The 72089-nt window shown below is 32.0% G+C and overlaps 3 protein-coding genes, 1 long non-coding RNA gene, 1 other non-coding gene and 1 pseudogene across 5 annotated transcripts; 3 read left to right on the forward strand and 3 right to left on the reverse strand.

Moving 5' to 3' along the window:
* Nucleotides 1-803: 803 nt before the first annotated feature.
* Nucleotides 804-3442, reverse strand: LOC108479197 (laccase-14-like; annotated as a pseudogene).
* A 10734-nt stretch (nucleotides 3443-14176) lies between these two features.
* On the forward strand, nucleotides 14177-15902 carry LOC108478357 (uncharacterized). The gene is made up of 5 exons (XR_008282867.1): nucleotides 14177-14381; nucleotides 14470-14621; nucleotides 14719-14938; nucleotides 15020-15130; nucleotides 15439-15902. It is a non-coding gene; the product is annotated as an uncharacterized LOC108478357 (long non-coding RNA).
* A 2477-nt stretch (nucleotides 15903-18379) lies between these two features.
* On the reverse strand, nucleotides 18380-28329 carry LOC108479199 (putative 1-phosphatidylinositol-3-phosphate 5-kinase FAB1D). The gene is given in 14 exon segments (XM_053027987.1): nucleotides 18380-18958; nucleotides 19179-19445; nucleotides 19527-20977; nucleotides 20980-21013; nucleotides 21101-21256; nucleotides 21370-21496; nucleotides 21713-22041; nucleotides 22358-23215; nucleotides 24413-24772; nucleotides 24857-25001; nucleotides 25433-26143; nucleotides 26265-26301; nucleotides 26389-26629; nucleotides 28008-28329. Coding segments are annotated over 13 exon segments (5049 nt in total). The 5' UTR covers nucleotides 28008-28329; the 3' UTR covers nucleotides 18380-18625.
* Nucleotides 28330-45675: 17346 nt separating this feature from the next.
* Nucleotides 45676-47093, forward strand: LOC108478911 (putative clathrin assembly protein At1g33340). Its single transcript, XM_017781365.2, has one exon. It carries the CDS (start codon nucleotides 45763-45765, stop codon nucleotides 46888-46890), a length of 1128 nt encoding a protein of 375 aa, XP_017636854.1. The 5' UTR covers nucleotides 45676-45762; the 3' UTR covers nucleotides 46891-47093.
* A 1946-nt stretch (nucleotides 47094-49039) lies between these two features.
* Nucleotides 49040-52683, reverse strand: LOC108480010 (uncharacterized). The gene is made up of 6 exons (XM_017782905.2): nucleotides 52466-52683; nucleotides 52046-52178; nucleotides 51700-51803; nucleotides 50464-50635; nucleotides 50246-50386; nucleotides 49040-50174 (listed from the first exon to the last, which is right to left on the reverse strand). Exons 1-6 carry the CDS (start codon nucleotides 52504-52506, stop codon nucleotides 49206-49208), a joined length of 1560 nt encoding a protein of 519 aa, XP_017638394.1. The 5' UTR covers nucleotides 52507-52683; the 3' UTR covers nucleotides 49040-49205.
* A 14466-nt stretch (nucleotides 52684-67149) lies between these two features.
* On the forward strand, nucleotides 67150-67256 carry LOC128293670 (small nucleolar RNA R71). Its single transcript, XR_008283848.1, has one exon. It is a non-coding gene; the product is annotated as a small nucleolar RNA R71 (small nucleolar RNA).
* Nucleotides 67257-72089: the final 4833 nt, after the last annotated feature.

The raw sequence follows: 72089 nt of genomic DNA on the forward strand, positions 1-72089 counted from the left end.
CAATTTCAATTGACCGTAAATGGGCCAATTATAAATCAGTCTTTCTGTGTTTTTACTTCTTTTTAAGGACCGTCGCTTTTTAAATTTACACTTCCAGCCCTCATGTTTTTCAAAATTAGGTTCTTCCGCATTTCACTTTTCCACCCATTTATTACAAAGCAGAAAATGCATTAATGTATCTAATTGTAGTTCCAACGTTAATTTATTAAGAAAAGGGAAAGGTTGCCTAATAGATTGTGTTGATTTTGGTTGAAATTGGTAAAGAAATTAAGCTTTCTTAAGGTTGCAAGTAGATCCGTTTATTCCTGTACAAATGTATTTTTTTTTTCTTTCATAAGTTATAACGTCAATATTATAAATATATTTACACTTCCAGTCCCTTATTTTTTTTTTTGCATGCTTCTATCTAACATGCTAACTATTATTCATTTCTCCATAATTCTTAAACAATTTACACCTAAAAAATTAAGGATACTATTTTTCAAACGGAAACACATTTAATTTTTGAAAATAAATTTCAATTTATCCTCGTATTTTTCTATTTAAATATTTATATTAATTATAGTACATATTTTGATCACATACATCACACGAATTTAAGAAAATTTTTGTCGCTTGACAAATTTCACTGGTAATTGACTTACAATAATTTGAAGAATAATAAAGAATAATGTGATAGTTAAATTAGTTAATTGTGAATTACTAATAAAATTTTGGTGCTTAATAGGTTTAAATAAAATATTATAGGTCCAATTTTGTGAATAAAACTAATAATCTATCATGTTTTCAATAATCAATTCATATGATTTAAAAGTTCTAAAATAAAAATTAAGAGAAAATTTAAAATTTATATAACTTTTTACAGCAATGATTTAAATATGAAAAGATAGTCACAACTTAAATTCTTAATAAATATTTATTTTAAAATTATGAAATTAAAATCTTATTTCAGTTACGTGCTATGCACGTGTTAATCCACTTTATTCAATGCTTGTACTAGGTCTAGGTTCCAGGACAACGAGGCATGGTAGATGGCGGTGGGCGCATGCTGGTTTCGGTGGTGGTTCCATTCCTCACAATCAAAACAGTGCTCATTCCCCAGCTATTATGCCTTTCGAAATGGCAATGCATATACCACACCCCTGAAAACATTATATTATATATAAATATCAATTACTTAATAACTTTGGTAGTTAGAAAGATTTGAGCTCTGTTTTTTTTTTCTAATTGAAAAACTTACCCCTGCAGCAGGACTGTGGACAGTGTTTATAAGTGGCGGATCAACTAGGTTATATGTGCTTGGGTCTGTCTCATTGTTGAAATTTCCGGTACCAATTCCCACCCAATAGAAGCTGAAACCGTGCAAATGAATTGGGTGACTTCCACCAGCCCCCAACCGGGTCGTTTGCAGCACCATCTCTACTGCATCCCCATAATTTACCACAATAGCCCTCGTCCCTTCCCCAGCTACAGTATTGAAATCAGTCAAGTTTCCAGTGAAATTATAGAATACTGGTGGATTAAACGGAAAATCTTGGGTGAAAACACCAGTGATGTTCCTGCAATATTACCAAAACTTTAAGAATTAGCTACAGTATTCAAATTATTTTTCCTTTTCTTTTCTAGCGGTACTAGAATTGCTATATATATACACACACACCTGTAGTATGCTTGGAGAATGTCAATACGTGGGGAAACAAAGCTGACATTGTTCAGACTTGCAGCGAATCTGTCATCTGAAACACATTCTGATGTGTTGCATGGCAAGGTGTTTGTGGCGATTGTAATGTACAGTCGTCTATTGATATCTGTATCCGCCGGTACATTTATGGTCGGGTTTTGGGAGATATTGGTGTACCGAATTTGGTTGATGAAGTTAAGCATAGCATCTGTATCGTTCATTGCGGGCAGCGGTATCAAGGAAGCATTCAATCCACCCTCATTGTTTGTATATTGAAAAACGCCAGTAGTAATGAAGTCACTAGGTTGAGCAGCGGAATCAGAGAAAGGCCTAATAGCCATGTAATATTGGCCGACGTTTTGATCGGCAATGACCAAAACATCCATGGTTTGACCAGGGCTTATCATTATATAGTCTGTGGTGAACATTCGAACGTAGGAGGCATCTTGTGCGACGACAATGAGGGTGTGGTTTGTGATGGTAAAGAATTGCTCTTCGTTCATTGCAGCATTGATTATGCGGAGAAGGTATATATTCTCAGACTCAACTTCCATGAGGAATATTGTATCTGCAACACCCAATGATAGACTCCTAGTGTAAGTAAGGATCCCTAGGCATAGAAATTCGATTCCGGTTTCTGTAATGCGGAGAACGTACCATTGGGGCATCCATATGTGTCTCCTAAATGTCCATTGATAGCATAAGCATCTGCTGTGCGAGGAGCAACACCAGCTGCGAGTGCATCATCGATAATTTGCTTGTAATCCCCATTGTACCACGATTCTGTATATACAGACAAGAATCAAACTAAGATTCATATAATTATACACAAGTAACAGAACCGAAAAATCAAAAGACATACTTACGAAGTATGATTGTTTGATCGGCGTTTGGAGTGGGGAAAGGATAAGTATCGTTCTCAGCTGGTAAAATGATGAAAGCTCCATGGACAGAACCGCGAGTCCAGTCACTGTGTGCATGCCACCACAGGGTTCCTATTTCATCCGATAATATGATTTCATGGGTGAAGTTGGTCCCTGGTTGAATCGGGCACTGCGTTATGAACTCGGGACCGTCGAACCATGGATTCCTTGGTTGTTTCACGCCGTGCCTGCAACATGTTTAATTTATCTTAATCACTAATGAATTCAATTCTTAGGGAAATTATCATTGGAAGAATGAAAGAAAGGTTATAGTTACCAGTGAATGGTGAAGCTATAGTTTCCTTGATTGTGGACATTAACGAAGACAGTGTCACCTTTGTGAACCCGAATCTCAGGCCCCGGTAACTATCGTTTACGACCAGCAATGTCGTTGTGTTGCACAGTTTCGTAAAGTTTGACTCTCGCACCTGCAATAAAAAAACTATGGTTTCACTTATTATATAAAAAAAGGTAATCATTTCGCTGTCCAAGCAGCTGTGATGATTTTGTTGTCTTCATTCTCAGACGCTTAGCCATCATGTTTTTAGGAGTCATATTTTAATAAGAAGTCTAAGATTAATAACTTAAAAAAATTCCAAAATATGTAGACGAAACGACTGTGACAAGTAAGAATATATAAGAAAAGGAACTCACAAAGAACTCATAGTGATGTACATCAGCACTGCAAAGGAGCAAAGTGCTTAGAAATAGAACCCCTACAAACCATGAGACCATATCTCGCTGTAAACCCTTTTTTTTCCTCTCTACCGTGTTCTTAGTTCGCCCCTGAATTTTCTCATCTTTGGGCCATAAAATTCAACCATTTATAGGAAAGGAAGCTCCTGCTCCTTTGGTTTCTTTCTTTGCAACTGTACTTTGTATACATTGACTTGGGGAAAAACAAACGTTCCAAAATATATATTAAAAAAATGGAAAATGGAAATTAACAATAACATCAAGCCACCTGTCCACTACATTTTTGAAACGTTTTTTCAATTTATTTCAAGTTTTTATATCTTATGTTAAACATTAATTTATTTTTAAATTTTGCTTTTTAAAGAAATCCACTGCCATGTAATTCAAAATTCATATTTAATCCGATTATTTTATTAATTTTTATTTTTAAAATTTTATTTAAATTAAGATATGGGTGTTTGCTAACTTGCTAATAGTTTTGGTATTTATTTTTGAACCACTTAGGAAAAATATTTAAACATATTTTTATTATTTAATTATAAATGATATTTTTTTAATACTAGTATATCATGTTATGTGTTGCATGGAATTTTATATGTTTATTTTAATTTATTAAAAATATATATTTATAATATCAAAAATATTTTTTATTTAAATGAGGATTTTTTAATTTTTAAAATAATTTATAAAATAAAATACCATTTTAAAAGTAATAAAAATAAAAATGAAAACAATCTATAATAAAATAGTAAGTAATTAAATAAAAGAATTTAAATCAAGCATAAAGTCAGTATTGAACTAAAATTAATTAAAAATTAAATTAATAGATACATCTATTAAAATAATAAATATATTTGAAACTATATAAGAAAGTACATGATAATAATAAATTGAAAAATAAAAAGAAAATAGTCCAGCATCACTTATATTAATAGTTCATGACAAATATGAACACATTTAATAATGATTATAATATAATTTTTACATTTTGAATTTCTTTTCAAATCAAATAAATCTTGGATAAATAAATAAAAAACATTTTTACTATCAACTTTCAATGATGGTAGAAAAAGATGCATTTTTATTATCAACGTTGATGATTGCTTATGTTTTGAATACTCCTAGATCGGAAGAGAAAGAAAATGAATTTGTTGTTGCAACCCAAAAAAGGTAAAAATGAACAATGTTGATTACATGTGCATAGACCACATATTGAATGATTTATCTGATGGTTTGTTGAATGCCTACTAGAACAAGACCACAATCTAGGAGTTATGGGATAAATCAGAGATAAGATACATGATCGAATATGCTACAAGTAAGAAATTTCTTACAAGTCGTTTCAATAATTATCACGCGATTGATGGTCGTTCTATTATGAAATAATTTCGTGAAATTGAAAAAATATTGAGTTCATTTATGCAATATAACATGACAATAGACATAGTGATTGTTGTATCCTCCATTATAGATAAACTTTCTCCATCTTGGAAAGATTTTAAAAAAGTATGAAACATAAGAAAGATGATATATTTCTTGAGGCTTTTACAAATCATGTTCAAATTGAAGAAAAATATAGAAAGCAATACCAGAACCTAGATTCTGAAAATAATCAAAAATGTTACGGAGGAAGGACAGACTATTAAACCATCCAAGAGAAAGTTTGAACAGATTGTTAGAGCACTTAATTTCAAGAAGCAATAAAGGAGCTCATGCTACCATTATGGTAAGCTGAGACATTTCAAGAATAAATGTCAATTTTTAAAAAATGATATTTCTTCTAAGGTTAACAATACCGAGAAGTTTGTTTCTATGATTTTTGAAATTGATATAATATAAGATGATAATGCATGGTGGATTGATATTGGAACAATCAAACACATGTCCAAGGAAAAAAGGTATGCTCTCAAAGTTCACACAATATGAATATGACAATGACTTGTACATGAGAAATTCTCCCACCACAACAATCAAAGGCAAATGATTTGTTGAACTACGATTCACTTCTGAAAAGGTTTTAACCTTGAATAATGTATATTATGTGTCACATGCAAACTTTTGAAAATATTTTTTTATTAAATTATATTTTAGCATAAGTGAAAAAATTGTCTATAGTGGGCCAACCTTGTGAATCATGATTTTATTAATTCAAGATGGTTGAATTTCTTTGATTTTGTTATCATTATTTATTGAAATTATGTAACATGATTTATGGTTGTGTTATAAGAGGAAATGAGATTTAATTTTGAGTGCCAAAGGTGGTCATGGCCGACTGTTCATTTGGGGAGTAGTTATCCGTTACAGATTCGCTGTCAAAAAGGTTGCTATACATGATTTTGAGGTTATAGAATAGGGAAAGGCAAAGAATTCACGAAATCTCGAAGAAAAAGGTAGCAAATAGTGGTTTGGCTGATCGTGACGGCTTGGAGGGTGTAGCTACTAGTAAGGGCAATATATAGAGGCCATCTAGGGCTTTAGTTTCTGCGCAAACTTGGGATATATCTTTGAAGATCGCATTGAACCAAGAATGGAAAGTTTCCAAAAATAGCCTGCATGTCGTGCCATAGAGGAAGTATGGCGTGACACGAGACAAATTTCTACCTTATTTTTGTTTAAAGGGGTGTATGTGTGTGTGTCGCGTCATAGAATGTATATGGCGCGAAACAAAATGAATCTTCACATTTTAATGTTAAGATGGTTGTGTCACACCATGGGGTTGTTATGTGATGACATGACTTCGATTTGGCCTTTTCGAGACTTACCAAAGACGGTTGGTTGTCCGTACTTGCACCCAACTAACATCTAGCTCCTCCGTTGCTCTTGGAACCCTGTTTCCTTCTAATTCTAACATTGAATAACAAGTCCAATTCCTAATTCTAAAAATTCAAAAAAAAAAACTAATGTAACACCCTATTACCCAACCCAATCTCCAAATCTGGATAATAAAATGTCATATTCATCGTTTTCGTACTTATTTTCAAAACATGTAATTATAAATACACATTCATTCCAAATCTAGAAAATTGAACATACAATACCAATTTGTTAAGTCTGAGCACGAAATAGGATTGAATTGTGAAATCTCAAATTTTAAAGTTGGTATCGATACTTAATTGCTTGGTACCGATACTGTATCGATCCATTATTTGGTATCGATACCAAAATGTGAACCTGTTTATTTTAGAAAACTATTCATGTGGTCAAATATTGATACCTAATGTCAAGGTATCGATACTTTTGTGCAAAAATTGTCAAAATCACCTTTTAAAGTTTCTATTTCATGTTCAAATATAAAACAATTTTCAATGATAATCTTGGGCACCTCAAACGTGCCATATACTCTATTGTCAAGCATATAACATAACATCACAATTCACAACAATAAATCCATCAACTTGCAACCAAAACAATAAGATTAACTTGATCAAAATCTTAACAACATGTCTCTAAATTTAATTCAAACATCATGGCAAATTAGGTACAATTCTCTTCCCTATTTACATCAACTGTAAATATGCTAGTAACTAGACTTTAATTACCAATTCCATACCTATTCACTTGTAACATTCCATACTAACCTACTTGTGTCAAAATTACCACCTACGCTCCATTCTATTTCATTCTGCCTGTCTGTTAGCAATATAACCGTTCTACTAGAGGCATCACAAAGGGATGTTTTACTAAAAAGATACTTACCCAAATTTATTCACATACCTGATTGGTTCTTACTGATAAACCATAAAAGGAACATGTTTTAATCCCATGCTTGGTATGTTTTTGGATGATTTATCATGTGAATTAGTGAATTTGATGCTCCTAATCCTTTAAATTTATATTTCTATACTTAGGTGAGCATAGGAAAGTGAAAAGAGCGAAAAAATAGGCCAAAATCGGACAAAAAAAGCTATCCTCAAGAACCACACGGCCTGGGCACTTCCAAACGGGCTGGGCACACGCCTTTGTGAGCCATATGGGCTGGCCATATGCCCATGTGCCAACCTGTGCCGATTTCGAACCCTGCTTCTCTTTTAAGCAGAAAAACCCAATTTTTAGGGTTTCTGAGCATTCTAAAATTTATAAATACCTATTAGAAGAGGACTAAAGGGAGCACGCAGAGTGGAACGAAGAATTTACTCGAAAAAAGCCAACGGATTCAACTCAGAAGCAGGATCTCTTTCAAGATTTAAGATCTCCATTCAATTTCTCTAGAAGTTTTTGGGTTTCTTTTATGTTTTGTTGCTTTCCTAATTTTGAGATGTTTTCCTTCCAAATTATGAACTAAATTTCCAAAATGCCTAGGGAAGATGAAACCTATGATATATCTTATTATTTGATTTTCTGGATTATATGATAAATACTTGTTCTTGTTCTCAATTATGTATGCTTATTTCTTGCTTTAATATTTTCAGGATATTAATTCAAGTGTGATGTGCTTATTTTAGTGAAGCAAAAGTCCTTGTTTAAGAGTAGATCTGACATAATTGAGTGAAGTTGCATGCAATCCTAGAAATAGGATGACATAAATCTACTGGATTAGAGTCAAATCTAATAGGGGAATCCATAGATCGAGTTAATGCGACAATAGAGATTTTAATTAGAAAGAGATTTCAATTAATCAAACTAGAATCAGTTGATCTTACTCTCGAAAGAGGTATTAATATAATTTAGGGATTTCTACGGATCAAGGCACAAGTGAATAAATTGTTTAATTCAGATTCAGAATAATAAGTGAAGTCTAGGTAGATTCTTTCCTAGGTATTGTCTTTCTCTTTGGTTATATTCAAGTATTTTCTCATTCTATTCTCTGTCTCGTTCTTAATAATTAGTTTAGTTAAATTTAGATTAAAAACACCCCTTTTAATTATAGGCTAGATAATAAAAAGATAGTAATTACTAGTACTTTTAGTCCTCATGGATACGATATTCCCGACTCACCATAGCTATACTACTATTCGATAGGTGTATTTGCCTTTGTCGTAATTTTAGTTAGTTTAGTGACTCATCACTTACTTTCTCATATCAGATCTCACACATATCATTCTTAATCATGCAGAACCTTTACATTACTTTGCATACACACTTACTAGTTTTCCAAGATGTTATCAACATACATATATCTAATTGAACAGTTCATATGCAGGTCCAAGATAGAGACTCACCTAATACTTACCTAGATTGCAACTTGGAGTTTCAAACTCGAGCATCCCTCTCGAACTAGCAGCAATAACTACTTAAAGAACATGGAACCACCAATAAAACTTATTTACAAACAAATTACTAACATCTCAATTACAGACAACTCCCATGCAGGGTCTCTTATTCACAACTCACTGTTCATATGCTTTTTAATATCCTTATTCTTTCGAAAACTTAACATGTAGAGCTATCAGACTTACCGGAGGTGGAACATCCACTTATTAATTCAAAAACCCTAGCTTCCAACTTAATAAAGTAGAAGAAAACATATAAGTTTAAGAAGAAGAACCAGAGAATAGTATTGAAGGAAGAAAAACCATCCAAACGAACCTTTCTCACCATATATATATCCAGTTCCCCTTGTGGAGCTTGACAAGTGTCGATTGAATCCATAATTTCTCCTAATAAATTGCCTACAACATCCGAGAGAGATGTAAATGAGAATACTATAAAAATATTATTTGACTAATCAATTCAATTGACTCTAACCAGATCACGTTACAAAACCCAATTAGCACAATGCTCAGGCAAACTGAGGCGTACTATACTTTTGGCAGTAACTATCACCAAGCTTACTCTTCCCTTGTCATATTCTTTTCTTAAATAGTAGAATAACCTAAGATAAAATCTTTAATTACTTCCACGACAGATACTTTACGCCAAACTTTAATCCACCAGAAGACTGCTAATAGGTAGACTACACTACATCAAACAAATAACTTTGCATGTACACGTCTTCTAATTAGATCATCCAGATTTGGGGTGTGACATGAACTCTACTTGTAGAATTAGGAATAAATACAAAAATTATACATGAATTTTGATATAATTTGTAATGTTATACATCAACTTTAATTTGGTGCATTTGTATATATCAAATTTTAATTTTAGTTCAATTTTCACATTTCACTAACCTTATTATTTATGTAACACAATTTTCCATTAAGTCATGTATAAATTGCTGGCATGTCATTTTATTAGGTTAAAAAAGACAAATTTAAATTATTTCCTCCCAGATTAAAAAAAGTAAATCCTGACAAAGAAAAAATATTTTCCCAAGTGTGTTTATTTTTTAATCTAGGTGGAAATAATTTAATTTTTTTTTGTTTTAATATAATAAAATGACATGTTAGCAATTTACACATGGCTTAATAAAAATTATGCCACATAGTTAACATGTTAGTGAAATGTGAAAATTGAACCAAAATTAAAGTTTGATGTATACAAATGCACCAAATTAAAATTGATATATAACATTGCAAATTGTATCAAAACTCATATATAATTTTGATATTTATCCCATAGAATTAAAATATTGTATCAATAGTGCATCAACTACTAGCATAAAGTAAAATTACTAATGCGTTGGGATAAATCTCAAAATTATGCATGAACTTTTATTCAATGTGCAATTTAATACATGAACTTTGATATGGCGCAATTATGCACATGAAATTGTAGTTCAAATATATACATAAAACATTAGTTTTGATTCAGTTATACACATTTAAAGAAATAAATACATCAAATTATTTTATATTGAATAAATATAATTATTTGTGTATGCAATATGTAAACATAAAATGATGCTATATCGATAATTGTGTTAATAATTTGCGAGAATTGTATCAAATCAAAATTTTATGAATAAAATTGCACAAAATCAAAATTTTATAAAATTGCATATTAAGCTAAAATTTATATATAATTTTGAAATTTATCCCTAATGCATTTAATGTTAACTATTAGAAATTACTAATGTGAACTATTAGAAATTACTAATATTTTAGTTAAATGTTGACAAAAGAATTATTAAACTTTGAAACTTCAAACTATATTTAGCTATTTATCATTCAACCTAACATGTATCGGTATTCCACTTGTAATTATTATCTTTTGCTTAGTTTTATAGAGGTAGAGCTCACATGGTATATGGATTTCCTTAGTAGTTTGAGCTAAGAAATCATTAAACAAAGTGTAAATCATGTTAGAATTTTTAATAATATCTAATATAAAATTAGAACTGTAAATTAGAATCTGTCATGTTAAATTATTAAAACTAAATCAATAACAGAACTAGATGCAGAAGCGTACTTGAATCCATGGATTTCTTAAAATTTTTTGGATCTTAGGATTTTGATCTTCCAAATTAACATAAGAAATTTATAGAATATTTGCTCTCTCTTGCCTAAGGATGGGATATTAGAAAAGATATATTGTGTATGATTTGGGGACCATAATCCTAATATATAACTTTAACACATTGGCTCTAATTCCTAATTAGCCCATAATTAATTAGAATTAGATACTTTATTTAATAATTAAAGTTCAATAAACCTTAACCAAATTAGATCACCTTTAATTTGGGTTAACCTATCATGATAGTAAATAATAACATATGTAATTACTCTTATTATATATGTGATGTCCATATTTTCTAACAAATCAAACGTGAATCATGATTTTCTCCTTATACATCATCAAAAACAAGAGGAAGAAAATGTAAAATGATCAAATGCAACTAATGTACATAAAATTTCACCCAATAAAGCAAAATGCACGAGTTAAGTATAGCAAAGAATCATAAAACAGTAATACAAGAATAACATTTTTTTGAAAAGCAATACTATTAGATTAATGCTTATCACAAATGAAAATAAGATCAACTAACGGTAATCACCATCGTAAATCGTTTTAATTGAATCTTAACAACACTACTGATCTAATACTCTAACAATGATCCCATCAGATAAGATTACATATCTATTTCAAAGACAAAATTAAGTTGGAGATTATCCAGCTGCCATCTACGACTTTGTTTGTAACTTTGAATAAATTACTTACGGGAAAAGACGTAAAAAATAATTAAAACATTGCATGCATGCATGCAGTTTAGTCCGTATAGAAAGTAATCCATGTTTAAAATGTTTTAACAAGTTTTTCCTGGGGAGGACTTAATTTACGTTACGTGTATGGTGGTCTTAAAGACTATCGGAATGAGAAAATTTCCAGAAAATAGGACCATGTAGGAGAAGACATAATGGCTCACAATTTCTGACTCTACATATTCTGCTCATAACTATATCCACATATATTTAACACTCACTATATCTTTATCTCTTGTATTATACAAGTTTTATCTTGTTACTGACTTTTCGCATGTTTCAATTTTTTTTTCATTTGTTTTTTATATAAACATATTTAATAAAATTTCAAAAACTATTTAGCATAAATATATTTTAATATACATTTTTATTATTTAGCATGGTTGCAGGATTTTTTTATTTAATATAAATATAATTGTGATAGTCTGATCGGTATTTTACAATTTTGATTTTTTTTTTAGGCAATGTTCATTCAAGTGGGGTGGAAATGATTTACCTAAGGCCAAGGGTCATGACTCTAAACTAAATGTGTATGATTTTCTTTTAACTTCTAAATAAATTTATTTTGTTATAATTTTTTAAAATTATTAAAATATATTTTATAATTAAATTTGCAATAAGCTGTGTTAAATTTTAAAACATATATATAATGGGGTTTTAATAAAGTTAAGTTTTTTTTTTCAGATGATTCAGTGTCCAATAGTTATATAAGATGCATCCTTTTAGTCACTAAGTCACTTTATCCTTAATGCAGTAATTTTATCTGAATTTAAGGATTTTAATTTGGATTTGATTTTTTCAAGATTTAGTCATAAAACTATTAGAAAAGGGATATAGATAAGTCCCTATTTCATAGAATCCTTTCCCTAAAGTATATATACCATTTTCCTAATTTTTATCTTTAAACTTTTTTTTTTTCCCATTTTAATCCCTAACATTATATTTCAGTTTAATCCTTTGGAAGTTAAAATTAATAATTAAGATATTCAACCAATCCTATACTAGTATGTATCATATTATGACATCATAGTGACATCATCCAAAAACTTTAAAAGATCTTTTAAAATTAAAATTATTAAAAATTTAAAAAATGATAAAAATATAAAAGTTTTTACTAAAATTACTATTTTTAATTAAATTATAAATTATAAATTTTAATATTTTATAAACCACATTTATTAGAGCTTGAATATAAGATCATTATCTTTTGGAAGGATACCACGTAAGAAAATTATTTTATAATTCAATCAATCAAAATTTATACATGGTCAATTTTTAAGTGATAAATTTGAATGAATTTTAAAATTTATTAAAATAATGAAAAATAATATTATTTCAATTCAAATAATAATGCAAATATTCAAATATGTCATCCTTCTCCCTATGTCCACCATGATTATCGAGTGTTTAATACAAAATAAAGAGAGCATTGACACAATGATGGAAGGAAGAAGTTTACGCCAGAAACATGGGAAAGTCTAAAAGTTAATATATTTTAAAATAATAAAATTTTGATATAAAAAGTGTTACTTTTTATTAAAATAGTTTTAAAATACAATTTTATAAAAATTAGTTGTATTTTTAATTAAATACAATTTTATATCAAATTTTAATATTTTAAATGTGATTAGCAAATCTTTATTCTAAGATGCAATAATTTTATTTTTTTAGTTTTAAAACATTTTACAATTTCTAATAATTTTTATAATTTTAATATTTTACAATTTCTAATAACATTTATAATTTTTAGAGCTTTTCTATTTTTTTACAATTTTAAAATACTCTAACATATTTTTAAAAATGTTAAGACCGTGTGTTAATGTTAGGGATTGAACTGGAAACGTTTAATAACAATAGGGATTGAGATGGGTCAAAAAAAACCTTTAACTATCAAAGTGGAAAAAAGGTACAGTACTTTAAGAGTTAAAGTATGTATTAAGCCATTACACTTCAATTAAATTTGGAGTTGAATCAAGTCAAATCTTTGAGTGAGAGATAAAATTCTCTCAACGTTGTTTTCTCTCAACGTTGTTTTCTCCGTTTACAAAACTTGAATCTAAAACTAAAATAAAATATATTAAACTCTTTTAACTACAATTTTCTTTATATTTTTTTATGTCCATTTTAATTTAATGTCGTATCTAAAATTTAAACCTGTATTCCTTCCTAAATGTATATAATATACCGGTACCCGACCCTTATTATAAACACATTTTTTAACTACTTAATTCAATAGAAATGGGTTAAGTTTGATATGACGGTAAAAACGGGAGGACGGACTTGACATATTTGGGATAATCATGGGTCGTTAGTAATGTTTTCCTTTGCTGAATTTATGTAGATTTGGAAGCTCTTAAAATGGGCAAATTAGAGTTGTAGTGGCATATGATTTTTCCCTTAATTAATTTTCACATACACTGCCAAAAACTAGGTAGGCAGTCGCATAATCTCTTGCAATCCCACATATTAGCTGTTACTTTGTGATTGAATGAATTTTAAATAAAAAAGATACCATTAGCCATGAAAATGAATGAAAAGACTTGATGATTTTCTATCAAAATTGCTGAACTTGGAATGGGAAAAAGAAAAAGAATCTCCGTCATCTCCTTTCCATGTTGATTTGATCTTTCCGTTTCCGCCCATGTGGAAAATGAAAAAGTTGTTGTGCATGTAACTTGTCTCTACACCTTTCCATACCACAAATTATAATACTTAATATATAAAAACCAAATGGCTGTTTTCAAACTTTAACTCACCTCCATTGAAAAAGGGTTGTTTCTTTATATATATATATATATATATATATATAAATAATTAAGAAATGGATGAAAACCAAAACATTACATAAAGGAAGGGGAGAACTGAAGAACACATATACATAGAACCAAAAACAAAAAGAACATGGGTTCTGAAAAGCAAGGGTTTATATGGTTATCAGCGCTTTTGTTTCTGAATATCTTTGTCTTATCCACAGCCGATGTCCACTATTACGAGTTTTCTGTAAGTTCCTTGCATCTTCCCCCTTTTCTGTTTGTGTTAATAAGAGAAAGCAGTGCTGAATTTTGATTTTGGGTTTTGTTTAAATTAGTTGCAAGAATCCACGTTCACAAAGCTGTGTAGCACGAAGATCATCTTGACCGTCAATGGCAGCTTTCCAGGGCCTGAGATTCGGGTCCGCAGAGGGGACACAGTTGTTGTCAATGTCCACAATCAAGCAAACTATGCTGTTTCCCTCGACTGGTAATACTAATATATACATATATGTATATGCTTGCACTCCTAGTTTACGATAAAACACTTAAATCATATATATAGACATATGTTTGTGGGTTTGTAGGGAGGGCGTTGAGGATACAATTGATGGTTCGAATAATACAATTCAGCCAGGGAAAACTTCACTTACAATATAGAGTTAGGGGATGAAATAGGAACTCTGAGGTGGCACGCTACCAGTGCTTGGGCTGCTGCAACCGTCCACGGTGCCTTTGTCATTTTTCCAGTAGCCAATAAAGACTATCCTTTCCCTGCACCTACTTCTGATCAAACAATTATACTTGGTACATCTGATTAACATGTTTGATTCCTCTATTTTGCAAATTAATTGCTTACGTGAATGTTTTGGCACAATATTCCTTTAGGGGAATGGTTCAGGGAAGAGTTAACGGAAGCTAATCAAACCATAGCTCCTGGCTCAGCAGATGCTTACACTATCAATGGCTATCCAGGAGAAACATATGGATGCAGCAACGGTATGTATCCGCTATTGTTTAGACTTTTTCTTTTTCTGGTATCTGATATCTGGTAATGACTTAGGCCTCACTGTTTCCAAGTTAAGTCAGGTCGGATATTCAAGACTAAAATCCGAGATGTTGGACCCGTCAAATCTTTTCTTTTTTTTAATAACTCTATTTTATACTTTTAATACGTAAGTTTGCATCACATGAATCAAGCATCCTCTTCCCTAGGCCATACAGCATGAAATGAAAACTGACAGATTAACTTTTATGCAGAAACCTTTACTATGAATGCTAATAATCCAACAATTTTGATGTTGTAGATACAACTTTTGAGATGCAAGTAGATTACCAGGGCCTTTACCTTGTTCGCGTGATAAATGCTGTTGCCAATGAAACAATGCTGTTTGACATCGAAAGACACAGATTGACGATTGTCGGACAAAATGGGACCTATACCAATCGTTCCTTTACAAGTTCTTTAACCCTAGCCCCAGGGCAAGTTATTGACGTCTTGTTGAGTCCAAACCAAAATGTTGGCCATTATTACATCACTGCTCGATCTTCCTCCGGCAGACATATTACCAATGGAATTCTGCGATATACCACCACTACCACTAGTTTTTAATATAGGTAAATAGTTTCCGTTGCTAAGAAATAATAATAAGGTTAATGTTGAAATAAGAGATTAAATATAATGTGTGTATGTTCTTTTGTTGTGATCGTTGTTGGTTGTTTGAACGATGAGTTTTCAATGTTGTAGTGGGAAGATGTTGTTTAACTAAAATGTACAATGTGATTTATTCATTATTGTAAGACCCGATCAGAGATCCAACCAGTTGGATCTTTGGTTCCAATTCAATCACTTTAAAAAACAAATTAAAAATACTTACAATTGCAAAAGAATAATTTAAAATTATTAAAAATTAAGAAATAATATTTTTCTTTAAAAACCAAACATAAAATTGAAAAAAAATCAATTATTGTTAAAAATAATGAAAACTTCTACATTTTGATTTATTTGAAATAGATATATATTTTTAATTATATCCCGATTGAATAGTTTTCAATTCAATCACTTCTTATAACATCGTATTTCTTAAGGCTAAAATTAAGTGATGATAAATAGGATTAGAATTTAAATATTGTATAAATTTCATACCAACAACAAATAATATTGAAAAAGTTGGATACGTCAACAAAATTTTGTAAAAATAAATTTTGAGAGAGAGAGAGAGAGAAGCATTCGGGAAAAGAATAGAAACATCGAAATTAGGATTGTGGACAATGAGACATCTAATCAAACAATGACTTGATTGTATAATAAGAATAACAAGAGGTGTACAACTGACAAATGGGACAAACACTAATCGTTAGTGGAAAAATCTCATTGATCAACTTAATCGGAGGGAGTTTCATGAATTTGGCTCATATTTCTCAAAATTTATCGACCTATGTTATATCACCCCGTATAAAAAGGTAGTTGTCGGTTCTTCAATGCATGCTCCAACGAATTTCGCTGAGCGTTGTCCTACCTTTTTCCGACTGGTTACAGTCATGGTTGCCCCCAATTCTAAACAACTTCTATTTTCTTTAATATAGTAACTTCCACCTTGTAGAGTTAGCATCGAGTTATTGGTTAACACCAAATTTTAACACCGTTTGTCTAAAAATATTGTCCAACATAAGCTGCCACATCACCTAGTCAGCTGTATTTTTAAAAATTACATGAATTAGAAAAAAACTTGGGACTATAATTTAAAAAATAAAAAAGTTAAAATATGATTTAACTAAACAGTTTTTTTTTTTTTTTTTACCCTTTCTTCAACCTTATATATCCCTCTCCCTCACGAAAGAAGCTAGGTGTTTTTTATCTCAAAATTTTTCTTCAATTTCTGAACCTGCAGATGAATTATTTTCAAGATCCGATTTCATTTCAGAGATGTCAAGTGGAAGCTCAAAACATCATATTAGTTCAAGGGGAGTGCAATCTTATTGCGGCAAAAAGGCACCGATTTCACAGACTGCAAAATCTCACTTTGTTTACAAAATCCATGGATCAAAGCGGAGACAAAGTTACAGCATCAGGTTCAACACCTAACTTCAGCATCTTCCCCAAAACAGAAAACCCAAAATCAATTTGATTTAACTGACAAAAGGAATTAATCAAGATGTTCGAAGGATACACGTTATGGAAAACTCCTAATAATTCCATTTGGCTATACATAGAAACAACTACGGCATAATGTTTCATTCTAACAATGGCTGCTAATAGTTTAGTGAATTCCATAATCCAAGACTTTGGGTACTTCTCAATTACATTATTAAACAAAGTCAAAGCATCAGCAACATTATTGAAGCGGTCATACTTTTTTCGGTTTCCCCTTACTGACATTGAAGTTTTACTAAAAAGCTTCGATTTGGGTAACAATGGTGTTAAAAGGACAAGAAAAAGAAAGAGTGTAACTGGAAAGATTCCTTCCACCATTAACAATTGAACGAAGAAATAATGAAGAATTGAGCTTACCCATATCTAGAAATCCAGCAAAATGAAAGAAAAAAGATCTACCATATTTAACAGTGCACAAAGACAAGAACACCAGAGAAAGGGAATGGCTTTAGAGGAAGATCTCAAAACAAACAAATCAAACTATGAACATGAAAACCTAAACCCAAACGATAATGGAAGATTACGATCCTAGAAAGAAAATGAAAAGTTTGGTTTTGAATACCGAAAGGAAACAAATGGTAAAAGTTAATTACGATAATAAACAAATGGTAAAATTTGGGTTGGCTTCTTTTGGGTAAAAAAAAAACTATTAATTACGATAATAAATTTAATTAAAAATCATTTTTATTTTTTCCCTGTTTTTTTAAAATTTCATGTAAATTTTAAAATATATTGCTTACAAAGTGACGTGGTAACTTCTGATTGAACAATTTTTTGGACAAGGTTTAGGGTTAAATAGGTAACCGCACAATAGTATCTATATTGACCCAAAGAAAAAAGTGTCTAGGTAATTATTCGGGAAAACAATATAGATTAAGAGTACTTTTTTTAATTAAGTCATAATAGAAATTAAATTTTATCTATTAATTCAATTACTTACATAAATAAACCTGGATCATTATAAATTACACAAAAATTAAAATAAAAGTGTAGCAACTGTATGCAGCAGCAGTAATTCCAAAGGCTGATAGCAGAAATTCAGAAGGAAAAAAACACATAAATACAACTACAGGAAAAGGCACCAAGAATACAAATTGGTAGCTGAAACTTTAAATTGATTTTACATTACCAATCTTCCAATAACATCGGGTCTTTACATTCTCACTCGACCATACAAAATTATGAACATAAGACGAATGCTAGTTGAAACTATCCCCACAAATTTGCTAAAAATTGCATTATAATGGGGTTGGGTATATATATACACACAGCATTTTTCAACTGGCTATAAAAAATGAGGGCTGATTCAAAGAATAAATGGGAAACAAGGAATACAAGAACTAGGCAGAAATACCATTTAGGGACTCGGGTTGAGACGAGGCATCATTTGGAGTGCCACATAGTTGGCAAGGGTCAGAGGATCCCTGTGAACACCAGTGATCAGGGACACTCAAAAAGTACGTTGACATGAACTTTCTGAATCTTTTCTTATATTCCTTGGGAGAAATCACAGTTGGCAACAAATTCTTAGGAACAACCAATGAAGACTTAACCCATGTCTCAAGTTGTTTGTCCCAAGTATACTGCCTGAGATAATCAATGATCCCACATACAAGCTCCCGCCGCTCCGTATCCACCCCAACAAGTAAAGAATAATCCATTACATTGATTGACTGCAAAGAGAACACAACTCAGTCAACACCTCATTCCAAATTTGAGGAATATAACATACAAAGGAAATATATAGATGATATATGGGATTGAGGGAGGGGTTTGGGATGTTGGGGTTGATGGGGAGTGCTGAATACTATAAGGGCAAAATTTATTCAAGAAAAGAAAGAATGCATCTAGTCCGAGCAAGGAAAAGTCCAGTAGAAAGAAATTAAAACTCACATTGAGGAAAGTTGTGTCATTCCATACAGCCCGTTGCAAGAGACGCTTGGCTTGATGACTAACATATAATGGAGAGGAATTCATGTCATTGACAAAGTTCTGATCCAAAAGAACATCTCCAGAACCCTCAGCAGCTGAATTGAATCGAGCATGCAAGGCCCCTTTAAGATCATACTGGCGAGTAATATTTCTACCGAAGGTAAGATTCTCCATCACCATAAGATCATGTCTTGTCTCTTTCCCTGTTTTAGGCTGTCTTACTATTACCTGCAAAATGTTTAAATGTTCAAAAAAAAGAGCAAAGAATAAAGCAATCGCATATTTTTTAAAATGAAAAGGAAAGCAAACCTGATAAATCCCAAGAACTTTAGCAAGGCAAGTTTGGCTTCCAGACTCAAATGATTGGTTCATGTACTTGAAATAATGTAAAGCAAACTTCTCAAATGATTCATATTCTGTCTTCTTGATTTCTTTTATAATAAACCTATCATCAAGTGTTTTAGCAAAAAAGGACTTGCTCTTCCCTCCTTTGGCATCCCAATTTCTGCATCGGCTAAGGGAAGCAATATAATCAAGCTCTGAAGGGCAGCACCGCTCTCGAAGATCACGGAACTGGTTAGCATATAAACAAAATACCGAGTATTTACCCTTCCCAAGTGATTTTGAAACCCCTAGAGAAACCTCTATGTTATGCGCATCAGGAGGAACTAGAGAATCCAACAAGCTTAACCCATCAAAACTGGAGAAGCGCGACTCTTCTGAAGAAATACTCAGACTAGAGACAGACTCTGAATCAGAGGAACCACTGGACGACCAATGCAGGGACGTTAAAGTAGGAACACGACTTAGGCTTCGTAAACTTTCAACTAGTCTATCTCTCCTCCCATCCTCATTGGACACTTCAGTTCCAGCAGGCAGATCTTTCAGCAATGCCAATGCACAAGCAATTATACTCGAGAGTTCACCTTCATAATCTGACACAATATAGTCATTAGTTCCTAGAGGTATGCGTAGCCTTGATGCTTCCTCCCTGATTAATTGACAGCCTGTGGGTATTTGTGATGGAGTATAACCACTGATGGATTCAAACTTGGGGACATTTCCTCTTTGAAGGTCCTTCATGTATATCTGTCTGATTTCAGAAAAAGGCATCCAGAACCATCCATTTACATTTTCTAAACTGGATAGTAAGGAATGCGGAGATCCATCAATCTTTGATTCATTTGAATCAATCATAGAATCATTGTCATCAAGATCAGTGGAAATTGGGATTGTTCTATCCACTTGTAAAGGACCTGATATAGGTGCATCCTCTGCTTGATAGCTCTCATCACCAAAATGGGAACAAACAGAAATATCATGTCCCACAACGGACTCTGGTTTGGATGATTTCGTAACAGCATCTACTTTTGGCTTTTCAATGTTTTCAACCTCAGTAACACTCCCTTGAATGCTGTCACATCCTTCAGATTTTTTAACAGGAATATTTGAAGATAATTCATCACCAGGAAATTCATTACCTCCAACCAAAGAACCTGAATAAGCTTTCATATTTCCAGTATTTTCAGAACCTTTATCACCATCTATAGGTTTACTTTCTCTACCACTGTCCTCTCCATCAGCACTATCAGTATGCAACTTCAGCTGCTCCACCACTGCTTTGTTGTTGGCACCAGCAACTACTACTGTCGGATCAGGCAACAGTAGAGAATGCAGGCGTCGATCCCAAATGCATGCTTCCAAAAGAAGGTCCCACCTTAGTCTGTTCAAGCTGAGGAGTTTTGAGAACCCAAGTTTGCATTCCCATTATTTGCAACAGCATTCTGAATGTTTAGCTGCAATTTTTTCCCAATGGAACATATGAAAAAAAAGTAAAAGCAACAGCACCCAACAACTTAACAGAAAGACGAAGAGAAACCAACCTCAAATTCAGAAGCTTCCAGTTCCAGCATCTCTTCAACATCAGAGAATACTTTTAAGGAATCTTTAAGGTTTAAGGTTGAACCCGCAAACTGAGACCTTATCTGAACCAAAAAGGTTGCAACCTCTCTGAACATTACCATTCCTTTTGTGTAAACCTGAAGAAAATAACACCAATTCAAACATATTAACATGCTTGTGTTTATAGTTTACCAGATAATAAACATTAGGTCATAAATCAAAGCACAGTGAGAACAGAATATCCACATACATTCTCGGATTCTTCCTTCAGCCAATCTGGTCTGATTGACATGCTAAACTCCAGCTGTTGTGGAGGCATGGACACAGTATAAGTGGTAACTGAAGAAAAACTAAACATTGCAACCATAGGGCCTAACCTGCAGTTACATTAAATTACAATAAATAAGGGAAACAAGCCTCTTAGCATAAGAAAATATAAACCTCCCCAACCCCTAGCCAATAAATATACTCACAAGCTATTACTACAAAACATAAAGTGCCCAAGTCTCAAACAGAGAGGACAAAATTTCCTGCTCAATAATACATTTGAAAGTAGTTCATTGTTAAATAAAAACGGAAAGAGTTATCCATACCCAAAGAAATATAGAAAATCCTTGTGTGGAGAATGGCCACAGCTGGATAATCCACAGGATGTGTTGTGTTCAGAAAAGCTGAGCTCCAAGAACTTTCCAAATGAGAGAAAACGTGCAGCAGTTGAAATTAGCACTCTTTTCGTAGATTTTGACATTCCATTCTCAGATTGACACTTGCCACAGCGACTCCACATCCAGAGTTTTCCCTCAGCTTCCCCAGGTAAATGCTTAGGAAGCCGTTTAACTTGTATTGTTAGCTGCTTATTATGATGTGCATAATAGTAGAAGTGAGCTTCTGGGAGTTCACCGCATATAGAACATTGGCTTCTCTGCAAAAAGCAAAAGTTTCTATCAGCGGAAACTGGAAAACTCAACAGTACCAAGGATTGAGAAAAGTTATGTTTTCAAAAGCAGTCTACAGCATTATAGAGTTAAGCGTTAGCTAAGTTTTTTAAAAGATTAACAAGAAACTAAATAACCAAATAAGTAGTCGAAACATATCTTCAACACTTTAGAGCAGTGGGCAACCTAATAAAACTTGACTCACTTTCAATAAAATCAAACTTGACTCATAAGAATCACATACTGATAAAACTGCAGAAAAGATTCCTTCTTTTTTAATTCTTAAAAGAAGAACCCAGAGACCTGATTGAGTAAATTATCTCGAAGGAACTTCCCAAGAGGAACATCAAAATTCCTGTAGAACACTATATGGCTAAAATGGCTTTGCTCACATATAGTCCCCTTTAAGGCATTTCGGATAGACATAAGAACCAAAATACTCTGTGAATCCAACATTGTGTTGATGCTCTCCTTATTTTGCATTTTCTCTTCATTATTATCACCACCAGCATTCAAGTTAAGTAGTGCTTCAGAGGAAGCTGGAAAAGATTGAGGTTGTCCATCATCAAGGGATTTCTCTTGATCAGGACCAGATTTAGATTCCACATCAAGTTGCTCTGAGCCCTCAAAACTTTTCATTGCAGGAGTTGCTTCTGTGAGCTTAGATTCCACCCCATTTAACCCAAAATATGTAGACAATGACCGATAAGGAGCAGTGGATGCAAGAGGAAAATTGCTTCCGATTACTTTCTTCAGAGAGGCAGAAATGGATGACAACCCAGACAAAATGGCTGGATTATATGGCTCCAAAGATAAAGCAGAACTATCGCCTAATCCTGACTTCACAATTTGATCACCATTTACATGGTAACCTTCTTCATGGAATCCACTGGAAATGGGAATGTCAATTTCATGTGAACCAGTTTCAGCAGTAGACTCGTCAAGACAAGTAGCATTCATGTTGCAAATTTCTAAGGCATGGGATTCACGATCAGCTGGCAACACATCTGCTATCCCAGTTAGAGGAATCGTAGAGAACATTGCCTTTTGATCAATAAGGAAAGAAGTTTCAAGGATTAAATGATATGCCATGACAACAGCATATTGCAAGACACACTTAATCTTTTTCAGTTCTTCAGAATGGCTTCCTTTCAGCAAAATCTGCAAAATTATGATATCAAGTTAACAAGTACACAGACAGGAAAATGCCGTTGATATCTTACCAGGAAAAAAAAAACAAAGGAAGAGGAAAGCCTGTTATCCAGTAGATAGCATCAGTTCAAACATCTTAAGACCAGACATCAACCACAAGTACTTTTTGAGAAACAAGATGATAAAAATCGATGATGCAAAGAAACCAAGTGGAAGACCCTTAAGCTTCAAAAGTAAAAAAACTACAAATTGGTAAAGTGTACATTTTTAGGGGACTACTACAATAGAGAAAATGTATTTGACTTTTAAATGCTTAGGAGAAAACCAATTTAACTAATATATACATTTTAACAAAATCAACATAGTCGGATAAAATTGGGTTTCGACATAACTAATGAAAATATAAGTTTAAACTTTTTCCAATAAAGAAATTCTTAGGAGACTACTACAATAGAGAAAATCTTTTAAAAGAGTTTAGCTGAGAACTTTCTTAAATTTTATGGAAGATTAGAAAGAAAATCTCAATATCAAAAAGACCGATACTTTTAGTAACTTTTTAAAATTCAATTTGCAGAATATTTGCATATAAAAAATCTTAAGATAATTTACAATAGGTTGAAATATTTCAAAGAAAAAATTCTTAGGAGACTACAATTGAGTAATCTTTGTAGGGAAAGGAGCAAAGATACAACAAGCTGCATTTTCTTAACAGTTCAACATAGGAGGCCCAAGCTTTAAGATATTATTGCATTTCAAACTTACAACAAAAAATTAATTAGCAATATGTAATAGCCTAGGAGATAACGATGTAAGTACTTAATATGTATTATAGTCGAATATCTTAATAGCTTTGGATAATGAGGTTTGGAGTAGGCCTAGTCCTACTCATTAATATCAGGACAACTGGTAAAAATAATGTAAAAGAACGTTTAAAGCCTTCCCATTGAGAAGTTTTGCAACGAAAAGAAATACAAAATAAGCTATCAAAGGAATGATTCTTTTTATTAAAACTGTGTTCGTATATATCTTGTTTTCCATATATCAATTTCTCAGACCATACTACCAGTGCTCACATCCAACATCTAACTGTCTTGTTTCCCACATCCAAGTGATTGTGTGTTAGCATGTATGCAAAAACATGCCGGAGCATACTGGGGAAAACAATTAGAAAAGAAAGAAAAAAAAAAGAATAAGTCGTCAACTTACAGTGCAACAAAGATGTTTGGGACAGCCCTCAAGAAACATCAATGTTTTACTTGGTCGTTTTCCCCCTTCACCAGAGCAAGCATGTTCTTCAACAAACTTTTCTATATGGAAGGAGTCGCACTGCTTATAGGAGTCATTCTGCTTTAGCTTTTGACCAATCAAATGATCGGACGGTATGATTGATGAGCCAGTGCAGCACGCAACTCTCTTGAGACGATGTTGCTTCATGTCAAACACCAGTGTGATTCCTTTGGCAAGAACACTCTCTTGAACATCACGTGAAACAGTTTTCTCCACCAATATCACATTTGGATGACACATATCTATCATCTCGCTTAGAGATTTCATATGACCTTTTTCCTGTTTTCAAGGGTCAATGATCAGAACATGGAGTAGAAAATTTACTGCATTGCAAAGAAATAGAGTTTACTTTTGCCATGGTACCTCATCTAGTGAATCTAATGAAGACAACCCACTAGAAGATTGACCAAGGGCTCCCTGAATTAATAACAGCCTTGGATTTCTGAACTTAGTTTGCATGTGCTTATGAGCAGCACGCTTTTTGAAGACCAAGCCCTTGATTAATTGGCTGCAAAAAAATAGGTTAATTTATAATAGTTCAAGAGACAAAAATCCTATAACACAAATAGCATTAATTTTCTATTATAAAGAGGTGTTTCAAATAAAGCACGAGAGATGTTGATTTCCACGCATGCTCATACATGCATGCAACTAAAAAAAGAACTTTAAAATTTAAAAAAAGAGAATGGCTTTTCGCATGCTACCAGTTGAAGGAGAAGTAACCAATACTCTCTTAATGAAATAAATTTTACATAGATAATAGATGTTTATAAGAACTATCTGAAGAAGATACTTCAGAAAAGCACATTACCATCACCCATCAATCTTTAAAAAAAAACACCCATCTGTTTCTTCAATGAGAAATCTAAATTAATTATAAAATAAATATCCACAACTAAGAGCAATATAACTTCAAACAATATATTGAAATCATATCACCTTTGACTGCGAGAACCGGTTGCAATGCATTTCACTTTCACATATCCATCGGGACCCATTGCATTGCCATCAATAGCATCAGGCTTCAAGAAAAGTGCAGCTTCCAAAGATAAAGAAGTAACTATATCCACCCAACTATCACTGTCACTCACAGAACAGGCAACACCCACAGATTTAAGAAGTTGACTGACAATGGCTTTGAACTTCCCATCTATCACCTCTTTAATTGCCCTTTCTTTTTCCTCTTTAAACCTGTAGCGTCCATTGCTCACATCCGTATGACTCAAGGAACTTGGTTTTCCCCATTTTGTGCCATCTCCACATTCATCATCTTCGTCATCATCGTCATCATAAGCCAGAGAATTCTCCAAGTCGTCCTCTGGATCTTCAGGTTCTGGAGGTTCCCAAATTTGATTATCTCTTTCACCATTAATAACTTGAGAAACTCCACTCTCTTTGACAAAGGCTCTAGCAGAATTTCCGACAACATTTTCTTTTGCTTGTTGTTCATTACTAGTTTGTGTTATCTCACCATCTCTAACTATGTCCATATCATTGCTATCTTTCTTATCTCTCAAGTCGCTTTCAGACATCAGATTTGAGCTATCAAGTCTCTTCCCAAGGCCTTCTGAGCACGGGTTTCGTCCATTTGGCAGACAATTGAGCTCCCCATGACTATTTTTTGAACCAAACTCTTGGTCACCCTCAACCCTGAGAAATATCAAATATAAGTAATGTTCATATTCACGGTCAAACATATATAGAATTACAAGATTCCAGTTAATAACAACTAGTAGTATAACAGCACCACAATGAAAAGAAGGGCACCTACCGATCGTATGAGTTTATTACATCAATAGAAAAATCACCTGATGGAACAGAATACAAAATATAAAATAGTTAGCTCAAATTGAGATGGAAATAAATTAACAAATAAAAACTAGATAGATACTTACTGCAGCTGGAATATGAATGATCACTGCTAGACAATGAAGAAGTTGGACTGATCATTGGTGTTGAATATGGAGTAATACCATCTCGTTTTACAAATTCTCTTCCTTGCCTCTCCCAACATAATTTACATGACCGAATTGGGTCTCCACTACAAGAGATTAAAGCATTACCATTCTCCAGTTTCCTTTTGTCTTCACTGATCTTTGTAATTTCAGCACCACAGTAATGACACATGCTATACATCTGATGAAATGAGAACTCCAACCAATTCAATCACCTATTGGATAAAAATGGGAGATAAGACCCTTGTGCAAAATAATTTATTTTTTTCTAAATCACTCCAGTAAACTCCATTTAGACATCAAGGACATCATATTGTGCAAACCAAACACTTCTGTAAGGCACTCATAATATTTGATTTACTTGCAAAGGCTGAAAATTATCTAAGAGAAATTTTTTAATTAAGTTATTTCTATTCAGAACCATAGCATAAAAGAAAAGGAAAAGTACCAAGTTCTATATGAACTAAACTAACCAATTTCTTCCGTGTTTTACATATGATTTTTTTTCCTACCCTAGCATTCAAAGAAAGCTCATATCAATCCAGTTTCATATACATGTACGAAATATTTCTTGAAAAGCAGCAGGATACAGTATCACAAAATTCATCAGCAGATAAACGTGGATACCAAATATTTGCAATTTTTATATACCAAATCCGTTATTGATCATGCAACACGGCTTAGAACTAGCAAAACATAAACTAAAATTTCAAGTTAACTAGCAGTACATAAACTTATGGGACTGTCCAAGTTTGGGTGTCCTAATTTTGCAAAAGCTCATGCGGTCTTGTATCTGTATTGTATTATGCATATCGATGCTTCCTGGAAATAAACTAAAAACTGCAGTAATTCTTCTATCTGTTTTCACAAATAAACCTGCAATTCTACATGCGTTTCAAAAGTAAAGGAACATAAAAAACTGGGATAAATTCCCAGAAATTCCAGAGAAAATACAACTTAATAAAATATCAAAGAATTATAATGACCATGAACTAAATCCATGTTTACAATCAGACAAAAAAAAAACATTTTTTCATGTCAAAAAGAAAACCAGAGTCCAAAGCCTGAAAATTATAGGTGTTTCAAAAACAATCAAATACAGTGAAACAAAATAGACTAAACAGAGAACATAGTATCAGATCAAACATAGTTCATTGGAAACAGTGACAACATACTGCAATTTCAAGAAGGATAAAAAAAAAGGGCAATAATAATAAGCATATACCAGAACAAAAGGAAAACGATGAAACCAACATCCAAGGCTGATTTGCAATCTTTAGCAAAAAAAAAAAAAAAAAGAAGAATTTGATTTTCAAAGTCAGATGATCTGTGCAAAATGGATAAAATCACCAAAGCATCAACCTTCTGAATTTCCAAAATGACAACAGTTTCAAATTTATCCAAAACAAAAATCAATCAAAAGTTATCATTTATTCAAGCTCCAAATTAAACAATATAAAAAGGAAAATTAATTAAGTCAAACTATAAAAAACAATTCAATGAACCCAAAATTAAGGCAACAAATATGGAAACGAAGAATCAGAAATATTAATACTTACTGCTAAAGCAATCCAAAGAACAAAGATTTGGGTATGATGACCACTAATCCAATCCCAATCATAATGTAAACTTGTTTATTGGGTTTTTTTGCTTTTCTTTTCTCTACCCAGAAAGCAAGGATTTTTTTCTTCAGAAAATAAAAAATAAAAAGCAAAGAATACGATAAAAATGAGTCCTCGAAAAAGAGAAGGATTGAGAAAGAATGAAATTAAAAGAGGGGAAATGAATTTGAAGAAAGGTACTTATGAGTGGGCTCCACCCTGTGTTTCCTAATTCACAGTCCAAATGTTTTCTTTTCTGGGATTCATTTCATGATACGTCCTCATATTATGTTCTAGATTATAAATTACTTTTCAAATTTCAAAACATTTTAATTAAATCCTGAAAGTATCCAAATCAGATCATTTTTGTGACTCTAGCCATCAAGCTGGCAATAAATGTCAACTTGGGTTTGGTGAAGTATCAAAAACTTTAAACACATCTATACAGATCTAAAGCATTAAAATAATAATTTAGCATAACATATTCAAATTGTCCATATCATAAATATACATGTTTGTTTACATGTTTTAAGTATATTCCATATTAAATTGGAGCTAGCAGTTGATGTTTAAACCAACATTAGATTGACAGAAAACTCAATTGATATGATAACGATATTTTAAATAATCAAATAAAAGAATTTGAGGAAATCCAAAAAAAAATTTAAAATAATTTGAGGAGTTTGATGCAATTAATGTTTTGTAAAAAAAAAATTTGAGCTTTTAAAAGTTATTAATGGTAGATTTAGATTTTGTGTGCAAGGGAGTTAGATACACGTTTTTTGGAGGTGGGAGAGTTAGATGCACATTTATTGAAGGAAACAAAACTGCAATCATATCCCTGCTGTATTTATTATTATTCTCTTCACATGAAAAAAAAAAAAAAAAGAGGATAAAATCTCATGCGTGAACCAGCGTTTTCAAGCATGATGCATGATTGTTGACGAACTAAGCCTATGTCTACATAAGCTTAATTAATTAGTTGCTTATTATAAAATTTAAACCATGGTTAGTTGATTTGTTCAATTGTTCAACCCTTTTTTAAACATCATAAATGAAAAAAATCAGAAGAAAATTTGTCAAATGAATTTAAGGTAAAATTCAAAGAAAAATGAGAATTAAGGTTGGGCATAACCTTTGACTATCTATGTACACAGTCACATAGACTTGAATTTTTGACCAATATGGTAGAATTATACCATCCTTGGTTAAAAAATTCAACAATGTAAGCCACATAATGGGACCCAAGTCTTAAGAAAAAGTCGTTGCATCTCTGACATACCATCCATGGATGTAAAACTGTAAATAGAAGAAACACATGGTGTTACTGTTATGGCAACCAAAATCTGATATCATTTGATAATATATATATATATATATATATATATTTTTACAACACCCTTAAACCCTAAGATCGATCATAAAATTCCAACTCATTAAATCTTTGATTCCTAGATAATTAATGAAGAAGTAGTCCAAAAATGGAATGATAGGCGGCATTTTGATATTCGTTAAAATCTAAGAGGACCTGATTTGTTAACATTTAACACACTGTTATCGTCACCGTTAGCCACGTGGAGAAGAATGAAAGCTATGCCTTTATTTCTTCCCATGACGTGCCCGGCCGTGAGTACACATCTCTATGAACGGATCCGTGTATTAGACGGAAAGCAATAATTGCCTACTCATCTTCTTACAATCTTTTAACTTTCAAATTTACGCCCTTTTTTGTTTTGAATAAAAAAAAACAAACAATTATCTTTAATAAATATGGAACTAATTAGGTTTATTTTAATAGAATATTTAGATATTTACAAATCCAGTGTGAATTTTCCTATCAATGTGGTCCCTCTTAATATTTCAAAATTTGAAAGCTTATGTTATGATTAATTTTCACGTCCAAACAAAACGGCTCATCCGTAAGAGAAAAAGATAGAGGAGAGTGATAATATATGATTGAAGTAGTGCCATGTTTTACGCGCCTTCTCACATCAAATCCCCATAATTCTCTCTCCTCTCAACAATCCTTTGCTTTTTCCAGTTTCCTTTTTCCTTGGCTAAATGGTTTATTTTTTTTCCATGATGTGATGTTTAATTATTTAAGCATTAACCGTATAATATAGAATTTATTCCTTAATATTTATATTTTTAATCAATTTAATTTTTAGCTATAAATTTAAAAATTATTTTTAAAAAGTCAACTCATTTTTAATAAAATATTTATTAAAATATTAATTTTAGTAATTTTGATATGATAATTTGCTGATCCTGTGTGACATTATGTATATTATATACTATGCAAAAATAATTTAAAATTTATAAAAATTTAAAATATATAAAAAGTTAATTTGATTTTTTAAAAAACATAAAGTACATTAGAATTGTTATGTAGGCTACAATATTTAAAATTTTAACATTTTAGGTAGTATTCGATATTAAAATAATAATTCAATTCTTTTTTAAAGATAGATAATTAAATTCGACCTTTTAAAAAATTGAAAGTTAATTTTAACTAAAATAAAAGGATATGAGTCAAAAAAATTTTACATAATGTCTAAAACTACCTATAATTCCTCCTAACTCATAAATAAAAAGATAATTTATTTTAGCATAGTCGAACTTATATCTTCTTACATTAACAATAACATTCATACTAATTGAATTAAAACTCAATCGAAAATTAAATATCATATTTTAGAGATTAAACTTGAGATAAATTTTAAGATATACGAAAAAATCAAATCAAAATAGAAATGAAGACAGTTGTAGCCTTGCGTGGGGATTTGTTGCGGTGGTTAAACTATCCCAAACGCTAGCAAGTAGGAGCAATTTTGTTTTTTCCTACAAATTTCATTATGATATATTATTACCTAAATAAATGATGTTATTGTTGGATAAGAATCTTATGTAGTTTGAGAAGTAAAAGACATTAAGAATGCTTGAGTTGTGATTTGTGGAAAAAAAAGGCTCAAATGTGATAATAATAATAAAAAAGACCCATTGAAGTAAACATCATTTAAAAGAAATTAATTATTCAATAAAATTTAATTTTGTATTAATTTTATATTTGGTCATAAGCAAGTTGAGCATAAGACAAACAAAATTTGGGTGCAATTTTCTTTTTTTAATTATCACCAAAGAAGCAAAGTCCAAAATTGCAGAGATGAAAACGTAATTAGTTTTTGACATTTTCTACGGTTTGAATTTGAAGTAGAGCCATATATGTTGTTGCCACCGTAAATGATTCCCTCCATTAATTGAAAATAAGACAAAAGCCTTACCTTTTAAAATTTTAAAATTTCTATTCCAAATGATTTTATTTTTTTATAAACATAATTGTTTGATGAAGGTATCAAATTTTGTATTTTATGGTTTGCGTAAATATAATTATATTCAACATATTTAGAGCATTGTTTCGTGTTTTTATATACAAAAAAAAAAACACATTTAGTTTTACTTTCCAACCATTTAACATTATATATATATATGTAAGAAAACTTCTTTGGGCCATTAGTTAAGTAGTTAAGGATGTGGGTAATTTGTGTTATTTTTTCCGTGTATTTAAATTATATAAAGGTATATATTCGATAAAATTAGGAGAAAAGGTTAATTTTAAATTTTAATTAGAAAATTAGGTTTTTTTTTAAATTTGGGGGAGTAGGTCAATTTTGGAGAGAGAAACAGAAAATATATTCTACTGGACGTGTTGTTGTCATTCTAAAAAAAAAAATTTGTGTTGGTGTTGGAAATTTGGGGAGAGATTTATTTGTATTTGTGTTTTAAGGAAAAATTGTGATAATTTTAAGGTATGTTTGAGTTCACAGTAATGCGGTAGCGCTTGAAAACCCACATATTTCATTTCCCGTGTGGTGAGTGCACCATCGATCTGCAAATGGAACCTGCATATTATGGTGATTGAATGGTTCAATGGAAAAGAGTTTTCCATCATATTTTTTTGGATATTCAAGCCATACATCGCAATATTTTGGTATTGTAAGCCATTACTCCAAATTGATGGCACATTCATGTACGGGAGATATGAGCATTGCTTGTTGTTGGTTGTTGTATAGGATGGTAATAGAAAAATCTTACCAATAGCTTTTGCAATTGTTGAAGGAAAAACCGTTAATGATTGGGATTTATATATTCTTGACTAACTTGAGAGAGCATGTTGTACCGCAACCCTATATATGCATCATTTCTGATAGGGGACCCAGAATACAGGTTGCAATTAATAGACGTGGAAGCCTCTGGGATCGTGCACACCATAGGTATTGTATACGTCATATAGGGTCAAATTACATGAGTCGATATCATGAGGATGCTGAGCAACAAAATGTTATTAACATGGGTACGTAATAGCCATTATTTTCTATATCATCCTTTCAACATATACATTGTTTGCATTTATGAATATATTCTTTATTTTCTTCGACAGGGTACAAGTTCGTCTAACATTGATTCCATGAAATGTTGGAAAACTTATAGGCTATAAACAAAGTCAGTGCGAAATGCCTTGATGGGATACCCAAGGAGTAGTGGACTCAATCATACGATGGAGGTCTACAATACGGGCACATAACAACAAACCTAGTGGAATGCATAAATTTTGTATTGAAGAAGATGTGTCATTTACCAATAATGTCAATGGTCAAAGAAAAATATTTCCATTTAGTAGCCTTATTTTCAAAGCAAGCGGAAAAATATGTTGGACAAATAAAGGGTGATCACATTTGGTGCGAATGGGTGATGAAAAATATTATAGAAAATGCAAAAAGAGCGAACTTTATGTCTGTAGTGTTTCACTCGCGTCTAAATCAAATATTTCGAGTTACGGAGTTCCATAAACCCGACAAAGTTATTATCGGGGGACCATACCGTGTATACCTAGGATGAAGGACTTGTGACTGTAGGTGTGACAGCCCTAATTTGACCCTAGTCGGGAAGTGGTTTCGGAACCACAAAATTGAGCCACAAAAATAATTAAATGTTATATTCTGTGATTATTACATGTAAAAGTGCATGTGTGTAAATTTCATGCTTTGATTTTGTCATTTGTGAGTGAAATTATGAAATAGGACTTATGTGAAAATTTCTGAAAATGCTATAGGCTAATTTGTAGTGGCCAAATAAATAGTAGTGCAAAATAGGAGGATTTGCATGTCAAACCTCCCATTTTATGTGTAGTGGCCGGCCCAGGTGATGGGTATTAGATAATATATGTATTTTAGCATTATAATAGTTATAATGGATGATGGTCATGATGAACAACATGTGCAAATTTTTTTATTGAAGTTATGGCATAGGTATGGCACAAATTAATATATGCCATTTTGTGTCATAAAATGTTTAGGAATAAAGAATAATAAGAATAACAAAAGGGAAGTAAAGGAAGGTTTTTGTTCATTCTTCGTTCTTCATAGCCGAAAATTGAGAGAGCAAATAGGGGAGGAAACCCTTGAATATTCGGTCACTAGGAGGAGGAAAATTGAAGGTAAGTTCTTGGTACTTTGCTTCTATTTTGATGTTCATGGGTTCTTCTTGATTATACCTTAACTCATGAAGCATATTTTTTATTTTTGGTTGTGTTGTGAGCATTCAGTCATGAATTGAAATGAGGGAAATGGTTGTTGTTTCATGTTCTTTTGATGAATAATGGAAGATAGGTGAAGTTGAGCCAAGCAAATGAGCATGCATGTGCCTTAGATGCTAAGGGGGAAAATCGGCTAACATGTTGTGTGCGAACTTGGATAATATTGAGTAATGTTTGTGCTTTAAAATGATGAAATAGAGTTTATGCTTAAGTGAAATTATAGGTATGTGATGATGGATTTGTGATATGCATGTTTAAATAACATGCATGCAAGGTATGTGTGAAAGAGTGATTTGGTAATAAATCTGCTTGGGACAGTAACAGTAACGTGATTTTGGAAAATCACCATAAATTGTGGGAGATGAGTTAGAAGCATAATAAATTATGTAATTAAAGCTTAATGAGTCTAGTTTCTTATAAAAGAAACCGTGTAAACAAAAAAATTTCTGATAATGAGATATTTGAAGTGATGTGGGACAGGGTCAGAATGACTTCTAGATCCTCTGTTCTGTTTTTATAAAATCATTATAAATTGTAAAAAAATGGTCCTAAGATGAAATTTATATGCTTAGACTCCTTAATGAGTCTAGTTTCAAATGAAATAAACGAGAACATATTTTGAATTCTGTACAATGAGAAATTTGATTCATAGTGAAGAGTGGTCAGATTAGTCAAATAGTGAAACAAGGGAAAATTTAAGAAAAATTTGGTATTGATTGGACACACCAAAAATTCTGAAAATTTTATGGATAAAACATATATGAGTCTATTTTCAGAGAAAATTAACAACACTTAATTTGGAGTTTCATAGCTCTAGTTATAAATGATTTAGTGACTATTGCTCAGGAAAACAGCTTGCAGTGGAATTATGATTATGTGGTAAACATTGACAAAAAAAAAATTGTTAATGAGTTGCTTATTGATTTCTTATAAGCTTACTACGATCAGTAGGTGTGAAAGTCGAATGTATATATAAATATATATATCTTATATTTTGAAATTGATGCTTGAATAGTTGAATAATGACTAGTTTAAAATCTTTGAATTTAAGCTCAATAGCATAGAGGGGCAAATTTGGATAAAGGAAAAGAGAAAGTAATCGAATAGCCGTTGTAATCGTTCGGCAACCTTCAAGGTAAGTTCTTAAGTGTTTAAGCTTGATTCCCTTTTATATGCCTAAGAGTTAAATTAATATGGCAAGGAGAATGTAAATTTTATTTGGTTAATGTGCCGAATATGTAATGATTTAAGGCTATAAGCCGATTATGACTATTATGCTTAAGTTTAATTGGATTTGGAAATTTGATGCACTAAATGAGTGTTACAATGAATAAACTATGCCGTATATGTGCTGGTAGAGATATCACGATTTGTGATTATTAAATATCTAAAGGAAACCATGATGTGTATAAAATTATTATTATTAGTCCTTTGTGGTAGCCGAATATGGCTTGGCACTAAAGTGATTAAATGTGAACTTCGATGAGGTAAACTGTTAAGAGTGTGGTGCTATAAGACTATGGGCTAATACGATATGTGGATTCGTTCCGTAAAGTAAATTATTCAGGTACAAACAACCTAATTAAGTAAATGTGAATTAAATGAATTTGATGATTGGTGTGAATCAAAATGTAAATGATAGTGTTCATATGAAGCTTATATCCGAATGTAGCAAATGACTACTAATGTGATATGTTGAATGAGATGTGTTAATATATGATTAAATATGCATGATATTTGATGTGTATCCGAGCTTAAAGACCCATGAGCTATATGCTAGAATTATATCCGGTTAAATCCCATGAGCTTCGTCTTTGGTATTATATCCGAGTTAAATTCCGCAGGCCTAGTGCTGGTATTATATCTAAGTTTAAAGTCCCGTAGGCTTCGTGCTGGTGTTATGTTCGGGTTTTATACCTCGCAGGCCAAGTGTTAGTGAATTTGATAAATTATATGACTACGAGATCCTATGCTAAGATGATAAATTGAACTCGTATTACACATTAAGTTATTCTGGTATGTGATACATATATATATTATATGTGAGATTGATCTGACGGGTGAGAAGCATATGAAAAGATGTTGTAAATTCATATGTATATTTGTATATGTGTGCATTCAGTTATTATGTAAAGTTACAAGATAGTTTTCGATATGCCATTTAACTATGAATGTTGAAAGTAAGTGTGGGTAAGAAATGATACACTAGTGAAATTTGAAAGAATTAAAGTTAATCCTAAGCTTGTAAATACTATGTTTATATGAGTTTGAGTATAAACGAGTAAAATGATATGTGTTTGTGCATAATCGGCCAAATAGTATTGTACTCGAAAGTGTTATGTGATTTGAACATTTGGTTTGTTTTAAGTTCAACTGTTTAAATTGCTTAAGACTTACTAAGCTTATGAAAGCTTACTTTGAATGTTATGTTTCTCTGTTTATTTTGTAGATCATTGACTCTTACTATTAGCTCGGGATTGTCAAGACTTCGTCACACTATCTACTATTGTAGTAATCATGTGATTTGGACTTAGCTTATGGCATGTATAGGATAGACTATAAGTAGAATGATATTTTGATTTTGTATATAAGCCATGCGAATATGGCATCTTATGGAAGTTTACTTTTATAAGTTTTAAATTCAATCTTTGTTTGTGTCTATTAGTTATATAAATAAATGATCTTTTATTTAAGAAAGGGTTCAAAATTTTACCGTTCTGATCCGATTCCTAATTTCTGGTAACGTCTCGTCCTATTCCGGCGACGGTTACGGGATAGGGGTGTTACAGTAGGAGATTTCAAGCACTTCGTTTTCCATGCACGCATGCAATTGCTGCATGTGCCTCGACACGTCTGGATTGCATAAGCTATGGTCATGAAGTTTACAAATTAAACACATATATAAAGTACGTAAATTTGAGTTCCCATCAGTCCCAAATGAAAGTATGTGACCACATATCCCAAGCACTCCATTCGAGTTAGTACCAGATATTACGTTGTGTTGCAAGTCAAAAGGTTGACCGAATTCTATTCGGATATGCGACAATATAGATATTCAAGAGAGAATAGACCAACCAAGGTTATACAGTTATTGTAGAAACATAGGGCATAGTAAGCCAACATGTCCACACTTAGGGGCAACATTTAGGAGAAGACCTAATTAAAACATTTATTCATTTTTTAGATAAACATACAAAAAACAAACAAACAATTTGTTCATTTTTCCATTGCTTCTCATTTTTGGTAAATTGTAAATAAGTATATATTATTGATGTAAAGTACAGTAGAATACAATATAAACAATTTTTCATTTTTTTGTTGATTGTAAATAAGTATATATTATTGTAAATCGTTTGTATTGATTTTTTAAAAATTCATAAATTGTAAATAAATATATATTATTGATATAAAATACAATAGAATACAAAATAAACAATTTTTAATTTTTTTCATAGATTGTAAATAAGTATATTATTAATGTAAAATACAATAGAAAATCTTTTTGATAAAATTGGAATAAGTAGATTATGGACAGAAAATTTTAATACAATACAAATTAGAAGTTAACAAACTAAATGATGATTTACATGAGAAAATTTAAAATAAAAAATTCATCGACATCGTCAACCCGAATATGTGCCACAACCCGATGGGTGTCTGTTACGAAGAGGATTTGTAACACCTCCTACCCGTATCCGTTGCCGAAATAGGGTACGAGGCATTACCGGAGTTTACTGAACATTTTCAAATAATTCCGAATCATTTATTATTCATATTCTGAAAATAATCATAACGTCCCTCTATTGGGCCCTCGAAGCCCAAAACATACATTAAACATTCAATTCACATTCATGTCACATAAATATACAATTCAAACATTCAATAATTCAACTAAAGTTGCACCAACTTACTTCGTTGCTTATTCGTGTTTATAATTTCACTAATCCGAAAACTTTTCTTTTCCACATTCAAGTCTCATATTTGAGCCGCCCGGATCTTTATAAATAAATTTGATCATCATTTTTATTTATTTCTTATTCTGATACATTCAATTAATGCTTTAGGAAAAACTACCATTTTACCTCTAAACTTTTGATTAATGACGATTTCATCCTTAGACTCAGAAAAATAAAGTTCTTGTAATTTAATCCTTTTTTTGAGCTTAATTATTCTTATATATATTGGTAACACCCCATGAATTCTATAAAATAACAAAATTTTCCATAATTTCAACACTTTTCAATTCAATCCCTAAAACATGTTTTCACCCGATCTTTATCTAAATTAATAATTTCATTTAATTTTTTAATTTAAATAATAAGATAATCCATTTCATGCAATTTGGTCATTTCTGACATTTTACAAAATTGCCCATAAAGTTTTACTTTTATTCAATTTAGTCCCTGAGCCTAAAACATGCAAATTAGCAATGCTAGCTGAAGTATATATTTTGCCTCCTCCTCCTCTCCATTCCACATCCTTGATGTATATATATCATACTTATAAGTAACATTATCTATAATTTCACTATTGACTTATATGTATATTCAAAGCTATCCATCCGTATCATAGTCACTAAATTATTTTTATGTTAAGATGCAGAACTCCAAATTAAGATCCGCTAATTTTTCCTGAAACTAGACTCACATATCTTATTACCATAAAATTTTCAGAATTTTTGGTTTAATCAATAATTACAGTTTATTCTTTAAAGTTACCCCTATTCTGCTGTCTGACAGTTCCTACCATTCTTCACTAAGAATTAATTATCTCATCGTAAGATATTCGGATGATGTTACCGCTTATTTTTATTGAAAATATACTCATTAAAGATTTTAAACATATAAATTTAAGCCATTAATTATTTTTTTCTAATTTTTTATGATTTTCCAAAGTCAAAATAGGGGAACCCAAAATCATTCTAAACTTGTCTCACTAAATTTATTATATCTCACAATTCACAATTCCATTGCTTACACCGTTTCTTTTATAAGAAACTAGACTCAATAAGATTTAATTACATATTTTTTTCATCCTCTAATTCGATTTTCAAAATTTATGGTGATTTTTCAAAGTTAGCCTACTGCTGCTGTCCAAAACTGTTTTAGTGCAAGATGTTTATTTATCATGTTTATAACACCCTTATTTTCTTTCTCTACACTATTTCTCATTACTTTCTCTTATTTTCTCTTCATTAACATATCAAGAACATAATACCATATATAATAAAACTCTACATTAACATCAATTTCATACTTTTTCAATAATATTAATCTTAAAAAATATTGAAATCTTGATGTTCTTACTTTGTTCCATTGATTTCAATCTTTAACTTGATTTTCTCTCTCCTTCATCTTCTATTTCTTGAATCTAACTTAATATTTTAGCTCCCCATAATCTTCTTGTGATCTTTCTCTCTTGATGGATATGGAAATTCTTTTGATTTCTAGGTGAAAATGGTGAATTTTTGGTGAAAGGACCAAATTGTAAAGAAAGCAAAACTTTCTTTCTTTCACTCTTCTTCTCACGTTGGTTTGCATGGGAAAGATGATGAAAATTCTTCATCTTTCCTTCCTTTTATACTTAATAAATAATAATAAAATAATAAAATATCTTATTAAAATATTAATAAAATAATATTTATGTAATTAATAATTATAAAATATCATCAATATCATCATTACTTTCTAGATTTCTCTCTCTTTCAATTGACCATTTTGCCCTTTGTGATCTTTTAAAATTCCATCATTGAATCATCATATAATTTGGTAAAATTACCATTTACTCCCTCTTAATTTTTTTCCTATTCAATTTAATCCTAATTCATCCATTTTCCTTTGTTTCTAGATCATTCCACCCTTAAAATATTTGCACTATTAGTCCTTCAACTTTTTCATAATTACATTTTAGCCCCTCAAATTTTAATTATTGTGCAATAAATTTTTTCTCACTTTTACAATTTAGTCCTTTCTTGAATTAATATATCATAATATACTTCCCAATGTTGACATAACTCAGAATTTTCCCTTTTTGTCACTTTATTTCCTTATTTTACTATATCAAGGATAATATCTTACAGTACAAATTTTCGGGATATTACAGGATTTCGTCATAGTTAAGGTTCTGGCTCCTCATCTTTTTCATATTCATCTTGACCTCCACCACCATGTTGATCTTGATCTTCATCTCATTCCTCTGTGCTAGATTGCGTTTGCATCCTAGGTTCGTATCATATATCGTTTATGGTATTAATAGGTGGTTGCGAAGATGATTCACCTCTAAAGAACAATGATGCTAGGGGTGTTTGCGACACTATCGGCGGATAAATGTATGGTGTCGAAACCTGATTGTTGATAGAATATTGGAATTGTAGGCAATGGTGGATACATCGGTGTTGTTGTCGACAGTGGCGTGTAATATGGTCGTAAGGATGGAGGTGGTGTAAAAAAATATACTTGAAGAATGTGTTGATACATGGTATGATGGTGCGTAAGGTGGTGCTTGCGTATGAAAAATGAGGTTTGTGAAAGTTGAACCATACTGACCAAGAGGTGGTGCACCCATCGGTGCCTTATGTGAGGTTGAAGTTAATGATGATTCCATCGATGCATGTACTCCTGTTCGTGGCTTCATGTTGGGTCATCTTAGCCTTCTGCAATGCCTACTTCTTTCCTCATCCAACAGTAGATATGACTTACCATGAAGTCTAAACCATGTCACGTAGTCTAGAGAGGTCGCCAAATTCGGCCGGAGAATTGGTTCGCGTATAAGTATGAAATCGTACCTATGTTTCCAAATGTAGATATATTTCACATGAAATGTTAAGCCAATCTTCATCGGTTCTCTCCTGCAAGTCAATCTTATGAAGTTCATTTAGCTCTTGGGGTGATGGCGAAATACTTTGCATAAACTTGAATTAACACATCACTCGATCAAATTAGTGCATCTCGATCATTGCAAAAGCTATCAATGGCACTTTGGCATGTTAGATATAGCAATTTACCAAAAAATTGACCGGGATACATTCTTGAATTCTCGGATTAGAGTATGACATCCATTCAAAATAAAATACGAAATTATAAATTTTATTACATACCAAATATTAAATTTTAAATCCTTACGCAAATATTATATAATTGAAAAATTCAAAAACTAACCTCAACTTCTGATTGTTGACCTAACAATAGTCGAATATCTTCGAGCTTGTCCGGAATACCCACATGACCCACGTCACTGTTCCACTTGTTCAAATAATATGTTATTTCAAAAATATAATAATGAAAAAATATTATGATAACTATATTATTAAATAAATTTTACCTTATTACGAGTGGAAATTCATAAGGAGCGTTTACTCGGAGATGTAAAAATGGTAGGCAATACCATACCCATAACTGAAGAAGGAGTATGCAACCATCGGTTTTAATTTTTTTGTGCTTTCGTTGCTTGACACATCTCTTGGTGCAATGTCACCAACACAACTAATCCCCAATTGAGTCGCCTTACTTTTTTTAAGTCGACTAGTTGTAGGAGTCACATTAAATGTACCAGATTTCTAAATTTATTTGGTATTAGAAGACCCTTGATTAACCTCAAGATAAATGCTCACGTGTATTGTTGTCTTTCAACGACACTAGCAGAGTTGTCAATATATGAGAAATTGTCTTCTAATTATTTCATCTCTATCCGACTACCACTAAATTTGTTCGGCACCTTACCTAATAGTTACTTGCAAATTGCACTCCAATCACGTACGCCCACTATCAACCAGTAAACCAAATTGTAATGCTACATCCTCGAGTGTAATTGTACACTCATCGTACAGAAGATGAAATGTGTGCGTCTCGGATCCCTATCTTTCCACAAAAGTGTTGATAAGTGCGAGATCCAATTTAGTCCTTCGAGCTTGCGAGACACATGCAAAAATCCTGCCTCTTGCGAGTGTTGTTCAATAACACACAGTGCCATCGCACTTAAATTGTGTATATATGTCTCGATAATCTGATATTCGATTTGATTATATAAGCATAAAAATTAATAAAATTAATAATGTTAACAACTTAATAATTATATTAATTAGAATTTAAAAATTAATAATATTTTCTTACAATTTGTAATTGAACGCTGAAAATGTGTTTATCATCCAAACAAATAAGAGACATTGACATTTTGAAATTATAAAATCAAATAAAATGAAAAAATATGAAATATAAAATTAAGACAACAGAATTTGAGAGAAATTGAATGAAAAATTGAGAATTAAATAGTTGAGAGAATTGAGAGAATAGATGAATAAGATTAAAAAAATTGAGAAAATAGAATTTGAATGCAAAAGAAAGAAAATGAGTTGAATATATATAGCAAATAAACTAGGCATCAGAAAAAAAAAAAGTAGCCATTTGAAAAAAAAAAAACAGTTGGAAATTAGCCATTGAATTTTTTAACCTTTTCAAAAAGTTATCATCAGACTCGTTTTGCTAGTATTAGTTAATTATGTTTAGAGCAACTGTTATGGGGCAGGCTGTGCCTTTTGCTAAGTTCGCGAACTGATTTATGTTTATGACTTGGTTGTTATACACTTAGTTGATTGGATTTATATATTAAAAATCAAATAATGTGATATAAGCTCAAACCCAATACTTATATGACTTTTAAACATAGGAATTTTGCAAACTCTCCAGTAATTGTTGTGGCTACAAGTTTTAGTATTTGTAATTTTGCATACTAGTATTGCTATGTACCAATTAGAGTAGAGGTGTTATACCCTATTTAGCGTGGATCCGTGGCACTACAAGACCAATCTTGAGAAGTGTTCGTATATGGTTCTTCGCTTTATATCACTTGGTTAATTTTCTATTTGAAGATCACTTGGATGGTCCTTCATCTTATATCACCTATGTGACCAATCACTTGGATGACTTGTCTTCCAAGTCACTAGTTTTTAGCGAAAATGCACTCACCTCCAAAAGAAGACCAGGAGATGTAACAACCTCGTACTATCTCAACAAGGAGAATGTTAGAGTCGTACCACACCCAACGACAACCCACGTATAACAATCTTACCACCTACCATGTCCCGGATTTTTCAGTGATGTGGCATTATTAAACACGAGACCTTCTTCGTTATAAATACTCAATAGAATGATGAAGAAGAGATCTATTTGAGCCTTCTAAGCAACCTTAAGCACCCACCTTTTGCACCGAACTTCTTTTGCCCTCATATCACCTTACTCCTCTCATATTTCCTTCTTTTCCGGCTCTCCATCTATCAAGGTGAATTGATCTCTTTAACATCATCTCCTTCTTCTTCTTCCTCCTCCTCCCTTGCTGATACCCAATATCAATAGCACTATAGTCAATTTTATTAGTTCCAAGTTTTTTTTAATTATTTATTTATAAAAATTATTACCTCTGAAGATTTAATCTGACGCAACTGAAAGGAAAATTTTTAACCAACATACTTGAAATTATCAACCCAACAACTAAAGTCATTTCAAGGAGGAAAAAACGAAAAAAAAAAAAATTAGTGTTCATTTTGCTAATTAATTTTGGTTTAGGTTGGATTGTTGGGTAATGTGATATATAAATTAATTTTGGTTGGGTTGGATATGGGTATTGGATTTAGGCTTAGGTTAGGTATTAAATATTAAAAGATTTGGGCTTAGGTATGGATTTTGAATTTAGTAAATATTTATATTACTAAAAGGTTAAATTTTACTAGTTTCGAGCTTTGATAAAATTTGAAATTTAATATTTGTATTTAATAAGTTAAAATTAAAATTCTCTTACTTTTTTATTTAAAACCTCAGTCCAATGATTAATATAACTAATTTTTTCATCAAAATTTATCAACTTAGCATGTTGGCTAGATTGCATTGATACAACGTGGCGTATGATTGATGGAAAATAAGCATACTAAGTTGATGAATTTTGACGAAAAATACTAACGGTATTAATGATTGAACTAGAATTTTGAATTGAAAAGTAAAAGGATTTAATTGTTTGATTTTTAAAGTATAAAATTAAATCTTAAATTGTGTAAAAGTATAGGGATTGAAAACATTTTACGACCTAATAAAAAATTGGTTTATTTAGTTTGAAAAATGAAAACTATAAATAACCAAGTGAAAGTCTTAATCAACTAAATCAAATTAATTCGGTCAATTTGATTTAATTTATTCTAGTTCAATTTATTTTTTAGTGAAAGTACTTAATAAGTTCTTCTACTATATAAGAATCAGATCAAATTAATTTTTATTATTAAATCGATCAATTTAACCTTATACTATTAAAAAAATTTAGATTTCAGTAGAGTTGATATTTATTGTTTATAAAATGATCAATTATTGCCTAAAATTAATATTTTGAAAGTTTTTATGATTCTATATTTGAAATGTTTTGACTGGAGTTAAACTTCAAATGAAAAGAATAAATTTCATATTATTTTTAAATAATAAATGTTAACTTTATTATAATTTGTTTTATTTGATTATTTTGTAGTATAAAGATTAAGATATTCTATTTAATAATGAAGAAAGAGACTTAAGTTTTCACTCTGGTTTGATTATAATTAGTCTTTGTACTATTTATAAATTTTAATTTTAATTATTATCTTTTATTTTCAAAAATATAATCTATTTATTTTTAGATTTGAAATTCAAATTTAATTGTTAACATTGCTAAGTTTATTTTGTTAAATCTATTAGTGTGATATTTTGAAATAAAAATAATACTCACTTAGTAGCTATGTAACTAAAAACATGACATTTTATTAAACTTGAATTTAAAAAAATAGTATTACCAAAGACTTGAATTTTAAATTTCTAAAATAAAAATACAAAACTAAACTTTAAATCTTTTTAAAAAAATACAGAGACTTACAACCAACACATGAGGCAACAATGAATGGGATTGGCAGATGAAGAAGCGGCTTCAGTTTCCTCATCGTTGAACATATAAGATATGGTGATATCAGAATATAATTATTCGGGAGATATATGTCTGAAAATGAGCAACTATGTACATCTGGCATGGAAGAAACATCTATGGGGTAAGGTCAATTAGTATTAGCAAATATATGTATGCTTTTTGAGTCGAAAATGATGACAAAAAAATTATGCTTTTGGAGAAATGCAAGTGATAAAGAGAAAGTTGGAGCATTTACTATTTGCAAAGTCAATATTGGTTATTATATCACAAGATTTGTTTGAATGGGTGGAATGTCATTCATAAAGTAATTAACAGTTATAAAATATCAGCAAAACTAAATGCTGATAGTGTATGAATTGATACACCACCATGTATGCATACATGATGCTGCGAATGGGAAGGGAGTTTGATGCAGAAGAATCATATTCGGAAGAATGAGGTTCTTTCAGCCCACCACATAATTAAAACAACTCTTTTTGGGGGTCGTTGACTCTTTGGAGTTGCTATTGTATGTTATTATTCATTGATATCCAGAGGAGACTTCTCTTCCAAGGCACTACAACTTTCTTATTGGGTTTTCAACTCCCTAACCATCAATTCCTTAGTTGAATGTTGAATAAAGAAAACAGAATCCCAGGCTTTTAGTGGTGTACCCAATGCCCAACATCTTCATTTTATATTTGATATGTTTTACACCTTACTTCCAACTCTAAATCTTGTACTCCTAAGTGGGGCATGTTCCATGGGTACTTTATGATACCATAATTTATCCAGTGATGTGATTTATATTTATAACCCCTTTCCATTTTCTAATTTTCTATTTATTTATTTATTCTTTTTTATTGATTAAATATCAAAATCTTATATTCTAAACAAATAATATCAGTAATATTTTATTATGAGATAAATTTATAGACAAGATTAAATACAAATATGATTTTAACTTATAATAAAAGTAACAAAATCATGCAATATTTGATATGAGCAGAGAACATATTGGTCCACTATTAATATTTAATTTTTGAAATGTATACTTTTTGTATGGCCTGGTGTATTTTAAAATCTAGAATCTATTCCTTATTGCGCAGATTAATTTTCGAACAGGTCTATCCCCTCTTTCTATCTATATAATCTGCCTATTGTCAAAGCTTAATCATATCTACGCTTAGTAAATCAAAAAAAAAAAAAAAAATGGGGGTAGACATACAGAACAAGATCCGCCTAGCTCTTGGGTCAGTGAAGGATCATGCATCCATCGGTAAGGCCATGATATACAACCACCACAACCGAAAAGCCTTTTCCGATATAGAGATCGCTGTGCTGCGAGCAACCGGCCACGATAACGGTCCCATAGGAGACAAATACATGCATGAGATCCTTTTCCTCGTCTCCAACTCGCCGGGGTCCATCCCTTTCCTCGCCGAAAGGATTTCACGGCGCCTCTGCAAGACTCGACACCGCCTCGTTGCTCTCAAAACGCTTTCTCTCATCCACCGTCTCCTGCGGGGTGGCAACCGTTGCTTCGAACAACAGCTGCGTAGCGCTCATGTTTCCGGTCATCTCCAGATGAGCACCAACAGTTTTCTCAAGTGTTCGGATCCTTGGTCTTCGTTCCTGCGGAGCTACGCGGCTTATCTGGAAGAACGAGTGGGATGGGCCATTAACCAAGCCGGGAAACTCGAACCGGTTATGTTCAATGGCTTGGAGTTCGGGTGTTACGAGGAGAAGTCGGTGGATATGGTGTTTCGTAAGTTACCCAAATGTCAAGCGTTTATAGACAGGGTCTTGGATTGTTCGCCGCGTGATATCGTGCCTGCTGCAGACAGCTTAGCTCAAGCGGCCTTGGTCAATACCTTGAAAGAGAGCTTCCAGGTTTACATCATGCTTTGTGAAGGCATCGGAATCCTCATCAACATGTTCTTCGATTTAACAAGACCAGCCAGAGCTTTGGCCTGCGATATACTCAAGAGAACTTCACGCCAAAGCAAGGAGCTTCACGATTTGTATGAAACCTGCAAACGAGTTATGGAAAACAAGAATCTCGAGTATCCCAATGTGCAGATAATCACCATGGATCATGTTTTGGCATTGGAACAGTGCTCTAGCTTTATGTCAACGAGCACCTCAACAACACCTCCTCCACTATCCGATTGCCTAACAACGTTGGGTAAAGAAAGTGAAAAGGAAGAGAATGGAGATAATGGGTCATCATCATCTCAGTTTTCATGCACTATGGAAACCAAAATAAGCAAGGTTTGGGTTGTTTTCGAAGAAGACGATGGTGAATTACAGGTGCCTATGGCTATGGATATTGTTTAATGAAAGAGAGAATAATTGAAGTAGCAGCTTTGTCAACGCCCATTGTTAACTTACATGACAGACGACAAGTCCAATTTTGCAGGTATGAATCTGAACCAACCATTCCTTTCAATCGAAAAAGAGGAAATTCTTGTGTACCTAGCTGTCTAATAAAGCTTGATTGTTCTTTGAGAAATTTATAAATATATACATGATTTAAAAGAGTTATGGTATTGCTATGATCCAACTTATAGTTCGAATCAGTTTATGTAATTATCCACAATAAGATCCAAAGCTTTGTAAATCTGCATGGCTATACCACCAAGAGGATATATATATATATCTTTCAGATGATGAAGCCACGGCTAAGAGAAAATGATGAAATCGTCGGCAGGAGAAGACAAGAGAAAAGAAGTGATGAGAAATAACAAAGAATATTCTCTGAAAATGTATAGTTGTAAATCGAAAGTGTTATCAATGCTATGACATTCAAATAGAACAAAAGAATCAAACCCCATTTTCCCCAAATGTAATTCCTAGTTGATATATGCCCAAGACAAAAAAATGTATTGATAATGCACATAGACTAGTTCTAGTTAAGCCATACTATTTGCTTAGGAAAGCATACAATTGTGTAGTTGTCACATGATGAAAGTATCATGATACTTTTTTGGATTGATAGGTGTTTGTTAGAGAACAATCTCACTAATCTTGATACTGCTTCAACTATGATACAAAGTATTATATTGTATGGGGAGTATCATGATTTGATTTCTTCACAAACAGGTTCCAAATTGGATTGGATATGCCAAAGGAAGAGTGAATTTGGGTATTGTTATAACTCTAAAATATAGAGTTATGTTGACTATAGTTCATAGAACTTCTCATTAATACTTTTCCAATTTAAAACTTTTGATTTTTTTTTATATTTGAGTAATTATTATTTTAAAGTTTTTAAAATTTGTTGTTGGAGAGAAAAAGAATTACAAATAAGTAAATGAAATGTACGGAAAAATGGAAAGAAAATTAAGATAGATCCTGTAATATTGAGTGCAATGACAAATGGTGATTTATAAGGAGAAAAAAGAATTAAAAGTAAAAGCTAACAAAGAAAAAGTAAAATTTTAGAGATAGGTTTGAGAGTTAGTATGCCAAAAATGTGTCCTTTCACAAACTGTGAAGGACTACTACTTATAATGTCTAGTAAAAGAAATTACAAATTTAAGCATTAAATAGGAGTGTAATAAGGAATAATGTAAGTTAAAAAGGCATTATTTTCTTTTTATAATAAAGAGTTTAAGTTATAATGGTGAAGGGTGGAATGGTGAAATCCTGTTCACTATGTTAAAAAAAAAAAGAATCACTTAATGTTAAAAAAGGGTTAAAATGAAATATTTTAATTAATTTTATTTTTATTCATCAAGATAATTTCTCTGGAACATCTTAAAAGTGAAGACAATTTAAAACCATTGTCATGTTTTGAGATTATTTTCATTTTTTTATACTTTAACGAAGTAATGCTATGTGAAACATAATCTATAAAACATCTATGGAATATATTTTGGAATGCAAGTTATTCTTAACGAAGAATTATTCTTGAACTTCTTTCAAATGTGAATTATTCTCAACATAATTGTTCTTAATAGAGGTTGTTCTGAACAAGAATTATTCTATGGTGATAATGTTCTTAAAAAACTATTATAAATAATGACTCAAACATTAACTATTTTCAGTAAAAATTGTTGTCAAATGACAGCTATGTTGGATAATTGTTATTTAAAATTAAAACTTTCTTGAAGATCTCAAGTTACTCAGAACATTAGACCAAGAACAAGAACATTAAATTGTTATTAAACCTCAAATACTTTTTAGCATAAAATGATAATTTACTTACTAATTATGACTATATATCAATCTAAAAATGGGGATATAATTTAAGAATTAATTTGTTACTTAAAGCCTATCTAATAATACAAATTTATTTTTATAAAAATTATTAAATCTATTCATGTTACATATAAATTCTTTCATTCTTTTATATCAAGGATTTAAAACTAGTGTACCCCTGAAAGCCCATTCCATTCTGCATTGTATTCATCACACTATAAATCCTGATTTCTTTCTTTATACCTGTATTTTAACGACTAATAAACGACCTTGCTAGAGCTAGTAAAAGAAAAAAAAAAGCAGGAACTTTTATTTCCAAAGCAACGTTTTTTTCGACTATTTTACAAGAAAAAAAAAAGAAAAAAAAAAAGATGGACACCATATCTGGAAACTGTTATAATTTAAATCCAATCAACACAAGCCCACTGTAGCCGTAACGCGTAGGGGAATTATGTACGTTTAAAAGAATCACCAGATCCAAAAAGGTTTGGATATAAGTAATCATCATTCATAGACGGCAATCTCTGCGGCAGTTGTTGATGCTGCTCTTGTTCAAGTGCATCGTCTCTGGAAACCGGTGAATCCAAACCTTCTTTAGATTTGCTCACTGAAGGAACATCTGCTGCCTCAAATCCCTTGTGCTCCTGATCCTGAGGTACCGTGTTGGAGTCCGAAGAATACAAAGCATCAATGGGATAGGTAAAAGAGTGTGGATAATCAAAACTCGGGTTTTCCACACTAGCTGGTTGATGAGGGATATTTTTATGAATATTGTTTTCAGAGCTACCCTCTTTGACCTGGCCATTCCTTTTCTGTGTAAGTTCGGCAATTCTGACTTGTGCAAGACTTGCTGCCGCCCGAGCTGCAGCTGCAGCGCGCTCAGCAGTTTCAGCAGCTGACTGAGCAGCAGCTAAAACATCCTCCAGATCTATGTTGGCCTCACTATTTGTTTTCAAAATCGCAGGTGCTGGATCACTTGGTCTTTCAGAAGTTGGTGAAGCAGATACTGGTGGAGGAGAAATGAATGGCAGAAACTGTTTATTTTCTTTGGCTCCAGCTGGATCATTAGGCATTGTACTTTCTTTGGTTAATGAATGTTCTTGCGTTATATCGGGCTCCAAAGGCTCCAAAGGGGACATTTGTAACACATGTCTTGAAGCTCCAGAATGTCTAGATGAATGATCAATTTCGGGTTCTGGAGCAGCTGATGACGGTGGGTTAGTTACCGGTGCTGATGCAGCATTAGTGCTTGGCTTCAACGACACATTAGGAACTTCAGGAAAATCTAGTGGGTCAAAGTCTGAATCAGAATCAGGCTGCTCGGTTTGGGCACGATTAGTGGCAGAAGTCAATGCTTCATCATGTTTCTCCACAGGAGGGGGTAACTTAGACCCAGTCTCAAGATTTGTTGGGCCATTCTGAGAACAAAAAAAGGTGTCTTAATGATACAGGAACAGAGAACAAGAAAACGCAGTCTAAATTTACTTACCAATAAATCTTCATGTGGTTTGAAAAACTCAGACTCAGTAGCAGCTGGATCCCATTCCAACTCATGCTCTTCAGCAATTTCTTTCAGAATCTTCAATTTTACTTCAGGTGAAGGAACACGTATAGATAACAATTCTATCAACTGCATTTAAGAGGATGTCAACAAAAAAAACAAAAATTTTAAATGAAATACACAACAAATCGTAAAACTTCTAATACCTGACGATTAACACCACAATCTGGCCTCAGCTCAGTTGCAGCTGATATAAATTCCTTCCCGTACTTGGAAGCAAATAGCATTTGAACCTGCAGCAACTCTGGTAGATCGGCACATCTTGGTGCAGCAAAACAAACACTAGATATTGCTTCCTTCAAATCTAGAGGACATTCCCTGAAAAAGGATGATTCTTCAAATTTTTATTCCACAGCATACAGTGTGCTTTTAACACTCTCTTCTTTACTTCAAATTTTTTATAACTTATCAACTTCTTGTGTGAGCATATAAGATATCCAAATTAAACAAAATTCAGAATTCTGCAAAAATGTCATTCATCAAGGCAACAAAGTCACAGCAATAAGTGCAGAGAAATTTATAGAACTTCATTGACAGGTGAAAGTGCATCCAGAAAAGAACATCAAGTAACTTTTACATTACTTAGGTAGGTAACATGTGATGTTTATAACCTAGGCAAATATTGTTCTACCTCCAGAAAGATTCCAATGCTTCACAAATGCAAGGCACCCCAAGATTCTAATATAGGCAAGGCAATGCATAGGAGAAAGGTATTATGAGAACTATGGAGAATTTACAGAACTAAACATTCAATGAAACCATATTAAAGACAATAATTTGATGTTCATGACTTATGGCAGTTTGCCAACTCCTAAATAATGAAACAATATAGAATGAGAGATTTTTGTTCTCATCACAGAACCCCGGGCCTAAGTTACTATTCCTTTAAAATGTAATCCTCAACCTGAAGAATTCAGTCAAACTACTTTCTACTCAACTTCCAAAGACCTTTACAAATATTTGGCCCCATCTTTCAACCTAAAGCTGATACTGCAATCTAGCTGGTACTTAGCAAAACTCATCCTACCCAACTAGTTCGGTTCAGACCCAAAGCGATTGAATCAAATTCAAAATATTAAAAACAAATTCAAGATTTTTGTTCTAGTCACAGAACCCCAGTTTTAAGTTACAATTCCTTTAAAATGTAATCCTCAACCTGAAGAATTTGGTCAAACTACTTTCCACTCGACTTCCAAAGGCCTTCTTCAAATATTTGGCCCCATCCTTCAACCTAAAGCTGATATCACAACCTAGCTGCTACATTGCAAAATTCATCCTACCCAACTTGTTCAGCTCAGACCCAAAGCAATTGAATCAAATTCGAAATACTAAAAACATCAAGAAAGAAAAAAGATGAGAATCCAAAATTTTCAAGCAGTAACCTTTGAGTCTCTATGATCGGAAGCCGGACAGCAATAAGCTCACAGAACAGTTCAAGGATCTCCTGAGCAGCCATCATGTTCTCTTCCCTTATTATATGCTCCACCTGAAATGTAAACCCCCAACCATTGCCTCATAAGAAGCTATCGACTCATTTTTCAAGTAGTACCCAAAAGAATTAGAATACCTTCTAAAAACAGCAAATTTAGAATGTACCAGAAAACCTAAATCACTTCACAAAATGCCAAAAAAACAGCATATTTCGAGTATCAAATATATATATATATATATATATATATCTACTTCGATAAACGGTGAATTAAAACATATATGTATATATACACATACCCGAATTCGAGCAGTAGCTTCTTGGCCAGTCTCAAGAAGCTTGGCAATGTCGCGGCGCATCTGCTTTATCTGAATCTCTCTCCTATTCCTCAATAACTTTATCCGCGGAATCGTCAACTTCAGTAAAGTTTTGCTGCAATTTTTTCCCCCCAAAGAGAGAGAGAGAGAGAGAGAGAGAGAGAGATCAAACTTGAAACTAATTAAGCTAAATCATCAAACTGATCAAACTAATAATTATGAAAAAGAAGAAAGAAATTATTCATCAAACAAGATCAACAACAGAGAACAAGAAGCAGAAAAATCGATCAATTGAAAATTGAACGTAAACATGAATATGAGAATACGGAGAAATTGACAAAAAAAGAATATACCGAGAACGAAAAAAAAAGAAAAAAAAAAAAGAAGAGAAGAAGTAAATACCATTTAGCAGCTTTGAAGCCTTTGTTGAAGAATGAATCCATGATGGTAAGACGAGATCGCACAAATTAAAAAATGGAGACCTAAATTTTAGGAAAAAGAAATATGGCTTGAAGGGTTTAGTATTTTATATGATTGGATTAGAACAGGAAAAAAAAAATAGATTTGTTTTTTTTTTATTTTACTTGTATTTTGGTTGCGGGGACAAGACGCGTCATCTCGTCGTTACAAAGCAGCTTGCTTATGTCCTAAGGCTTTCATTTAAGGTCAAATGTTGTTATTAGTCATTGTACTCTGTATAAGTTATGAATTTAGTCCATATAATTTAATTTGATTCATTTTAGTCCTTTTCTTTTTGAGTTGATCAATTTTAATCTTTGTATCTTTTTAATTTCAAAATTTCAATCCTAAATTAAATTTAGTTCATGTTCTACACTTTAATTATTCTGAATTCCTATATTTTTCAAAATTTGAAATTCTATTTTTGACATAAATAATAATCGTTAAATCTATTAATTGATTTTTAATAATATATAAAAATAACAAGTTGATATGACATAACACATATAATAATATGTTTGTCACATAAGATTTTGAAAATAGAGCAATTTAACTTAATAAATTTAATGACTTCTTTTTTGTTGGGACTGACATTTTAAAATTTGAAATATATAGAGATTAAAAATATCAAATTAAGCTACAAAGATTAAATATAAAATTTGCGTATAGTATAAGGACTGATAGTAAAATTTAACCTTTGTTTAACTCTTTTAAAATTAAATAAATAAGTTGACGGTAGCAGGTGGAATCGAGGAAGATACAAAACGCGGGGTGGCTGCCGTTTCGCGTCAGGATGGGGTCACAAAATGCTGGCATGTGTATTTACAAAAATATACTTTTTTAATTAAATTATTTAAAATATTATTATACACACTCATTCATATATAATATAATATACTCTTATATAAATTTACATAATTAAAATTTTTAATTAGATTATTTAAAAGATAATTTAAAAAACATGAATAAAAAACATAAACAAAGTTTTAATGGATAAAATTTAAAAGCTTAAACCAAAAACCATAATAATAATAGTAAAACTTAATAATGTTATCTCATTACTTTTTAAAGACATTATTTTGCTTATATCAAGTTTTGTTTCAAATTATGTAATTAAGAAAATGATTCCATAGCCCATACCAGAACCACCTTAACTTTTCTAGTATTCATTTTGCTTCACAGCAACATGCTAAACAAAGCATTAACCCCGGATAGAGGATATGATTACTTTTGATGAGATTTAAATTAATAGCGGTGATAAAATTAATTATTATAATAGTAAAATTAAAATTAATGATGGAATTTTTGTTTGGATCTAATTGCTACCCTAATGGTAAATTGAAAATGTAAAATGACTACTAAAAATATTATATTAATGTAGAAAATTGAAGAGTGAATCGTAGTCTTTGAAAGTGAGATTTGATGGAGATTTTTTTTTATGTCATCATACTTTTATTTTATATTATAAAGAAAATATTGACAAAATTTTATGGGCCCTTAGATTTGCTTAAATATAGAGAACCAATCTTAGTCGTAGATTAAAAAAGGTGATGGATAAATTATTATGTTATAATATTTTATATTGTTAAATTGAAATAACATAAATGTTATCAATATCTCAACCCTTAGATTTAACAAGAAATTGAGAATAAACTGTAATAATTGGATTAAAATCATTAAAGTTAGATTATTATATTATATTAGTATATTATATTTATTATTTTAATTAGATATTATTGTTAAGTATCACTTTTATTTTAGTCAAATTTGAGAAATAATCTTTTAGTTAAATTCTGCTTATTTGTTTCAATCAAACACTAATTAGTTTAGATTATTTTATTATTATTTGACCTATGAATTTAGCCTATAAATAGTCCCTTTTACAACCTTAGAAACATTTAAAGAATTTTGTGTTTACGTTTTGAGGGTTCTTTGTTTTCGGGTTTTCGGGGTTTAATTTTTATCTTCATCTTTTGTACTCTTCGTTCTTTTACCATTATAGCAAAATTATCTTTGCCCGTGGTTTTTTATCCTCTTTGGTGGGGTTTTTCCACATTAAATTTGTGTGTTCAATTTCTCAATTCATTCCGCTATTTTTTTTTACTTGTTGCTTAATTGGGACTATCCTAACAAGTGGTATCAAAGCTAGTTCAATTTTTATAGATCAGCCTATTCAGATATGGCAGTAATAAGGTTTGAAATTGAGAAGTTTGATGGTGAGACAAATTTCAATCTATGGCAAGTTCAGATGATGGAAATTCTAGTTCAAACCAGCTTTAAAAAGGTAGTTACCGGAAAAAAGCCTAAGAATCTAAATCAAACAGAATGGGAAGAGCTTAATGAAATGGCCTTGTCTGCAATCCAGTTGTGCCTCGCGAATACAGTATTACAGGAGCTATTGATGGAGAACACCTCATCCGCCTTGTGAAAAAGGTTAGAAACTCTTTATGCGACTAAGTCTCTGGCTAACCATTTAGTGTTGAAACAACGTCTATTTAAATTTTGCATGAACGAATGTGAGCTTCCTAGAGATCACACCAGTCAATTCATTACTCTTTTAAATGATTTAAAGAATGTTGAGGTTCATATTGACCCAGAAGATCAAGCTATGCTATTATTGTGCTCTTTACCCCCTTTATACAGGTCTTTCAGGGAGACCTTAATTTATGGCAGAGACAAACTCTCGTTCGAAGATGCGAAGGGTCATTTTTTGAGTAAAGACAAATTTGATAATGAGTTTGGTTTAGACAGCAAGGTAGATAAGCAAGCTTCCGTTTTGGTAGCAGCAAAGAAACGAGACAAATGGTGTTGCTATTGTAAAAAGTTAGGTCATGTCAAAGCAAATTGTTATAAACTGCGAAATAAAAGAGCTGCTGAGAGTAACGAGGAAGATGTAGCTAATGCTAATTTGGCCGATGAAAGCTGTGATAATTTCTTGTTAGTGCCAACGAGCGATAACTCCAAGCTCACGTCCGAGTGGATCCTAGATTCGGGATGTTCTTTCCACATGTGTCCCAATAGAGAATGGTTCTCCACATACAGTTTGGCTGAAGGTGGAGTTGTACGTATGGGAAATGAGTCATCTAGTAAGGTAATTGGTATTGGTACTGTTAAAATTAGGGTACAAGATGGGACGATTAAGATACTCTAAGATGTCAGGCATGTACCTGATTTACGAAAGAATCTCATCTCATTGAATATTTTAGACTTGAAAGGATGTAGAATCAACATTGAGTCGAGTGGCATTAAAGTATCTCGTGAAGCTCTTGTTTTATTAAAAGGTAAAAGAACTGGCAATTTTTATATTCTGGAAGGTTCTACAGTGATTGGTGAAATCAGAAATCCCTCATCCATTACAGAGTTAAAGTCAACTCGTTCGAAGTAAAGGCAACTTGGTCATAGGAGGGAAAAATGTATGATCGTTTCGTTGAAAGGGGGTTCTCTTTTGGATGCAAGTTTTGAAAAGTTAGGGCACTGTGTTTGTGAAAATCAAACCCGGGTTAATTTTGATTTGGCAGTGTACAAGTTGAAGGCTAGAAGTCTTCTCGTTTTTAAGTATAGATTCGACTCAGTTAATTCCCTGCATAGTTCAAGATAGGCTCGTGGCGGGCTTTGGCAAAGATGGCGTTGTGGAAATATGAGTCAAGGTGGAGATTTGTGATCGTGTGATGTGATACGTGCAATAAGTTTTATAATTTATGAATGTCCGTTCTTGAAAACCAACTATTATCACGACAAAGACAAGCGCACATTATCGAACAGTAGTATAGCTTATAGCAAGACCGAGATGTTGAACCTAAAGGAATTAAAAGTACTAGTATTAACTTTCTTTTTATTATTTAGCCTAAAAATAAAGGGGTTTGTTTTATCTAAACTAATTACTAAACTAAGAATGCACAGAAAGTAAATTGGGAAATAACTTTCGGGAAAACTGAATGATTTGGACAATACCTAAGGGAAAAATCCACCTAGACTTCACTTGTTATTGACTCTAAATCAGATGATTTATTCACTTGACTGGATCCGTAGAAATCCCTAAGTTATATTATTATCTCTCTCGAAACTAACAACATCTAACCCTAGGTTAATTAATTGAAATCTCTTTCTAATTAAAACCCCTAGTGTTGCATTAACTCGATCTATAGATTCTCTTATTAGGTTTCACCCTAATCTGACAAAATTATGTCACCCTATCTCTAGGCGTGTAATCAACTTCGCTTAATTATGTTAGATCTACTCTTAGACAGGGACTTTTGCTCCTCTAAATAAACACATCACTACTTGAATCAATATCCTGGAATATTAAAACAAGAATTAAGAACTCATAATTAAGAACAAGTCAAATATTTATCATATAATTCAGATAATAATAACAAGATCAGTCTTAGGTTTCATTCCCCTTAGGTATTTAGGGGATTTAGTTCATATTTATAAAAAAAAAACATCTCAAAAGAATAATGATAACAAAACATAAAGAAAACCCAAGAACTCTTGAAGGGAATTGAAGGGAGATCTTCAGTCTTGAAGGTGAATCTGGCTTCTGAGATGGATCAATTTGCTTTCTTCGAGTAATTCCTTGCCTCCTACTCCGTGTGTCTTTTTGATACCTCTTGGGGTGTTTATATAGGCTTTAGAATGCTTTTAAACCCTCAAGAGTTGCATTTTCCGAATAGGACTAGACTTGGGCTCGACAGGGACACGCCCGTGTGCGATTGCTTCAAACCGTGTTCGAGTCTGTTGAATGGACACGGGCGTGTGAACTACCCGAATGAGGAAGTCCAGGCCGTGTTGATTTCCAATGTTGACCCATTTTCTCCATTTTGGCCCATTTTCACTCTTTTTACTCTCATATGCTCTCCTAAGTATAAAACATGAAATTAAAGGATTAGAAGCATTGAATTCACCAATTCTAAGGATAATTCATCCAAAATTATGCTAAGCATGGGATAAAAATATGTATAAATTACGGTTTATTAAATACCCTCACACTTAAGCGTTTGCTTGTCCTCAAGCAAAATCCTCAACTCACAATCAAAATAAATTCTTCTCAACTTATAATTCTCATCGATAGTATCTCAAAATAATCCATAAGTAATCATACATTGAAAATTCAACTCGAAAAACATCAAAGTTTCAAACATTCTAAGTTGAGCATTTTATCACAAAAACCTAGGTGTCTCCCCTCATTTAAGTAATCACATTTGATTCAAAATATCACAGAGTTTCGCATCCTCACTTAAAGATTCACTCAAATCACCCGAGGTGTTTAAGGACAAGAAATTTAGCACTCAGCAGTCAATATGAAATGTTATTACCATAGGCTTGCGTGAAAATCAAATCTTCACCACTATATATTGACATGGTCCATCAATCAACAGGTCTTTAGAGGGTTGTAACATGGGTTTGGTTAGGGGGTGTGGTTACAAGCTGAAAAGGAAGGTTAGAATTGAGATTGAATTGAAGAATTACCTAACTAGAAAAATACTACAACTTGATAAATTACATTTCTAATTAGAAAATCCTAGAATTGAACTTTTCTTCATGGGATAAGGAATTTAAATACTTAAGCTCAAAAACAAAGAATTACTACTAATATGTATGTATGTTTTTTTTTTTAAGAACAAGTCAAATAACATAGAACTTTGCTAATTATTACAACAAAAAATAAAACATAGCTAAGCAATTAATTCAAATCAAATCTCGACAAAAATAGGAATCAAATTAGGGGATTTCAACAATAATGGGTTACGGGTTAATATTAAGGGTAAATCAATGAATGGCTTGTTAGGCTCAAAGGGGTTCACTGAGGGTTAATTATGAGGGTAGGCTTTTATAGAATAAGTGGGTTAAACCTAAGTGCATTTATCATCTCGACATATCAAATCAACGGTGTGGTCTTGACATGCATAATCAAGCAAGTTCTAGAATAACGATTTGTTATTGATGCACTCAAAGCAACAATAAAAGTGAGCATGAAAGAAATAATATATGCTCTAAAGGCTCAAGATCTCACAAAAATTATGGCTTTTTGATGTTTAACCTGTGAATTTCAACTCAAAATAATACCTAAACTTAGGGAACCAACCTAAAAATTTTTAATTCTCAAGAATCAACTTTTCATGTTTGATTCCTTAATTCATTTAAAGTTTAAACAGTTAATGCATAAATGCCTATGTTTTAATTCAAGACATATCAATAAAAATAATAAATTAATCAAAATTCATTCTAATAGTGATATGAGAAGATTATTTGAGAACAAGACAAAATTCAGGGATTTTTCTGATAATGATATAAATATCCCCCCACACTTAAGATGTACATTGTCCTCAATGTACATAGTTAGCTTTACTGAAAAATATAGATATAAGATCATAAGATAGAGAGAGAAGTGAAACTTCCTGAATGATGAATGAAGTCCTTGACTTGGAGTTATGGAAAGTAACCAGCAAAGGCAATGATGGGATTGGAGAAGGATACTCCGGTTGTGGTAGAGGTTGGGTTCCATAACCACAGTGTCCAGCGAAGAGGTTATCATGGTGGTCGGGCAGGACATGGCAGTTGTGGAGAACCTTTTCCAGTAGAGTTTCAAGTTCCTTAGTAATAGTGAGCTTTGGAGCTCTTTATAACTGCGATAGAATCATTAACTCTTTAGGAAATATAAAGAAGCAAGATTACTCGTAAAGAAATGGCCGAAATTATAAATTGTTCAATATAAACTATAAAACCTAAGGATGAAATAAAATTAAAATAAAAGAAAAATAAAATAAAAGGTAGTTTTAAAAAGATAAAAATAAAAACATAAAAATCATAAATAAAAGTCTTTAAACATCTTCATCGCTAGATGGTTCGCGAGGTGGGGGCGACAATGAGATGTGAAGATGCTGATAAATCTGATGTAGAGTTGCATCAATGTGATCAAAACACTGAAAACATTACTGCTCGAATTGAGTAAGGTGCTCAGAGATGTCAGAGAGTGAAGCCGCCGCATGAACTGGACGATGAATAGGTGGTGGCTGAGAGGCTGAATCCTCGTGAGGTGGAGGGACATCATCGGAAATGTCCTCTGGGTCCTCTTACTCGGTTAACTGTAAAAGGCGGTACTGGGGAGGATCAAATCCACGTCGTTGCTCGATCATCCTCATATATAGCATACTTTGAATACCCTGTGGGGACATCTGACCGATGAGAGTGAGGAAGGATACTTGCACAGTCGTGTTGAGGAGACCGAAGTACCCTGCCAGGCGAGTCACACAAGGGCCGATGGATATGACTCACTTTCTATGCCGCTCTGTTTGATGGCAAATGGCGAGGGTGATGAAATAAGTAAGGTCAAAGACGTGTCCATTCGCCATGCTCCATAAGAAATAAGCGTCGTGAGTGTTGACGACACCAGTGCTCTTTCACTGTCTTGTCAGGATGTGGGCTAGGATGGCATGTAGGTATCGTAGGAATGGGGTGAGAGCCGATGCCTTGTAGCGACTCGGGTCATAGGTGGCCGAAGTAGGGACGAGGGCCCTCTAGCAGTTTGAAGGAGAGTAGTAGATGTAGCGATAGAGGTTCGCGAAGTCGTCGTCGTCCATGAACTCCTACGTGTATAGTCCTAACGCGACTCCGAACTCAGGTATGCTCAACTGACGGACTAAACCTTCGAGACGGAACTGGACCGTTCCAGGATTATCGAACTCTGTCATAATAACTTAAAGGTGAAAGGTTGAACAGAGTTCGAGTATGAGTTCGAGGTACGTCGGCTCGACGATCTCGAAGAATAGCCCCCACGAGTCAGTCGTTAAGAGTGCCCGGACTGCATCAGCCAATTGAATCTGCTCTAAAGTGGTCCAGCCAATGCAATGGCCCACACCTAGGGTTTGGGCCAGTAATATCTAAAAAAGTTCCTCCTGTGGTCCCGGTGAAAATTAGAGGAATGGGTGCTTGATCTCGGCAGTGGGACCCGAGGAGGATGCTGCTCCTTTTCATTTCTTTGAGGCGGGGACGACAGTCTTTTTTTCCTTTTGGGTTCGACATTGTATTTGCAATGAAAAGACGAAGTTATGAAAATAATCCCCAATAATAACATGAAAAAGGTATACAAGCACGTTAGAACTAAATGGAAATACTTTATAGAGGTTACTGACTAAATAGAAATATCAAATCATTATTATCATTAGGAATACTAGAATAGTGTCAACCAAATACCTAGTGAATGCATATGGGAATATGGAATATGGCATAAAATCTATGAAAACACAAGAAAGAATGAATGTATCACAATGCATTGACTAAAATGGCAAAGAAAAACAAGCATAAGCATGACTATAGTTAGAACTATGAATATTAATAAAAAATCAGCCAAATAAATAAAGAAATAGCATAGAATTAGTGAAAGAAATAAAGGTAATAGGGAGGAAAGAATAGACACACGCAATAGTTCTTGGTGAAGGAAGGAGTTAGTTATCTGAGGAGTGTTGTCGACTGGCCACAGACGTAGGGGTGAGGGCGTGTAAAGAGGTTGTGGCGGCTATGGTAGGGTTTTTGGGGAAGGGGATGATGAATAGTGAGGGGTTTATATAGATATTGAGGCATACAGCCGTGGGACATGCTCGTGTCCCCTTATTTCAGCCTGTGTATTTCGTGATTTTCAAATTTTGGCGCTTCTGAAATTCGGCACATGCCCTTGTTCTTTGGCTGTGTTGGTGCACACGGCCGTGTCGCACAGTCATGTCCTGCTTCGTTCGCTTCTCCCACGCCTGTGTTAATTTTACAGTCTGGGTGGTGGGTACGGGCGTATCACACGCTAGTGTTAATTTTTCAGTTTCAACCACACCACTCCCGTGTTGTTTTGACAGTTTCGTCCACGGCCATGTCGCACGGTCGTGTCTCCGCCCGTGGTACTAGCACTGCCTAAGACACGCCCATGTGCCTGGCCATGTGGATTTGGACAATCTGTGTTCAAAGAATCAGTTAGTGAATTAGATGTTAAAAACTAAAATTAAAAGAAGTTAACACTGTTAGTGCTCGGCCTGCCTCCCGAGAAGCACTTATTTATAGTCTAAACTCCACTTACCTCAATTTCGTGTGATTATAGTAGATTGAGGAGTTAAAACTCCTCACCTCTGCTATCAATTTTATCAAAATAAGGTCTGAGTCAAGTATTATTTACCTTAAAAGTTCCGAATACAGTATGTTTTACCTCGACTGTACCATGTGGGAAATTACCATGAAGGGAGTCGTTCTGTCCGTATTGTGCTCTAGAGTAGCAATTCAGGGGTCATTTTTATCTAACAATACTTTGTCTCCAATTTTAATTTGTTTCGTTCCATCCCTATGTTCATTGTGGTGTCGCTTTGATTTTTCGTGCGCTTTTGGTTTTACTTGACAGGTGTTCACCACTCATCTAGTTCTTCGATCTGTAGCCTTCGTTCTTCATAGATGGGTCCTTTGTTGTTACTTAAGCAAGGCTCATGTATGCTTTTCGAACGTGTTTTTTGCAAAGAAGGTTGCACCACATGATCAGTATTAGTAGAATTTCAAGCTTGAAGAGTGATTGTTTCATCACCCACACGAAGTGTGAGTTCACCTGTACCAATATCAATTGTAGTTCTAGCAGTTGCTAAAAAGGGTCTTCCTAAAATTAAAGTAACGTTACTTTTCTCTTATATGTCTATAACAACAAAATTGATTGGGAATATAAATTTGTCAATTTTAACGAGTACATCTTCAATAATGCCCCTAGGAAATCTAATTGTTTTATCTGCTAACTGAATGCTCATTCTAGTTTGTTTGGGTTTCCCAAGACCTAGTTGTTTAAATACTTTGTAATGCATTACATTAATACTGGCCCCTAAATCAGCCAAAGCATTACTAGCGTCTAAGCTACCAATTAAACAAGGAATCATAAAACTCCCTGGATCTTTTAATTTGTTGGCCAGCTTATTCTGCAGAATGGCTGAGCAAACTGCATTCATCTCTATATGCGACGCCTCATCCAACTTCCACTTATTTGCTAAAAGCTCTTTTAAAATTTAACTGCGTTTGGCATCTGTGAAAGAGCTTCGATAAACGATAAGTTAATATGCAATTTCTTTAATAGTTTAAGAAATTTACCGAATTATTCATCTGTGCGGTCTTTCCTTGTCGCATTGGGGTATGGCACCCATGGTTTGTACTCTTTACTTACCAGTTGTTGCTCACTATGGACTACCTTGCCTTTACCTTTACTTACCACCATTGCTTGCCTTGGTTCTGGTTTAGGTTCAACTAACCCTTCCTCGCCTTGAGTGATAATCGCGTTGAATTGTTCCCTTGGGTTAGATTCAGTATTACTTGTCAAGCTACCTTGTGGTCGTTCAGAAATTAGTTTGGCGATGTAATGACCCGAATTTTACCGTTACCGAAAAAGTATATTTTCGGGTCTCCGTTTCTGAAAAATAGATTAGTAAATATTTATTAAAAATATTTACAAAGTTAATCTAGTGGTTAATTAGAGTTTAATTAAGTGAACTAGCTTAAATTAAGGATAATTGGATAAAAGGATTAAATTGAATGAAGTGTGAAAGTTTAATTATAGAATAAAAAATTAAAAGGACTAAATAAGTAAATAAGCCAAAAGAGTGCTAAGTATATGGCAAAAATAAAATACAAGTGTAATAAATATAATACACACATTTGTAATACATGTATGTATTTGCTTATTATTTAAGTAAATATTAGTGTATTTATTATTATTAAATTAATATTATCGATAAATAAATAAAAGTAAGACAAATGTATCGTAATGATTGGGTACAAGTGTATTAATAAAAAAATACATACACTTGTAATGCTTGTATTTAAGTATTAATAGATATTAATTATTTATAAAAGGTATTTATTAATTAAATAATTATATTATAAGATTTTATGTGAAAAATAAATAAAAAGTTGACAAGTGTATGGTATGTATAGTGACATGTGTAATATTAGTATATGTACATTTGTAAAATACATGTATATTTACTTATTATATAAGTATATTATTAAATTATATATTATTATTAAGTAAAAGATATTTATATAATAAATACATTAGTGAAAGACAAGTGCATATTATAAATGGATACAAATGTTAAAAGAATATTTGTTATTAAATAGATTTTTATAAAAGATAATTATTAGGTTATTATATTATATATATATAATGGTTTAATGAAATAAAGAAAAAAAATAGAAATAGAAACGGAATAGGCAAAACGAAAAGCAGGGAAAGAAAGAAAGAAAGAAAGAAAGAAGAAAGGGAAAATTAAAGTTTGATGCTTGAAGCTTAAATAGGTAAGTTAATTTAGCCCTTTTTACTTAATTTTTATGTTTTAGAAACTTTAGAACAAGGTTTTGATGAAGTTAAGTTGATATATTGTAAGATAGTTGATTATAAGACATTGTTCTTGTTGAACAAAAAGATGAATTAAGGGCTAAATTGATAGAAATTCAAGTTAGAAATGAAATAAGGATTGAATTGTAAAGTGATTCATAAGTTTTATGCTTTAAGGACTAAATTGAAAGAATTTCGAAATTATGGTTTTATGATGAAAAATAGATAATTATGTCTAAGTTTAGTTAAAAATTGATTAGGAATAAAGTATGAATTAAGATAGAAAAGTAAGTGAATTTAGTTAGGATTAAATTGAAATTAAAGTAGAAAATCAACATTTTGTATTAAGACTGTTTGGGACAGCAGCAGTAGTCTAAGTTTGAAAAATCACCAAAAATAGTATAAATTGAATTAAAGGATGAATAAAATATGACATTAAATCTTATTGAGTGTAATTTCTTATACAAGAAACGGTGTAAGCAATTGAATTGTAAATTATGAGATAAAATGAGTTTTGTAAGACAAGGTCAGAATGAATTCGGGTTCCCCTGTTCTGAATTTGGAAAATCACCAAAAATTGGATAAAATTAATTAGAGGCTTAAAGTTATATTTTTAGAATCCCTAATGAGTCTATTTTCAGGAGAAATCAACAGGAATATTATCCGAGTTCTGCACTGTGAGATAATTAATTTTTAGTATAGAAGGGTTGAAACTGTCAGACAGCAGAATAGGGGTGAATTTAAAGAATAAACTGTATTTAATGGCTAAACGAAAAATTCTAAAAATTTTATGGTAAGAAGATTTGTGAGTCTAGTTTCAGGAGAAATTAGCGGATCTTAATTTAGAATTTTGTAACTCAAGATATAAATTAGTAATGTATTAATGATTATGAATTGTATTACTTTCGTAGTCAATGTGGTACCGGAAATCTCGACTAAGAAAGGACAAGACAAAGTCAACGGGAGTTAGCTCGAAAATTACGGTTTGTATTTCTATAACCCGAACTTAATATTTAATTATTGAATTTATTATTTATTATGTATGGTAGGTGCATTGATTAAATTATTTGAAATAAAATGAATATTGATTGAAATTGAAGGGTGAATAATAATTGTTGTATTTTAATTGAATGTTATGGTAAATAATTAAAGTATGAATTATTGGTATTGTGTTTTTATTGAAATGATTTGATTTGAAAATGCGGTGAAATAATTATGAACATATGTTTATTGTGAACTTGAATATTTATTAGTGAAAAGTGAATAGAATTATATTGAACTGAAAAAAATATAATTAATTAATTAAAATATGAATTAATTGAAACCTGAAAAGTGAATTAAATACCCTATTAACTAGTCGGGCTAGTCGGATATAGTTGGCATGCCATAGGATATGAAAGAGCATGTGTTTTTGCCGCTTGTCGATCGATACACTTATGTCCGATCATCTTATCGTTATCATATCATATCGATTCGGCATTTTGTGTGTCGGATATTGTTATCATATCATATCGTTAATATTTCGGATTTGTTCCGATGAGGTACTCGTGTACCGCATCTTTATCGTTCGGATTTGTTCCGATGAGGCACTCGTGTACCGCATCGCTATCTTTATCGTTCGCCGGTAGATGAGGCACTATGTGCCGTACTTGTGTGTTGGTTGGATCCGTGTATCTGTCTGAGTTCGAGTCATGTTAATAGGGGTAAATAAAGGTATAAAATAATTGATTATTACTGAATAATTGACTGTTACCGGATAATTGATATTATTGGATATTAGATCATTCTTGAATAATCGAATATTATTGAATAATTGATCATTCTTGAATAACCGATTGTCTTTGAATGAATGATCGCTCTTGAATAACTTAATTGTTATGAATATCGATTTTATGAATAATTGATTATGGATAACCGATCAATTGATCGATCTTGAATAATGGTTATTATTGAATAATTGATTGTTACCGAATAATCGATATTCTTGAATAAATAATTGTTCGAGAGTTAATGAACATTCTTGATTGATTAATTGCTATTGAAAATAATAAATGATTTTGAATTTAAAGTAGACCAAAACATTGGTTGGAAAGTGAATGTTTGAATTCTCATTGAGTTTGAATAGTTCAATATATATATAAATTAATATGTTTTATAATTGTTTAAGTGTTTAGATTATAGAAATACCACTAAGTGTATACTCAGCTTACGATTTGTTTCCGTGCGCAGGTTAAGTTAAGGCTAGACTATTGAATCAGCATTCCAGGCTGATCCCGAATTCAATGAGGTAAAGTACGTTGAGTATTGATAATGGTATGTACCTAGGATGTTTTATAAGAGTCATTTAGGTTGTAGAAGTATTGATGAAATGAGTAAATTATGGTTGTCAACGGTATGTAGTATGAATTTTGAAATTTACTAAAAACTCGTAGTGATTCTAAATTAGTCCCGAATTGAATTCACTGTTCATATTGGATCGCGAGGGCCCATTAAAGGGACGACATCTTAAAACTAGGATGTGTGTGAATATTTATTTTAATTAATGATCGGAATTGGACTGTACTGACTGGTAATGTCTTGTAACCCTATTTCGGAGACGGTATAGGGTTAGGGGACGTTACAGGCGAGCTGTCCTATCTGAGTTTTGAACTTTTAGATTGATGCTTGTTGATTCTTAAGTGCTGTTTCGATGTTCTGAAAGCGAGTTTCTAACATCGAGATAAACTTTGTTAGTATCTCCTCAAGGTTCGGCTTCTTTTCCTGTTGGTAAGGTGGTTGTTGAAAACCCGAAAGATGTTATGGCCTTTGATTTCCTTGACCACCCTATGAGAAGTTGGGATGGTTCCTCCAACCTGTATTATATGTGTTACTTTATGGGTTATCTTGAGATCTAGAATTATTATTACCCATATATTGAACTTGTTCCTCATCGGTGCTAGGATTGAAAGGTTGATATTCTGTGTGTGCTACTCCTTCATTTGAATCGCACCTCATCACTGGATGTACCTAAGTAGAACCATATAAATCATAAATCTTTTTGTTTAAAAGTTCTAAATGGTTAGATAGCATAGTAACCGCGTCAAGGTTGAAAACATCGGCTGCTTTTGTCGGCTTTGTTCTCATGACTTGCCATAGATAGTTATTCAGTGACATCTCTTCAATAAATCCGTAAGTCACTTCAGGTGTTTTGTTATTGATAGTCCCACCAACAGTTGCATCGATAAGTTTCCTTGTTGAGGGGTTCACGCCGTTGTAAAACGTTTGAACCTGCAACCATAGTGGTAACCCATGGTGAGGGCACCTTCTCAATAAATCCTTGTATCTCTCCCATGCATCATAGAGTGTCTCTAGATCTATTTGCACAAAAGAAGAGATATTATTCCTCAACTTAGCCGTTTTAGCCGGCGGAAAATATTTAAGTAAAAATTTTTCTGTCATTTGTTCCCAAGTAGTGATTGACCTTCGTGGTAACGAGTTCAACCACTATTTAGCTTTGTTCCTCAACGAAAAGGGAAACAACCGAAGGCAAATGACATCATTAGAAATGCCATTGATCTTAAAAGTGTCACAAAACTCTAAGAAATTCGCCAAATGAGCGTTTGGGTCCTCGTCCTGCAAACCATCAAACTGAACAAACTGTTTAATCATTTGAATTGTGTTAGGTTTCAGTTTAAAATTATCTGCAGCAACAGCAGGCCTAACTATACTTGACTCAGTTTCTGTTAAAGTAGGTTTAGCATAATCACACATAGTGCGTGGAGCAGGATTCTGATTTACTAGATTAGCAGCTATCGCAGGAGGTAGCGGGTTTTCCTGATTTTCTGCCATATCCTAGGCTGTGGTGTGAATATCATACTCTTACCCTTCCTCTATGTATCTTAAGTTTCACCTTATTTCTCTTCAGTTTCTGCGAGCAATATGTTCAATCTCACTATCAAAAAGTAATGGTCCTGACGAGTTTCTTCTAGTTATAAAATATAAAAACCTGTCAGAAGAAAAAAGAAAATTTAGTAACAAAAATCAAAATCAAATTTAAATTGCAATAAAATAAATGGCTAAAGTAATAAAAATTAAGTGTTCCTAATATCTTAGTTCCCCGGCAACGGCGCCAAAAACTTGATCGTGTGATGTGATACGTGCAATAAGTTTTATAGTTTATGAATGTCCGTTCTTGAAAACTAACTATTATCATGACAAAGGCAAGCGCACCTTATCTAACAGTAGTATAGCTTATAGCAAGACCGAGATGTCGAACCCAAAGGAACTAAAAGTACTAATATTAACTTTCTTTTTATTATCTAGCTTAAAAATAAAAGGGGTTTGTTTTATCTAAACTAATTACTAAACTAAGAATGCACAGAAAGTAAATTGGGGAAATAACTTTCGGGAAAACTGAATGATTTGGACAATACCTAAGGGAAAATCCACTTAGACTTCACTTGTTATTGACTCTGAATCAGACGATTTATTCACTTGACTTGATCCGTAGAAATCCCTAAGTTATATTATTATCTCTCTCGAGACTAACAACATCTAACCCTAAGTTGATTAATTGAAATCTCTTTCTAATTAAAACCCCTAGTGTTGCATTAACTCGATTTATGGATTCCTTTATTAGGTTCACCCTAATCCGGCAAAATTATGTCACCATATCTCTAGGCGTGCAATCAACTTCGCTTAATTATGTTAGATCTACTCTTAGATAGGGACTTTTGCTCCTTTGAATAAGCACATCAATACTTGAGTCAATATCCTGGAATATTAAAGTAAGAATTAAGAACTCATAATTAAGAACAAGTCAAATATTTATCATATAATTCAGATAATAATAACAAGATCCATCTTAAGTTTTGTTCCCCTTAGGTATTTAGGGGGTTTAGTTCATATTTATGAAAGAAAACATCTCAAAAGAATAATGATAACAAAACATAAAGAAAACCCAAGAACTCTTGAAGGGAATTGAAGGGAGACCTTCAGTCTTGAAGGTGAATCTGGCTTCTGAGATGGATTAATCGGCTTTCTTTGAGTAATTATGTAACACCCCTAATCCGAATCCGTTGCCGAAACAGGGTTACAAGATGTTACCGAAGTTTATAGAATAATTATACATAATTTCAAAAATTTTCCTATGTTCATAACAAAACTGTCCACCTGAGTCATAATCATTAATTAATTTATATCTTGAGCTACAGAACTCCAAATTAAGAGCCGCTAATTTTCCCTGAAACTAGACTCACATATCTTCTTACCATAAAATTTTAGAATTTTTTGTCTAGCCAATAAGTACAGTTTATTCTTTAAATTCACCTTTGTTTTACTGTCCAACAGTCCTGACCCCTCTTCACAAAAAATTAATTATCTCTTAGTACAAGATTTGAATGATTTTATCGTTTATTTATTTTGAAAATAGACTCATCAAGGATTCTAAGAATATAAATTATAACTCATAATTATTTTTTTACAATTTTTAATAATTTTCTCAAATCAGAACGGGGGATTTCGAAATCATTGTGACTCTGTCTTACACAAATTCAAATATCTCCTAATATGAAATTCTTTTGCTTACAACGTTTTCTTTATATGAAACTAGACTCAATAGAATTTAATTTCATATTTAATTCAACCTCTAATTTAATTTCCACAATTTTGGTGGATTTTCAAAATCAGACTACAGCTATTATATAACACTATTTTAGTGCAAAATATTAATGACTAAGTTTATAACACCTTTATTTCCTTTCACTACAATATTTCCTATCACTCCCTTTTATTTTCGTTCACTATCATATTATGAACATAGTTCCTCATGTAAGAAAACTCTACTTTAACATCACAAATACCTATTACATAATATTATATATCCTTAATTAATATACCATATGGCACATCAATATGCATATTTTCCTTACCATATTTATACTATTTCATCCATGTGTGTATGAAAACCATTTATAACCTTATGAATTCATATGTTTATAAATATATATATATATATATATATATATCATTGCTAGCCATACCAATGGCTAACTTCCAAACATTGTGTAACATTTATTATTTCACTAATTTAGCTATGCATGTCGTTTTCAAAATAAGTAAATCATTATACCAAAATTGACAGGATGATAGTGTGATGAAGTCTCCGACCTGTTTTCCACTTCTTCCAAGCTTTCAAGCACTATAAGACAAGAAAAATAAAATCTAATAAGCATATTTATGCTTAGTAAGTTCATATAACATGAATCAAACTTACCAATCATATTTAATATTTAAATCATATAAAAGCATAATTTCCATTCATTTTAGTTATTTGCCTATTCATAAACATTTCAATCAAACACGTTAGTAACAAACATACCAATAGGCATAGATGAGCTCATCATGCTATTGTCTCATTCCATCTCATATTTCTCATATTTTGTTTTACTATCTCATCCGTTGAATCATTGGAATTATCGATGGATTTTCTAGTAGTACACACAAAGTGTACATTTTCATATTTCATTAATTCATATCCAGGATTTAGCCCTTAGGATGTTAAATCATCAAGCACTCTCTCGAGTTACATATGAAGTAACCGTAGCGAATCAGGATTACCATTTTAGGGAAAATCCTATTCACCTTGAGTTACCATAGTGAACCAGGAACAAATCCTATCCACTTTATATATTTCTAGTGAATCAAGAATAAATCCTATTCACTTTAATTTCTTTTAGTGAATCAGGAATAGATCCTATTCACTTTTAATTCTTGAGAAGGCTTTTGTCAGATTTTTCTATCCGAGCTCAATCCATTTCTGCAACACATGCAAAACCTCATATATTTCGGGAAATTTCCATTATCCATCAATCACCAATATTCAAACGGAATTTCACCCATTTATTAATTTCCAAACATGTATCATTTCTTTCATTTCACATCTATATAATTCATATATTAAATTTCATACATCATATACAATACAATACAACATTTAAATTAACATATTTACATACTCATTCAAGTTATATGAACTTACCTCGATAGCAACTTGTAATCGAAATTCTTTTAATCCGATATCTTTTCTTTTCCACGATCACTTTCCTTTTTCGATCTTTCCGGGTCTATATAAATAAATTTAACATCAATTCAACATATTTCATACTCATTTGAATTCAACTCATGTTCTAGACAAAATTACTATTTTGCCCCTAAACTTTTCATAAATTTTATTTTTATCCCTAGGCTCGGAAATTAATATCTATGCAAATTAATCCTTGTTCCAAGCCTATTTGATTTTTCCGTCTCACATTTACAGCACTTATATTTCATAAAATTCAGAATTTTTCTTTAAATTTCACAAGTTTACAAATTAGTCCCTTTTTACACAAAACTTTTAATTTATTCTTCAATTTAATCCTTTACCTAATTCTAACTTGAAATTCTATCAATTTAACCCCTAATTCATCAATTAATTCAATATAAACCATGTCCAAACATCTACTAACTTTCAAATTTTCAACATATATTAAGTAGTATTTTATTCTAGGATTCCAAAAACATCAAAATTATAAGAAAAGGAACTAAATTAGCTTACCAATTGAACTTGAAACCTTAAACCCTAATTTCTCCCTTTTCTTTCTTTCCCTTTTTCCTTTCCTTCTTTCTCCCCTGTTTTTTTCGTTTCTATTCTGTTCTTCCTTTTTTTTTTTCTTTCTTTTGTTTATTTATTTAGTTTATGTTTATTATCTTTTAGTTATATTATTATATTATAATATCTATAATAAATAAATACATATGTATTACAAATATACATATGTATTTATTACACATTTACATCATTATTACCACACAATTGTCATAATTTAATTTAATTATTTATTTTATTTAATTAATATAATATAATAATATAATAATTTTACTTAAATTATAAGTAAATATATAATAATTACTAATATATGTATATTATTTATACATATGGAAATTATTTTTACCACACACATGTCAATTTATGGTGTAATGTCTTATTTAGTCCCTTGAATTTTCTCTATTCTATAATTCAACTTTCACCCTATGTTCAATCTAGTCCTTCCGCTCAATTGCTCCTAATTTAACAAATTCACTTATCTAAAACCTAATTAACCACACAACTAACTTCGTAAATATTTTAATAAATATTTAAGAATCTGGTTTACTGGAACGGAGTCCCGAAAATGCATTTTTTTTCTTCAATTAACTACAAAG

Source organism: Gossypium arboreum, chromosome 5 (genome assembly GCF_025698485.1).
Source record: "Gossypium arboreum isolate Shixiya-1 chromosome 5, ASM2569848v2, whole genome shotgun sequence".
NCBI lineage: Eukaryota > Viridiplantae > Streptophyta > Magnoliopsida > Malvales > Malvaceae > Gossypium > Gossypium arboreum.

What these genes read in the sequence shown, in the direction of transcription:
- LOC108480010 (XM_017782905.2), bottom strand. Translation starts at nt 52,506, where the DNA reads ATGGATTCATTCTTCAACAAAGGCTTCAAAGCTGCTAAATG. An exon ending in ATTGTGGTGTTAATCGTCAG is followed by an intron (nt 50,387 to 50,463) that starts GTATTAGAAGTT and finishes TCTTAAATGCAG; the next exon opens with TTGATAGAATTGTTATCTAT. An exon ending in AACCACATGAAGATTTATTG is followed by an intron (nt 50,175 to 50,245) that starts GTAAGTAAATTT and finishes TTTTGTTCTCAG; the next exon opens with AATGGCCCAACAAATCTTGA.
- LOC108478911 (XM_017781365.2), top strand. Translation starts at nt 45,763, where the DNA reads ATGGGGGTAGACATACAGAACAAGATCCGCCTAGCTCTTGGGTCAGTG.